This window comes from Lampetra fluviatilis, chromosome 65 (assembly GCF_964198595.1).
Source record: "Lampetra fluviatilis chromosome 65, kcLamFluv1.1, whole genome shotgun sequence".
NCBI classification, from domain to species: Eukaryota; Metazoa; Chordata; class Hyperoartia; order Petromyzontiformes; family Petromyzontidae; genus Lampetra; species Lampetra fluviatilis.
In genome coordinates this window covers 6,003,892-6,075,980 of record NC_136339.1, presented here as the reverse complement: position 1 = coordinate 6,075,980, position 72,089 = coordinate 6,003,892, and the positions used below count along the sequence as shown (strand labels likewise).

At 48.5% G+C, this 72,089-nt stretch overlaps 2 protein-coding genes across 4 annotated transcripts; both read right to left on the bottom strand.

Annotated features, from left to right (window-relative positions):
• Positions 1–15,349: 15,349 nt before the first annotated feature.
• LOC144952079 (Golgi pH regulator) lies at positions 15,350–34,940 on the bottom strand. 3 transcript variants are annotated; one of them, XM_078882483.1, is made up of 15 exons: positions 34,752–34,940; positions 32,826–32,885; positions 30,396–30,499; positions 29,199–29,305; positions 27,433–27,477; positions 25,560–25,661; positions 24,928–25,048; positions 23,194–23,274; positions 22,325–22,434; positions 21,903–21,991; positions 20,522–20,614; positions 19,052–19,147; positions 18,193–18,282; positions 16,833–16,898; positions 15,350–15,697 (listed from the first exon to the last, which is right to left on the bottom strand). In XM_078882483.1, the coding sequence occupies exons 1-15, from the start codon at positions 34,791–34,793 to the stop codon at positions 15,491–15,493; spliced, it is 1,413 nt and encodes a 470-aa protein (XP_078738609.1). In that variant the 5' UTR covers positions 34,794–34,940; the 3' UTR covers positions 15,350–15,490. The 3 variants fall into 3 exon arrangements, with proteins under 3 accessions (XP_078738609.1, XP_078738610.1, XP_078738611.1); XM_078882485.1 differs by lacking the exon at positions 34,752–34,940 and adding an exon at positions 33,612–33,694 and having other exon boundaries at positions 15,351–15,697; XM_078882484.1 differs by lacking the exon at positions 27,433–27,477.
• Positions 34,941–37,069: 2,129 nt separating this feature from the next.
• On the bottom strand, positions 37,070–45,546 carry MRPL39 (mitochondrial ribosomal protein L39). The gene is made up of 10 exons (XM_078882382.1): positions 45,382–45,546; positions 44,159–44,377; positions 43,425–43,564; positions 42,267–42,366; positions 41,390–41,457; positions 40,960–41,072; positions 40,292–40,357; positions 39,442–39,631; positions 38,864–38,911; positions 37,070–37,922 (listed from the first exon to the last, which is right to left on the bottom strand). The coding sequence occupies exons 1-10, from the start codon at positions 45,413–45,415 to the stop codon at positions 37,788–37,790; spliced, it is 1,113 nt and encodes a 370-aa protein (XP_078738508.1). The 5' UTR covers positions 45,416–45,546; the 3' UTR covers positions 37,070–37,787.
• Between the last annotated feature and the right edge of the window lie 26,543 nt (positions 45,547–72,089).

Genomic DNA, 72,089 nt, shown 5'->3' with positions numbered 1-72,089 from the left:
TGTCTCCCCCCTTGTCTCTCCGCGTCTCCCCGCGTCGTCTCTCAGCGTCTCCCCCGTGTCTCGCCGCGTCTCCCTGTGTCTACCCGCGTCTCCCTGTGTCTACCCCCGTGTCTCCCTCTCGTCTTCCCCACGTCTCCCCCTCGTGTCTCCCAGTGTCTCCCCTCGTCTCCCCCGTGTCTCCCAGGTCTCCCCGTGTCTTCCCGTGTCTCCCTGTGTCTCCCCTCGTCTCCCCCGTGTCTCCCCGTGTCTCCCCACGTCTCCCCGTGTCTCCCCGCGTCTCTCCCCCTCGTCTCCCCCGTGTCTCCCAGGTCTCCCCCTGCCCCCGCGTCTCCCCCCACTCAGCACGCCTCTCTGTGTCTGTGGGATGCGGGGCGGACAGACGACGGTGGTGGTGGTGGCGCTGGCGATGGGACCGAAACACACGGCAGCCCACAAGCTCGCAGCGCGACGAGCTGAGAACGCAAATAAAGAAATAATTCCCGCACGAACTTCTATCCGTGACCCCGGGGGAACGAGCGGTGGCGGTGGTGATGGGTGGAACCAGATTTGGGTGGAGGAGAGCAAAGCCCCCCGGGTATTTTGATCGCGTCGATCTCTCTTCCTGTAGCAAACAACACGCAATGCTGAGAAATAAACATCGCCTCTCTGTGGCTGTGTGTGTCTGTGTGTGTGTCTGTCTGTGTGTGTCTGTGTCTGTCTGTCTGTGTTTCTGCCCGTGTCTGTCCGCTTGTCTGCATGGGATGTTTGCACACATCGTTGAAATGCGGTGTTTTCTGGAAGACTTTGCTGTTTTTCCCAGGATTTTTCTGTTGCGTGTAGTTCACTTTAAGATGTTTCATGTTTTTGTTTTGTTGTGGTTGCTCCCGAGTCAAGAGCCGCGTGGCTCACAGGGTTATACCCAATCAATGAAACTGAAAACTGAAATGTCTGTGTGTGTCTGTGTGTGTGTGTCTGTCTGTGTTGACTTGTCTGTATGTCTGTGTGTGTCGGCTTGTCTGTTTGTCTGTGTGTGTATGTCTGTGTCTGTATGTCTGTGTCTGTATGTGTGTGTCGGCTTGTCTGTGTGTCGGCTTGTCTGTATGTCTGTATGTATCTGTTTGTTTGTGTGTGTCGGCTTGTCTGTTTGTCTGTGTGTGTCGGTTTGTCTGTGTGTGTCCGCGGAGCGCCGGGTGGCTAAAGCACAGCAAGTTGGCACAGTCGGGGGCACAGGTGGTGCATCAGCCACTCATCTCAGTCATCTCAGTCAGACGACCCATGAAACCTGGGTCTGCCCCGTGACCTCTAGCCAGCGGGCGTTCGACACTTCACGTGGCCTCAAGGTGCACGTAGCCTGGCACAAGCGTCGTGGTGACGTCGTGGTGACGTCACCGTCACCGCCACTTAGTAGCGAATGGCGGCTGTTGTTGTCCGCTTGTCTGCGCCCGTGTCTGCCCCTGTCTGCTCGTGTCTGTCCCTCAGCCATCCGTCTGTCCGCATGTCCGTGCCCTGTCCCTCTATCTGCCCGCGTTCACATCTTGCCTTGGGATTTCCCGTGCCACCCACCAAACCACCCGACCGGGCATCGCGAGCCAACCGTGCTGCTACTCTCTAACAGCACTTGCCTCCCGTGCAGCCTCTTTACAAAGGCTATGCGGGGGACCTTTGCCTTTGCACGTAGCAGTGACCTCACCCACGCCCCCTCCCCGTTGGCTGTAAATTAGAACACCCAGATCGCGTCCCTGAGATAATGAGCCACACTCATCCATTCCCAAGGAAAACCCCCAAACTCCCCGGTCAGCGTGCTGGCGATGACCCCACACTTGCTGTGCGCCCCTCACAACGCACGCGCGTACAGACACACAAAGATCAAAGATCCCCCGTGTAGCCTGTAACAGACTGTAGGGGCAAGTGCTGTTAGCGAGCACCTATGAAGGCCGGCACGGTACACGAGGGGGTGGGTGGCCAGCACCACGCCCGGCCGCCTTTGTCTGGCGATGTTTACACATCGCACCAGGTACTCATTTGAGGCTGAGTCGACCTAGGGGAGGCCCAGGACCGATTCATACAATCGTCACTGATGTTGGCCGTGAACGGGAATCGAACCCGGGTTGCCAGGTTTGTAGCGCAGCGCACTAACAACTGCACTACCGCTCCCCACACTCACACGCACGTACAGACACACACACACGCGCGTACAGACACACAGACACACATGCAAGCGCGTACCGACACACACACACATACGCACGTACAGACACATAAACACACACACACACGCGTACAGACACACACACACACGCGTACAGACACACACACACACGCGCGTACAGACACACAGACACACACACACACACGCGTACAGACACACAGACACACTCACACGCGAACGCTCGGGAACCGCGTTATAACGGGCATGCGTTCCGCGTTATAACGGGCATGCGTTCCGTATTATAACGGATACGTGCGAAAAGTATTCCCCAGGGGGGGTGGGTGGGAGTGGAGGGTGTGGAGGGTCGGTGGGTCGGTGGGTGGGGGAAACCGCGTGGGATTTTACGATGGGCGGACGAAGTTCAAGGAGTTGCCCTGTCCCCTCAAGGCGCCCATGGGTTCGTGAAGCCGAGAGAGATAGAGATGGGGGGGGGATTCAACAACACAAAAATATCCCCGCGGAATTTAATTCATCCCCTGGGGATCGGTGGCTGTCACGTTTGCGTGTTTTTTTGGGTGGTGGTGGTGTTGCTGCTGTTGCTGGGTGTTTTTGATGGCACGGTGGGATAGATGTCTGTGATAGCGAGCGGAAAACCACCCCATGAATACCCTTTGGTTCTTTCGGTAAAGTCACGTAGGTAAAAAAAATAGAAAAAATAAATAAAGTCAACAAAATCACGAAGTTTCGATTGCAACACAAGCAATCATCATCAGGTGTGAAAATCACAGCTAGATTTTGTTTTTACTAAAGTGGGAGAAATGCCGGGGCTATGGATCCCTGCAGTCACGAAAACTTCAAATCTAGAATGAACCACCCCATGAAGTTCTGCACGGAATTCGATGTCGGCGGCTCGCGTGACCACAAACACCACAACGCCCGGGTCGCCATTTTTGTTTTGCCGAGGCGCTGATGGGGTGTTGGGTTTCTCATTCTTCTCCACACCGCACCGAGGTAACGCGTTCATGGCTGCCCAGTGGATCTTGGCGGAGGGGGGAGGGTCCCAGGAACTGCTTCAGATCATCGTCCCGCGAGCGTGGGGAGTCGAACTCGGGACGCCGGGTTCGGAGCGCTAACCGCTAACATCACGCACTATTACACTGGTCAACAAAAAAAATAAATGTTTTTCTGGCCTGGACTTTTGCAGCTGTTCTAGACTAATTTCAGGGTGCCGATTCCAAATCTGATCTCAGATTTGCTCTATCACATCTCATTTTTATGCTATCTGCATACCCTATTTTCATTGGTTTTACCCGAAATTAACTCTATCGGTTATGATTGCAAGTTGTTGCGAATCAGTGACTGCTTTAGTGTTAAAATATGGTGCTGTATTTTTAGGATGGTGTGTTTAAAATATAATTTTATGTAGATATCCACATTTATTTAATATTTTTCGTCTGCAGTTTTTATTGAAAATGCAATATTTGATATCTCAAAACCTGATGTGATAGGCAAAAACTGATGCCAGATTTGGAATCAGCACCCCAAAATTACCTTTAAACCGTTGGAATACCTTATGCCAGAAAAAGTGTGTTGACCAGTATTATTATTAGTTTGGATGGCAGGGTGGGTTGGTGGCACACAGGGTAACACTCGTTACCCCTCGCAGCCAGAGAGGGACCTCGGTTTCATTCCAAACCTGGGCTGTTTTTGTCCGTGTGAATTTGAAACCAATTACGTGGCGCTGCTGCTGCTCCTACCGTCTGTTTATACTTCATCACCCTCAATCCCGCTGTTGGGCGAACTGCTTTGTGTCTGTCTAGTTTGTTATCCCCCCCCAACCCTGCAACTCCGATTAGCACGGTTGTCTACGTACGGTGCGAAAGAAGTTCAACATACATACAACACTGCCCATAGACTCAACACTGCACCATAGACTCAACACTGCACCATAGACTCATCACTGTCCATACTCATCACTGCCCATGGACTCAACACTGCCCATGGACTCAACACTGCCCAAAGACTCATTACTGCCCATGGACTCATCACTGCCCATGGACTCATCACTGCCCATGGACTCAACACTGCCCATGGACTCAACACTGCCCATAGACTCAACACTACCCATAGACTCAACACTGCCCATAGACTCAGCATTGCACCATAACCGTAACGCCACCGTTCCCCGCACAAAGACAAAAGTTCCCCGTATAGCTTTAACAGACTGTTGGGGCAAGTGCTGTTAGCGAGCAGCACCTATGAAGGCCAGGACGGCAAACGATGGGGTGGGTAGCCAGCACCACGCCCGGCCGCCTTTGTCTCCCCAGTGGCGATGATATTTTACACACCGCGCCAGGTACTCATTTTAGGCTGAGTCGACCACTCACTCATCCACACACATACACAGGCACTATTGTCACCCTATCTCCAACTCAGCCACACTCACTCACCCACTCACTCACTCACCCACTCACTCACCCACCCACTCACCCACTCACTCACTCACCCACTCATCTACTCACTTACACCACCCACTCACTAACCTACTCACTCGCCTACTCACCCACACAAAGACAAAGATTCCCGTATAGCCTTAATAGACTGTTGGGGCAAGTGCTGTTAGCGAGTAGCAGCAGCACCAATGAAGGCCGGTACGGCACACGAGAGGGTGGTAGGCCATCTACACACACGCATATCCACACACACACAGTACTTACATTTAACTGTTCCCTAGTGACGATCTCTTGAATAGGCAACATTTTCCAAGTTGTCGTTTAAATCTGGTAGAAAAAAAGCGCTTGGAAAGACATTGATAGGGGGCGTGTGTGCGTCTGTGTCTGTCCGTGTGTATCCCGATGTGTCTGTGTGTGTGTACGTGTCTGCAGACCTGTGTGCATACCTAAGTGTGTATGTCTCTGTGTGTGTACGTACGTCAGAGTGCTCATGTGTATTAGTTTGTGTGTGTGTCTGGGTGTGCCAGTGTGTATGTCAGTACACTTGTGTGCGCCTATCCGTGTGTCGATGTCTCCGATGTCTCTGTGTCCCCGTGTCGCTGTATCTCTCCGGTGTCTCTGTGTCTCCCGGTGTCTCTGTGTCAATCTGCGTCTCCAATGTCTCCGTATCTCTGTGTCTCCCGGTGTCTCTATGTCCCTGTGTCTCCTTGTTTCTCCGTGTCGCGAGGTATCTCCGTGTCTCTGTGTCTATCTGCGTCTCCGGTGTATCCGTGTCTCTGTGTTGCCCGGTGTCTCTCTGCGTCTCCGTGTCTCCGGATCACCGTATCTGTCTCCCGGTGTCTCTATGTCTCTGTGTTCCTTTGTTTCTCCGTGTCGCAAGGTGTCTCTGTGTCTCTCTGTGTCTCTGTCTCCGTGTCTCCCGGTGTCTCTATGTCTCTGTGTCCCCTTGTTTCTCCGTATCGCCCGGTGTCTCTGTGTCCCTCTGCGCCTCCGGTGTCTCCGCGTGTCCCCGCGTCTGGATAAACAAGGCTGGAGTTTGCTTCTCGACAGAGAAATCAGACCACGGCAACTTCCTTCCTTCCGCTCTACATCAGCAATTCACAAAGACAAAGATCCCCCGTGTAGCCTGTAACAGACCGTTTTGGGAGTGCTGGTGATGGGGGCGGGGGGGCCAAGTTTGCTGTTTGTCGCAGCAGTAGCGAGTCAGCAACACCTACGGAAGGCTGGCACGGTGGTGACACACAACGAGGTGTTGGTGGGTGGGTGTGAGATATCATCAGCACCAACTCGCCAACGCTGTAGAGTTCTTAACCGTTACGCATGCAGCCTTGCACCCCCCCCCTGCCCACTTTGAGTCTCAATCGTCAAAAAATAATGTACAATGTGAACAAACGCATGGGGTCCATCTTCTTGGTTCTTTCGGTAAAGTCACGTAGAAGGGAAATAATAAAATAATAAAAATAAAACAATAAAATCATTATTACGACGTTTCGGACACAACGCAAGCAGCCGTCCTCAGGTGAAGAACAGGTCTGTCGGAAAGTCTTTGTGGCTGAAACGTCGTGAGAATTGTATTTTATTATGTTTTATTTTTATTATTTTATTATTTCCCTTCTATGTGACTTTACCGAAAGAACCAAGAATATGAATCCCTGCAGTCACGAAAGCTTTAAATCGACATTTAAACGCATGGGGTTTGATGAAACAGAGGAAGTTGTTTAACACGTAGTATGGCTTTCACGACCGATGTTATCCATAATAGAGGTTTTTTTGGGTTAGATCGCGTAAATATAAACGTACGCCTTTTGGCGTCCTCTGGTCTAACACCGTTTTGAGACGAGGCTCAAAAGAAAGCCGTCTCTGGTGTAGACCAATCAGTTTAAAAGACAATGCATACATTATCAGAGTGTGTTATTTGTTTGCATTTTGACCACAAGCATTGTGGTTAATGCAGACATGATTCCTTGTAAATAGGTTTCAGTTTGGTGTTTTAACATCTTAACACAACTGTTTTGTTGCCAGAAAAAAAGGGGAAAACCTATTCTCAACTATAAATGTGTCTTTAAACCCGCCACCACCCGTAAGATTGTGTCACGTAAACAGAACGTGCCGATGCTAAATGTAATAACTGGCGAAACGTCACACTCAGATTGTAAATGTCGTGGATTTGCTCTCCAACACACAACCACCTCGTGTTGTGCTACCGTAGTGCAACGACTCTGGAGACAGCAACTGCAGAGGCTTCTCCTTTATTAACCTCACACTCACACGACGACAACTAGGCAGCACGGAATACAACGCTGACAGTCTAGCTCGACGGCGCCGACTTGACTAGATCGCTGGCTGACTATCTAGCGACGACGACGACGACGAAGCGATGACAAAGACGACAGCGACGAAAACCAGGACTCCGACCACCACGACAGCCCAGAACCCCGTTCGTCGCTCCCTTATATTCTCCCAGCGTGGGCGTGGCTCCGTCCTGGTCACGCCCACTTTCTCGAACTCTCCAGCTGGTTCAGGGACCTCTCAGATGGATCTCCTCTCTGTCCCAGGGACGTGCGGTCAGGGGAGGCAGGGGAGGCAGAGCCTCACCTGACATACTCCAATTGAAAATAGCTGTTATGAAAAATAAAAAAATAATGAAATAAATTAAAAATTAAGATTTTTCCACTGATCTGTGTTATGAATGTCATTTCTGTACGACTCCAATCATTTTTATGGTCAAAATCGCCAAATTTGCGGAGCTACGCTGAAAATACAGGAAGAGACGAGAGGTGAGGCAGCGACGAGCTCAGCCTCCCCTCTGATTGCACAACCCCTCAGTAACTGGATGGAGCGTGGGCAATAAGCGCGTGCCTGTTACTATCTCAGTATGTCACCAATGTCATGTTTGTAGACCCCTTCATTTCATGTCCTCGCCTTCCATACTCCAGGTTACTTATTTCACGTGCGTGTATAAATATGTTTAGGCTCGCTGGTCTCGTCATGAAACTGCAATGAAAAAGCACCAGGGGAGGCAGCTATCACATCTGCCTCAATGAGGGGGACGTGTCTAACACGCCCCCCTCAGTGAGGACACGCCCCCTCAGTGTGTGAATCTGGCTCTGACACGAGCCAGTGCCTCCCCAGCCATTGACCTCACCGCATGTCACTGCTCTGACCCTTGGCCCAGAAATCCCCCCTTGTGGGTCGCTCTACCGTGTACAGATAGTCCCCGAGTTACGATGGTCCGACTTACGATATTTCGATCTTACGATGGCGATATGACAAAATTGTAAAATATAAAAAATTAAATTATCACCATTCTTTAAGACTCCTGGGTCGGCGAGGCCATCTTCGACTTACGATATTTTCGACTTACGATGGGGGCCGTCGTAACGCATCTCCATCGCAAGTAGAGGACTACCTGTATCTGTCTTTCTTTCTGCCCATGCTGCTCTCACACCCGCAGTTACCACTTCTGGCTGCTAGTCAGAGCACGCGTCTGTCCACGAGCAACGAATTGGCACGTCACCTGCTCTACCCTCCTCCTGGCGTTAGGGGGCGCTATGCCAGAGAGTGCAATACAGGTGCTTCAATGTTCAAGGTGTCTGCAATGTGATTGTGGTGAACAAAAATAACAAAAAATTCACTCTGGAATGTAATTTGGTGAAGATTTACAAGAGTTTTATACTCAGGTCTGTTTGCGTGTACGGGGCAGCGAGTCTTCATTTAACGCGGTAGTAGCGGTAGTAGATGCGTTCCTGACAAGTTAAGCGAAAACAATTTTCCCCGTAAGTAATGAAGTAGCGATAAAGCTTGTCGAGGTACGGTGTCACTACTCCTACGCACACGACGTGGTGAGATGGCGGGGACAGGTAAATAAGGGGTTACCGTATCACTCCATGTTACCGTATCACCGTTACCGCATTATAACGGAGCACGTTCTGCGTTATAATGGTGCACCTTCTGCATTATACCGGTGCGCGTTCCGCGTTATAACTGTGCACATTCAGCGTTATAACGGTACACGTTTCACGTTATGACGGTGCACATTCAGCGTTATATCGGTGTGCGTTCAGCGTTATAACTGTGCGTTTAGTGTTGTGCAAAAAGTGTTCCCTAATGGAAGAACCGCGCCTTATAGCGACGACGCCTTATCGCGTGAATGCGTTAAGCGAGGGCTTATTACCCCCCCACACACACACACGAGCAAGCCGTGTTAAACTGTTACCAATCTTATGAACACAACAATTTTAAAACAATAACAGATTAATGGCACGGGCAGCGTTAACACAAGCCCTGGGAAAACCTAATAACGGTTGAGTTCATTATTAACCAGAACCCACTATTTTAACTATCAAACATCTTTTGGCGGCAACCAATAGCAATTAACGTGTCGATTACAGCGCTTTGATCGATCCACTGCTGGATGGAGACTGCCCCGCCCAGCGCCCGTGTCGATTATGGGGGTTTGACCATACTTCACCACGCTGGTCAATGCGGGTTTGTTGAAGGGTAGTGGGGGGAGGGGGGTACCGGTTCAGATATCGCTCCCCACTGATGTTAGTCGTGGCCGGGAATCAAACTCAGGTTTTCTGAGTTCGTAGCAGCCGCGCTGGCTAGGAGATGTTAACTACCTCGCCTGGTATACAGGAGGTCGTGGGTTCAATCCCGACCCTGACGCCTGCTGCTGCTGTATATTTGGAGTTTGCGTGTCTCCCTCTATCATCATCATCACAGTGGTGAGATGTTAACTACCTCGCCTGGTTTACAGGAGGTACTGGGTTTAATGCATACCCTGACGCCTGCTGCTGTATATTTGGAGTTTGCGTGTCTCCCTCTCTCATCATCATCACAGTAGTGAAGATGTTAACTACCTCGCCTGTTATACAGGAGATCCTGGGTTTCATGGCGACCCTGACGCCTGCTGCTGTATATTTGGAGTCTGCGTGTCTCTCTCTCTCTCCACGTGGTCGCGTGGAGTTTTCTCCGGGTCCTCCGGTTTTCCCCTCCACATTTAGAATCAACGTCACGTGTTGATGATGAGCTGTGATAGCCAGGTCGCTGCATAGTAGCTCACTTATATAGTAACAATAACAGACAGTTGAGTTTAGTTTAATGCGCTACGGCTCTTTCAACCAAGGATCATCGTCATCAGCAGCCATGGTCGACACACTGCTGGATGGAGGCCTCCCCAAGCCACCGCCGTCACCTCTCGCGGCCCTGCTGCTGTGTAACTCGCGATCCACCCAGCCACGGCTCTACTGCACCACCAGGCGATTTCACTCGAGCTCCGTCTCCTTCGTGACCGCAATATTCGCAACCTCCGATTAGCACGGGTGGCTACGTACGGTGCGAAAGAAGTTCAACGTAAATTTCGATTTAAAGCTTTCGTGACTGCGAAGACAGCGTCTGAATGACGCTGTCTTCTCGACAGACCTGTTCTTCACCTGAGGACGGCTGCTTGCGTTGTGGCCGAAACGTCGTGAGAATTATATTATGTTTTATTATTATTTAATTATTTCCCTTCTACGTGACTTTACCGAAAGAACCAAGAAGAAGTTCAACGTACATGCGTCCTCTTATAATCTTATTTTTTATATATATAGACAGCGCCTTCATTCAAGGCACTTAACTTCGTTTTGACCTTTAGGCCAACCTGAATTAAAATAACCGTGTCCTGACTTTTCGGCCACCCTGCATACTAACACTATATGTGATTTATAAACTCCTTGGTCAAGGATCTCTCCTATTTCCACCCAGCTTAAAATACGCTGCCAAGCTTAGCAGTGCTCATTAAGACGCTGTCTTTCCGACAGCTCTGTTTCTTCACCTGAGGATGGCTGCTTGCGTTGTGGCCGAAACGTGGTGAGAAGTTTATTATATTATGTTGAATTTGTATTATTTTATTATTATTTCCATCTTACGTGACTTTACTGAAAGAACCAAGCATATGTAACCCTATGTGTCCTGACTTTTGGGCCACTCTGTGCAATGTCTCACGTTCTCCAATATACGCCGTTCCTCTTTTGCTCTCCGTCTCTCTCCGTTTCTCGACGCCGCTTTCGCCGTTTTCGCTGCCCACATTCCGTGGTTAAATGACCGTGCGATATCTCTCAATAATTAAAGGCACTTTTCAAAAACAGCACCCCCACCTCCCAACAAAAAACAACCACTGAAATGACGAATGAGGGCTTCGTGCCTCTCTGCAGCTTTCCACCGGCACTGTTTAAACAGGTGCTGCGGAATTTTTAGCTAGAAAACAATCCTAACTCTTTTTTTATTCAGACCAAATATTTTCCTTTTTTACATTTTCATCCTGTTTAAAGGAATGGCATCCCACCAACCCACTCACCCACGCACTCACCAACCCACTAAACCAACCAACCACCAACCCAACCACCCACCAACCCAACCACCCACCAACCAACCCAGCCACCCAACCAACCCAGCCACCCACCAACCAAACCACCCAGCCACCCACCAACCAACCCACCCAGCCACCCACCAACCAACTCAACCACCAACCAAACCACCCACCAACCCAGCCACCAACCAACCAACCCAGCCACCCACCAACCCACCCACCAACCAACTCACCCAGCCACTCACCCACCAACCAACCCACCCACCCACCCACCAACCAATTCAACCACCAACCAATCCACCCATTCCCAAACCAACTCACCCACCAACCCAGCCACCCACCCACCAGCCCAGCCACCAACCAAACTACCCAGCTACCCACCCACCAACCCACCCACCCTATTTTTTTCCCCGCGAAGCCGTCCCTTCGACTTTCTTCGAACTGTTTTGTTATTTTGCGGCGAGGGAAATCGTCCAGGCGTCCGCTAAGAGAGGCACGCGCGCGCGCGGGCACACCACACCTGCGCACAATGCTGCCCATTGTGCCGCTCAGCGACAAGGCGCGCGCTTGTTTCTTAAAGTCCAAGTCCGCCAGAGCTGAAATCGGTACCGCCTAAGGTAGCAAATGCTCCAGGAGCAGAGAGGATTTATTTACGTGGCCGACACGATTGGATTTTACTCAACATGCCCAACTCATTGCGAGCGTTGATCACGGCGGAGCGCTGTTGTTGGAAGTGGAGCGTCTCGCGGCTTTGTTACCTGGCGTGTCGGTAGGGGAAGATGTCTCTGTGTCTGGGCTCGTGGAAGGATGCGTTGTGTCATTCAACCTTCACACTGCAGGTTACCCACATTCTAAAGCCCACTCACTCACCACTGCTGGTGACACCGACATCCACTCACCCACTCACCTACCCAATCACTCACTCACCATACTGCAGGTCACTACAACACTCACTCACACACTCAACCATCCAATCACTCACTCTACCACTCACTCACCAAACTGCAGGTCACACCAACACTCACTCACTCACCCACCCAATCACTCACTCTACCACGCACTCACTCACCATACTGCAGGTCACGACAACTCACTCACAACACTCCAGGTCACACCGACACTCACCCATTCACCCATCCATGCACTCACTCACCATACTGCAGGTCACAACAACACACTCACTCACTCACCACACTGCAGGTCACAACAACACACTCACTCACTCACCACACTGCAGGTCACAGCAACACACTCACCACACCCACCCACCCAATCACTCACTCTACCACTCACTGACGACACTATAGGTCACACCAATACTCACACACTCAACCACCCAATCACTCACTCTACCACTCACTCACCATACTGCAGGTCACAATACACTCACGACACTTCAGGTCAAACCGACACCCACTCACCCATCCATGCACTCACTCACCACGCTGCAGGTCACATCACACTCACCCACCCACTCTCGCTCACCACACTGCAGGTCACAGCAACACACTCACTCACCACACCCACTAACTCACCACACTTGCCGAATGCCCATATGGTGAACCATAACTCCTAAGAGCCTTCGTGATTCATATCGGGCCTGGGGGACTGCCCGTTGAAGAACGTCTGTGCGCTCCTGACGCCGGCAAAGCAGAACGCAACCTCCACCGTGTACCCGATAACCCAGTTTCGTCAGAGGCGTCTCTGTGCTGCAGTGCCGACACTTGTGTCGCACAGCGAGAAGGACCCAGGTTCGACTCCCGACTCGGCACCATCTCTGCCGTGGAGTTTGTATGTTCTCTGCCCTGCTATGCAGTGTTAGCCCGCGTGCGTGCGATGCGTGTGTGCATCAGTGACGAGCGGTCAGGTCAATGGCTGGGGAGGCACTGGCTCGTGTCAGAGCCAGATTCACACACTGAGGGGAGGGGGCGTGGTCTCACTGGGGGGGGGGGGGCGTGTTAGACACGCAGATGTGATAGCTGCCTCACCTGGTGCTTTTTCATTGCAGTTTCATGACGAGACCAGCGAGCCTAAATATCTTTATACACGTACGTGAAATAAGTTAGCTGGAGTATGGAAGGCGAGGCCATGAAATGAAGGGGTCTACAAACATTACATTGGTGACATGCCGAGATAGTAACAGGCACGCGCTGATTGCACGCGCTCCATCCGGTTACTGAGGGGTTACGCAATCAGAGGGGAGGCTGAGCTCGTCGCTGCCTCACCTCTCGTCTCTTCCTGTATTTGCAGCGGAGCTCCGCAAATTTGGCGATTTTGACTATAAAAATGATTGGAATCGTACAGAAATTACATTTATAACACAGATCAGTGGAAAAATCTTAATATTTTTTTTAGTAACAGATATTTTAATTGGCGTATGACAGGAGAGGCTCTGCCTCCCCTGCCTCCCCTGACCGCACATCCCGGGTGTGTATAAGTGGGGAGTGGTGGCGCAGTGGTTAGCGTGCTTGCACGCTCACGGCCAACACCAGTGACGATGATCTGAACCAATCTTGGTCCACCCCTAGGTCGACTCAGCCTCCAATGAGTACCTGGTACAGTGCGTAGTAAACATCGCAACTGGGGGAGACAAAGGCGGCCGGGCGTGGTGCTGGCCACCCACCCACTCGTGTGCCCTGCCGGCCTTCATAGGTGCTGCTACTCGCTAACAGCACTTGCCCCAACAGTCTGTGAATGCTACACGGGGGATCTTTGTCTTTGTGAGTGGGGTTTGTAATGTTCTTCCCCTGCTCAGCATGGGTTTCCTTCGGGTTCTCCGATTTCCTTTAAAAGTAAAAAAAAGCACAGCATAATTGGCCAAACATCCCCCTGGGCAAATAATAATCATTAGCATTATTACGTCTGCCACGTGAATGTGAACGCAGGCTCCCGGCGGTTGCCAGATCGGTCTATCGGACCTCCCTCTTCAATTATCGTTCGACAAAATCCGAGCCAAACAACAAAAACAACGATCCAACCCCCCCCCGTGTAGCCTGTAACAGACCGCTGGGGCAAGCGAACCTCATGGCCGGATCCCCGGGGTCCCATAAGCCCCCGGCTCTCGCACAAACTGCGTTGCGACGTCGTTTTATGTCTGTTGAAGGCGAACGACGCGGCGATCTGTTCCTCTCGACGAGCCCTACACGACGCGCCGATCAAAGTTTTGTTTCTTTTGCGCATTCGTCCTCGCTGCTGCGCTTGGACAACACGACAACGGAATGATCCGCGCCAGGCGGGTCGCGGCGTTCATGTGCGCGGTGGGACGGAGTCGGCAAAAATAAATCCGTTTAATTCGAGAGCCCGGGGTCCAGCCAGAAGGTTCAAACGCTGTTAGCGAGTAACGGCGCCTACGAAGGCCGCCACGAGGGTGTGGGTGGCCAGCACCAACGCCCGATGCATGCGCACAGACACACACGCAGAGGCTGGTATGTAAAATAAAGAACGATTTTAATCCCAGTGTTATTTCCGCTGTTGTTGTTGACAAATTTCATTCGCCACCACCACAACCACAACAACCACTACCCCTTAAAAAAAAAAACCCCACCAACCTACCGACGCCCACCAACCAAAACGCCGCTGACAAACGGAACCGTCACAAAACATCCCCGGTGTGTGGCGGCGCGCGCTCCTTAAAATCTGACGTCATAGCGATGCTCGCGCGAGTTTTGCCCGGCCAAATAAATTAAAATAAAACAACAAAAATGTTACCGCCGCGTAAATGTGACGTCGTCCGACGAAGGACGCGGAGAGACGCGAGCGGAGGCGCAGCGGTTAGCGCGCCCCCCCCGCGCTGTGAACCCGGCGGCCCGAGTTCGATTCCCGGCCTCGGCCGTTATATTCCTGGCGAGCGACATCTGCAACCGGTGCCGCCCCCCCCCCCTTCACCAACCCCCACTGACCAGCAAGGTGAGGTATGGTCAAACAACCCGCCCGTGACTCAACACGGCATGGGGAGGCCTTCATCCAGCAGTGGACTGACAAAGCGGGCCGTACATTTATCGAGGAGCGGAGCTGCCGCTGCTTCGGCTGCTGCCGCTTCTTCAGCTGCTGCTGCCGCTGGTTCAGCTGCTGCCGCTTCTTCAGCTGCTGCTGCTTCTTCAGCTGCTGCTGCTGCTGGTTCAGCTGCTGCCGCTGCTTCGGCTGCTGCCGCTTCTTCAGCTGCTGCTGCTGCTGGTTCAGCTGCTGCCGCTTCTTCAGCTGCTGCTGCTTCTTCAGCTGCTGCTGCTTCTTCAGCTGCTGCTGCTGGTTCAGCTGATGCCGCTTCTTCAGCTGCTGCTGCTTTAGCTGCTGCTGCTGGTTCAGCTGCTCCTGCTGGTTCAGCTGCTCCTGCTGCTTCGGCTGCTGCTGCTTCAGCTCCTGCTTCCACTTTAGCTGCTGCTGCTGCTGCTTCATCCGCTGCTGCAGCTTCCAATTTAGGAGCTCCTGCTGCTGCTTCCACTTTAGCTACTTTAGCTGCTGTTGCTGCTTCAGGTGTTGCTGCTGCTTCAGCTGCTGCTGCTTTTGCTTCCACTCTAGCTGCTGCTGCTGCTGCTGCCGCCGCCGTTTCAGCAGCCGCTGCTAGAGAAGCATGTGCTTCTCGGGTGCCTGCTTGTGCGCCAGGTAGAGGAAGGCCATGCTGGAGAGGGCGCTGACGAGGAAGATGACGTCGAACCAGCGGTGGTAGAAGCTGAACTGCAGGTCTCCGAGCACCTGCGTGACGATGACGCGGTACTCGGGCGGCATGCTCATGCGCATGAGCAGCACCGAGGACACAAAGTACATGCCCTGCGCACACACACACGCACGCACGTGCATGGGTGGAGTGCGTGTGCATGTGTAGGGTGAAGTGGGTATGGTGTGTATGGTGTATGTGTAGTGTGTGTGTAGTGTGTGTATGGTGTGTGGGTAGTGTGTGTGTAGTGTGTGTAGTGTGTGTGTTGTGTGTGTGTATGGTGTGTGTGTGTAGTGTGTGTGTAGTGTGTAGTTTATGTAGGGTGTGTGTTTTTAGTGTGGAGGGTGTATAATGTGTGTATGGAGTGTAGTGTGTAGTGTGGATGTATGTAGTGTAGTGTGTGTAATATGTATGTGTAGTGTAGTGTGTGTATGTAGTGGTGTGTGTAGTGTGTGTATTGTGTATGTAGTGTGTGTAGTGTGTTGGAGAAAACATGAAAAACAATAGCTTAGTCATCATAGTTAAGTGCAAATTCTTATTCTTAATGATTACACAGAGAAATATCCACTTGCACAATCACAGACAGCAAACAAAACACACACAGACAAAGATCCCCCGGGTACCCTTTAACAGACTAAAGGAGCAAGTGCTTTTAGCGAGCATCAACGATGAAGACTGGCATGGCACATGTGGGGGTGGTGTGGCGAACACCACACCCGGCCGCTTTTGTATCCCCAGTGCTGTTTACACATACACGCGTGTATGCATAAACTGTTTAAAACTACAATTTTTGTTTTATTTTACCAGGTAAGGCCCGCTGAGCTATGTAGCTATTTTTCAGAAGCGATCACCCGGCTATCACAGATGATAGCTCGGTAAACCCAGGCAAAGTGGGTTTACCGCGTGTAAATTTGACAGCAGCCAAATACTCCAAACGCGTGGTGATGTCGATTCTAAATGCGGAGGGGAAAAAACGGAGGGCCCAGAGAAAAATCCACGCGACCACGGGTGAGAGAGAGACACACACACAAACTCCAAATATACAGCAGGTGTCAGGGTCAGGATCAAACCCACGACATACTGTATACCAGGTGAGGTCGTTAATATTTCACCATTGTGACGCTGATAGAGAGAGACACCGCAAACTCCAAATACACAGCAGCAGATGTCAGGGTCGGAATCGAACCCACGACCTCCTGTACATCAGGTGAGGTAGTTAACATCTCCTGCTCACTGCACTGCACTCACCATGATCTGAGCCAACACGAGCACGATGACATTCGATGACTTGCTGCTTGAGATAGCGTAGAAAAACTGCAAAACAACAAGAGTCGTGCAACGTGACCTTGCTGTCTGGAGTAATAAACAATAGTGTGGATTCTCTGGATTACCAGATGCTCTGGAAAGCAAAGATGCTCGTGCCAGGTGTCTCGATAAGAGACTGCTTTGTGTTTGTTTAGTTTGTTGTCCTTCCCTCCCCACCTCCGATTAACACGGTTGGCTACGTAGCCTGCGAAATATATTCAACATTCATACAACACCGTCCATAGACTCATCACTGTCCATAGACTCAACACTGCCCATAGACTCAACACTGTCCATAGACTCAACACTGCCCATAGACTCAACACTGTCCATAGACTCAACACTGCACCATAGACTCATCACTGTCCATAGACTCATCACTGTTCATAGACTCAACACTGCCCATAGACTCAACACTGCCCATAGACTCAACACTGCCCATAGACTCAACACTGCACCATAGACTCATCACTGCCCATAGACTCAAAACTGCACCATAGACTCATCACTGTCCATAGACTCAACACTGAACCATAGACTCATCACTGCACCATAGACTCACCACTGCACCATAGACTCAACACTGCACCATATACTCAACACTGCACCATATACTCTACACTGCACAATAGACTCATCACAGCACCATAGACTCAACACTGCACCATCGACTCATCACTGTCGATTGACTGCTTTTCGTGTCTAGTTTGTTGTCCTTCCCCCGCACCTCCGATTAGCGCGGTTGACTACGTGCGTTGTGAAAGAAGTTCAACATACCCACGTACATGAAGGCACACAAATCTGATCACACACACACACATGCACGCGCCAACCACCTTGTTGGGCCATACTTCACCACGCTGGTCAATGGATGTGCATGTGTGCGTTGTTCTCGCTAACAGTACACTTGAGATCGTAATTTTTGTGTGTGCATGTGCACGAATATGTGTGTGTGTGTCTGTAGGGAGCGGTAGTGTAGCGGTTAGCGCGCTGCGCTACGAATCCGGCGACCCGAGTTCGATTCCCGCTCAAGGCCAACACCAGTGTCGGTTATGTGAACCGGTCCTGGGCCTCCCCTAGGAAGACTCAGCCTGAAATAAGTACCTGGTGTGGTGTGTAGCAAACATCGCCACTGGGGAGACAAAGGCGGTCGGGCGTGGTGCTGGCCACCCACCCCCTCGCGTGCCGTTCCGGTCTTCGTAGGTGCTGCTACTTGCTAACAGCACTTGCCCCTACAGTCTGTCGCAGGCTATACAGGGGATCTTTGTCTTTGTGTTTGCGCGAGTGTCTGTGTGAGCCCCACCTTAGTGAGAGTGATGAGGAGGCCTCGGATAGACGTGACGATGATAATCCCAACGAGGATAAATGAAATGTGCTGAGACCAGAACTTAACCTGCACAGGGGAGGGCAACACGATGTATTTTTAAACCCACACCCACCCACACACTCATATATATACACATATGAATGTACACATATATATACACATATATACATGCATAATACACAATAACAAAAACTGCCGTTCGACAGTCAGTGGCGGTGACGTCACCACGGCGCTTGTGCCAGGCCAGGTGCACTTTGAGGCCATGTGAAGTGTCGAAGGCTCAATGCTGGAAGGAGGTCTTGAGACAGACCCTGCAGGTGCCATGGGTTCATTGACTGAGATGACCGGCAGCTGCGCCATCTGTACTCCACCACTGTGCCAACTGGCTGCGTTTTAGCTGCCCGGTGCTCCGCTCGTTGTTGTGAGCGTCGCTCCTCTGCCCTCTGTTGTTGCTGGAGGGCGACTGCCTCCAACTGCCCAGTAGCGTCCTTCACGAGCCTCCTCCACAGAGACTGATCTTGACACTGTTGGTACCAGCCATCGGAAAGTCCCCTCAGCTTCACATCTTCCTGTATCGCATCACTCCATCTCTTCTCTAGCCCGTGCCGCCCCCGTTCAGCCCCATCCATACCGGCCAAACATAAGTCGCTTGGGCATGCAGTGGGCTGGGCATTTGCACACAACCACACATGTGCATATGGGCAAAGACAAAGATCCCCCATATAGCCTTTAACAGAATGTTGGGACAAGTGCTGTTAGTGAGTAGCAGCGCCTACGAAGGCCGGGCATGGCACACGCAGAGAGGGGTGGGTGTCTAACGCGCACTCATACTCACGTCAAATTGAATGCCCAGGTAATTGACAGTGATTTCAATGCCGCGGGTCACTGGGTCCGTTTTTCCAACTCGGTCAAACACGATATTTATCGTGGCCTAAAAAAAAAACACACACACACGGGAAAATCAACAAGGGACAAACACTGGGAGCCAAGCATCACCTACGTTGAAAACTCCGCACCTCCGATGAGCACGGTTGGCTACGTACGTTGTGTAAGAAGTTCAACATACACACATAGGGACCCGTAGACTCACATTGAGACCCGTAGACTCACGTAGGGACCCATAGAATCACACAGAGACCCACAGACTCACATAGACCCACAGACTCACATAGACCCACAGACTCACACAGACACCCAGAGACTCGCATATATTGAAAACTAATTTCTTTACAACGGCTTGTTGTTGTTGTGTTTAGTTTGTTGTGCTTCCCCCCGCACCTCCAATTAGCACAGTTGGCTACACACGGTACGTTAGAAGTTCAACATACACATCACAGACACAAGAGTGGGCGACGGGGCCTATTGCACGCCCCCCCCCCGATCACAGCTGACACACGAGGACAAGGCATGCGAAGAGCGGACGTGAGGAACGTGATCATTGTCCACCGCAGCACGTGAATGCGCGGCACTTGAGTAAATCCACTGTTGGATGAGGGCCTCCCCCACGCTGCCGTGGGGGTGCGGTGACCACCGCCTTTGTTCGACTGCCGAGCCAAAAGCCACCGCCGCTGCTGCTGCTGCAAGGATGACCGGAGTTCGGGTAATGATGGTTTATGTTCCTTGATGAGATCAGCAAGGTGACTGTGGTTCATTTGTGACAAGCTCTTTGTGCGTAAATGATTGTGACCTTATATAAGTATTCTTAGGTTTTTTCGGTAAAGTCACGTAGGTAAAAAATTAATGAAAGTAAAATAAAAATAAAATAAAAATCACGACGTTTAGGAGGCAACACAAGCTTCCGTCTTCAGGTGGAAACGTCACAGCACGATAGCTGTATCAAGTAAGAGAAATTCCAACAAGCTGAGATTATATAGCTATCGTGCTGTGACGGTTCCACCTGAAGACAGAAGCTTGTGTTGCCTCCGAAACGTCGTGATTTTTATTTTATTTTTATTTTACTTTTATTAATTTTAATTTTTTACTTACGTGACTTTACCGAAGAAACCTAAGAATATGAATCCTTGCAGTCACGAAAGCTTCAAATCTAGAACTTATAGAAGTAGTTTGGCAGATGGGGGGGGGGTCGGTGTAGCTATGAGAATTGTGTCGTTTGTGGTGTAATTATTTAAACATTTAGTATAATTGGGACCATGATGCCAAAACAAGCGGCTAGACAAAAATATTATTAATAAGTGTGGAAACTGAAACATCCGCTTTGGGGTTAGCTGCAATGTGAAGATTATATATATTTTTTGGTCTCATCAAAGTAAACATTTTCTGACTACAAAGCAAACAGACGACTCACCATGAAAATTTTCCATACGCAGTAGATTGAGAAGAAATAACCCATGACGTTGAAATACCTTCCCTGGAAAGTCTTCGAGTAGGCGATTCTCTCCTACGGAGTAAAACATATAAAAATTTAAACTTTTTTAAAATCACGCTTTAAAGAAATGTACTGTACTAGTAATGGAAGAACTCCACGACTCCAGGAAGTGGCCCGAAGTTTGCCATAAGGTAAGGGATCGTGGTCAATTACAGCCAACGTCAATTTACCGAGGATAATTAGACCCAAGCCTAACAAACATAAAAAAAATATTGTTAAATGTTTCTTTTTTCCTTTTTATGATAGAATGTAGTATTGTCATCAGTATGACATAATTATACCAAATTTGCAGTCGATACCACATTGGGAAGTGGGTTAAAATTGAGTTACAAGATTTGAGGATACAACAACAACAGTTAAATAAAAAGCGTGTAACAAGGGTCGATATTACATTACTCCTGGTTCCGCGCCCAAACGCGACACGCAGCTGGATCGGAGCGTCGCAACCATTGTGACGCAGCGGGTACGAATCTCAGGTGTGCTGAGGTGTTTTTTGGAATGTTGTTAAAAAGGAACAGACCTCGGTAGGCCATCTCTCCATGATGGCTAGGAGATGTTGACTACCTTCGCCTGGTATACAGGAGGCCCGTGGGTTCGATCCCGACCCTGACAATGCCTGCTACTGTATATTTGGAGTTTGTGTGTCTCTCTCTCGCTCATCATCATCATCACGGTGGCTAGATGTTAACTACCTTCGCCTGGTATACAGGAGGTCCGTGGGTTCGATCCCGACCCTGACGATGCCTGCTGCTGTATATTTGGAGTTTGCGGTCTCTCTCTCTCTCATCATCATCACAGTGGTGAGATGTTAACTACCTCGCCTGGTCTACAGGACGTGGTCGCAAGGATTTTTCTCCCGGTCCTTCTGGTTTTTACCTCTACATTTTAGAATCAACATCACCACACGTTTGGAGTATTTGGATGTTACTATAATTTTCCACGTGATGATGATGAGCGAGCCCACTTCGTCGAGCTATCGTTAGTGATTGGCCAGGTCGCTTCTCAGTGGGGCCTTACCTGGTAATATAAACAATTGTAAATATTTGTGAATCAAGTTGCTTTATACCGGAGCAGCCCATCTCCTCGAATCGGCCAAAGTATTTCGAGGACACGGCTTTCCGGAAGTGCCCGTGCAACGGCGGCTGTCGTACAATTTCCCTACGAAGGCGACCCGCAGCGTTGCTGTCGACACGAAACGTGTTGAGGTCTGCGCACCACCGCAAATGCACCATAATCATCATCATCACGCGAATAATTCGAGATTCTGAAGATGCTTCTGCCTCCCGCCGCCACCGCTGACCTTGTTGGCGTGGAGATCCACGACCTCCAGGAACAGCTGCCGACTCAGCTCCTCCAACGCGTCCACCTCCTGCTGCAGAAGCGAGAGGTCTGGCGGCGGTCGTCGTCAAGGATTTGACGCGAAATAACGGGGGAGCGTGCAACGGCCCCCGCCCATCGCGTCGCCAACGCAGTGGCGGTGCGCGGATGAGTTTGCCGGCAAGGCTCAATTGACTGCGACCCGCTCACTCTACGGGACCTTAGCCAGCTGCGACGTGTACAAAATTCTGCGGCACATGTCGCGACGAGGTACTGCAAGATCCGACACCATGTCCGTCCGGTGCTCGCCGAGCCGCATTGGCTTCCGGTTGCCGAACGAATTCATTCAAAGGTTGCGCTCGTCACACACACAAGGTAAGGGTGCCGTGACTTTTTGAGAGATACTCTCGCTGCCGGGCGTTGGCGACGCGACGCTGCGGATCATGCTCCAGATTCCCAGCGGCTTCCTCTCCTCGCCTCCCCTCTGCACCAGCTCGCGCTTAATCACAGCCATCCTGCGAGCGGCAAAAACCGCGGGCACAGCCGCCGGCAACGTCGGCATCATCGTCGGCGTCGCCGCATCTCATGTCGGTTTTGGTTAAAATCGCCGCCGGTTCAATTGTACGGTCTGTTCTCCTGTGTAACGCCGCGTGTTGTTTTCATAACGTGAATTGGATATGTCATACGTGAGCGGGAATAAGCAGTCGTATGCCCGCCTCGACGAATCATCATCATCATCACATGAGGCATTGGGATGCTACTGGATGCTTCGAGATGTTACCCATGCGCGGGGGTCTGTTTGGTGAATTGGATATAACGCCCATAAAAGTTTTTTTTGGTTAGATTGCATAAATATATAAAAGTGTCGTTAAACCCGCCACCACCCGACACAGCCAATTTAGTAAGGTTTGTCACGTAAATAGAACGTGACAATTCGTCACTAGTACAGCACTAACCGGTGTGTTGTAGAGCAAAGCCACAAAATATCAAACCTTAGTACGACGTTTCGCCAGTAATTACAACTGGCATCATCAGGCGACAGCCAGATATGTGGAGAAATCCTCCTGTTTCGTTCCTTAAATAGAGGGTAGATTTAAGGAACGAAACAGGTGGATATGGAAGTGATTGCAGACCAAATATAATGATTTTAATTTGATGACGCTTGCTTACCCAGCGACACCGAGTCTCAAGACTCCTTATCAGGAGGGTCCTGCCAAGTTGTATCTCTCCTCCACCTGAATGTTCCCCTCCCTCCCTCCACATTACCCACGCACCTCTTCTTCTTGCTACAGATCATGTCCATCGTCTGCAGGAGGCGTCGTTCCAGCGAGGCGATGTCTCCGTCAGTCACGCTTCTGGGAACAAACCCCCGACAGATAATATTACACTGAATTTGAGAATTGTTTTATGTTTTATTTTTATTATTTTATTACTTCCCTTCTACGTGACTTTACCGAAAAAACCAAGAAGAATACTACACTGGTCAACGACAAAAACAAATTTCCGGCCTGGACTTTTGCAGCTGTTTGAGACTAATTTCAGGGTGCTGATTCCAAAACTGATCTCAGATGTGCTCTATCACATCTCATTTTTATGCTATCGGCATACCCCATTTTCATTGATTTTACCCGAAATTAACTCCGTCACTTGTGATTGCAAGTTGTTGTGAGTCAGTGACTGTTTTAGTGTTAAAATATGGTGCTGTATGTTTAGGATAGTGTGTTTATAATATCTTTTATGTAGATATCCACATTTATTAAATATTTTTCTTCTGCAGTTTTTATTGAAAATGCAATATTTGATATCTCAAAAACCTGATGTGATGGACAAAAACTGATGCCAGATTTGGAATCAGCACCCCAAAATTACCTTAACACCGTTGGAATACCTTATGCCAGAAAAAGTGTGTTGACCAGTGCTATTGTATATTTACATGCGTAGAGCACCTTCGTAACTCAGGGTGCTCTGTAACATAGTTGAAATAAAAAAATGGTAACAACAATCGAGTGATTGAGATGGAAGGCCGAGGGTTGGAGGGGAGGGGACGGGACAGAGTGGAAGGGGCGAGGGGAGAGGAAGGGAATTGGCAATGGAGGAAGAGGTGAGGCTTGGGCGCCACCGTGGCTAGGAGATGTTAACTACCTCGTCTGGTATGCAGGAGGTCATGGGTTTGATCCTGACCTTGGACGCCTGCTGCTGTATATTTCGAGTTTGCATGTCTCTCTCTCTCCCGGTGGATTATTCTGCGAGTCCTACGGTTTTCCCTCCACATTTCGCATCAACAACACGCGTTTTAGAGTATTTGGCTGCTATACATTTGCACGTGATGGTGATAAGCCAACTTCGTTGAGCTACCATTTGTGACATTCAGTCACTTTTGAAAAAGATTTACATAGCTCAGTATGGGGGCCTTACCTGGTAAAATATACAGGGGTCTGGATCGAACCCACAACCACCTGTATACCAGGCAAGGTAGTTCACATCTCCTAGCCACCATGATGATAGAGAGTTAGGGGAGAGAAAGACGCAGACTCCACATAGACAACAGCAGGCCTCTTCAGGGTCCAAGGATCGAAACCAACGACCTCCTGTATACCAGGCAAGGTAGTTAACATCTCCTAGCCACCGTGGCGATAGAGAGAGAGTTAGGGGGAGAGAGGCAGACTCCACAGACAACAGCAGGCCTCTTCAGGGTCCAAGGATCGAACCCACGACCTCCTGTGTACCAGGCGAGGTAGTTAACATCTCCTAGCCACCGTGATGATGAGAGAGAGACACACCGCAAACTCCAAATATACAGCACAGGCTTCAGGGTCGGAATCGAACCCACGACCTCCTGTATACCAGGCGAGGTAGTTAACATCTCCCTAGCCACCGTGGCACCCTCGGCCCCTTGCACACACAAATTGTGTCAACAGCCTCGTCGTGAGACCAATCACTCCAAACGCTCGTGAAACCACGTGGCCTGGAGTGATTGTGGCTGTGATTGACGCCGCTTGGGTACGTACCGCAGGAAGTAGGACATGTACGTGTAGGGGCAGTTGACAGCGCCGAATCCGGACAGCAGGGCCATGAGCGTGACCCCGATGACGCCCACCCTGCTGATGAGCTGCTCGATGGACAGGATCCCTGTCCCGGCGAGGGCGGCGAGGGCGGCGTGGGAGCGGGGACGTAGAAAAACGAGACGCGCGGAGAGAGCTCAGGGTCTCTGTTGGGGGGGAGAGTCTGCGGCTATCGGGCAGGGGGTGGGGTGGAGGTTCGCAATGACGACGGCGACGACGATGGTGCACCCAGCCTGGCACAAGCGCCGTGGTGACGTCACCGTCATTTAGTGCCGAACGGCGGTTGTTCTGTTATGTTGACGATGGTGGAGATAATGGTGAGGATGACAATGGTATTGACGACAATGGTGATGATGATAATGGTGATGACGATAATGGTGACGACGATGGTGAAGGTGATGGTAAAAATGACGATGGTAATGACGATGATGATGGCGACGATGGTGATGACAATTGTGATGATAGTGATGATGATGATGATGGCGATGATGACGGTGATGGTGATGATGGATGATGGTGATGATGACGATAGTGATGACGACGATGACGATGATGGCGATGATGACGGTGATGCTTACCGTGCCGTGGACTCAATATGGGGAAGGGGTCTCCCAGCTTCCAGAAGAAGTACATGAACGTGACCCAGAGGAACACGGAGCAGAGCAGCCTCCGCTTTTGCACTGCACTCAAACAACACGCGCACAACAAAGACAAAAGTCCCCCCCCCCGGATGGCCACACAAAATGTCGGGGCAAGTTCTGTTAGATAGACCGGATAGTTTTTTTTTCCCCCAGCAGAATAGGGGCCCAGTAAGCTGTTGGGCTCTGTTTCATGTGCGTCCTGCGACAGCACAGATGGTATACAGTATAGACGGTGTGCGGTGCACATGGTTGTACAGTACAGATGGTATACAGTACAGGTGGTGTACAGTGCAGATGTTATACAGTACAGGTGGTGCACAGTGCAGATGGCATACAGTACAGGTGGTGCGCAGTACAGATGGTGCACAGTACAGATGGTGCACAGTACAGATGGTGTACAGTATAGACGGTGTGTGGTGCACATGGTTGTACAGTACAGATGGTATACAGTACAGGTGGTGTACAGTGCAGATGGCATACAGTACAGGTGATGTACAGTGCAGATGGCATACAGTACAGGTGGTGCGCAGTACAGATGGTGCACAGTACAGATGGTGTACAGTACAAACAGCACAGATCTTAGTTCCACCTATGTAGGCTGACGCAAGCGCACGCAAAGGCAGTACTGTGGCAGGCACCACGCCCAGCCACCTTTGTCTCCCCCGTGCTAACAACGGTTGGCTTTGCTCCTCCTCTTTCAACTGGGCGAGGCCTTCATCCAACAGCGGGTGGATCACGGCCGCCGCCGACGGCGACGCTAGCAACGCTGTGACGAGGCGGAGAAACTTCCAGCCGAAATTTACCCGGCGAGCACGACACCACCTTGTGTCAGGGCACGGCGCCAGAAGACGCCGCTACCGACTGTGTCCCTATCGATGACCCGAACAAAAGCAGTCCTGAAGCCACGTCAACGTGTGGTCTTGCGGGTCTCCACGCGGTCTGTGGGTCTCCGTATGAGCCTGTGGTCAAAACTCGCTCTGAAAGTCACTTCGATGCGAGTATGCGACTCTATGGGTCTCTATGTAAGTCTATGGGTCTCTATGTGAGTTTACGGGTCTCTATGTGAGTCTATGGGTCTCTGTGTGAGTCAATGGGTCTCTGTGTGAGTCTATGGATCCCAATGTGAGTCTACGGATCTGTATGTAAGTCTATGGGTCTCTGTGTGAGTCTACGGGTCTCCATGTGAGTCAATGGGTCTCTATGTGAGTCTATGGATCTCTATGAGCCCATGGGTCCCTATGTGAGTCTATGGGTCTCTATGTGAGTCTACGGATCTGTGTGTAGGTCAATGGGTCTCTATGTGAGGCTATGGGTCTCTATGTGAGGCTATGGGTCTCTATGTGAGTCTACGGATCTGTGTGTAGGTCAATGGGTCTCTATGTGAGTCTATGGGTCTCTATGTGAGTCTACGGATCTGTGTGTAGGTCAATGGGTCTCTATGTGAGGCTATGGGTCTCTATGTGAGGCTATGGGTCTTTATGTGAGTCTACGGATCTGTGTGTAGGTCAATGGGTCTCTATGTGAGTCTATGGGTCTCTATGTGAGTCTACGGATCTGTGTGTAGGTCAATGGATCTCTATGTGAGGCTATGGGTTTCTGTGCAAGTCCTATCACATCCCGGTGTGATCGCTGTAGTCGGGGGGGGGGGGGGTGGCTGCAACCCGGATTGGAACGCCGGGCTCTCAGCGGTTACCGGCTGCGCGTGTCCGGACGACACAATATCAGGCGTGACGAGCCGCCAACGGGACCGACTCTCCACACGCACACACACACGGAGGGTCGGTCAAAGCACGTGTCTGTGTGTCCTCACCACGCTGGCCAGTGCAGGCTGGTGAAGAGGAACTCCTTGGTAATTCTAGCGAGGAGAAACCGGTTTCACATTGGATGGGTGAGGAGGGGTGGCCGAGCGGTTCAGAGGCTTCGCACGACGGCCGCGTTGGTCGACGACAATGATGACGACGACGACGACGATGAGACAATGAGGAGCCGGCACCGCCGCCTGAGACGCGTGGTTCACATACGGGTCTAGGATGCCCGCGATTGAAAGCAGCTTCTCTCAACAATTATAGTGACGCGATGATAACACTGGTCAACACATTTTTTTCTGGCATAAGGTATTCCAACGGTTTTAATGTAATTTTGGGGTGCCGATTCCAAATCTGATATCAGTTTTTGTCTATCACATTAGGTTTTTGAGATATCAAATATTTTATTTTCAATAAAAACTGCAGAAGAAAAATATTAAATAAATGTGGATATCTACATAAAATTCTATTATAAACACACTATCCTAAAAATACAGCACCATATTTTAACACTAAAGATGTCACTGACTCGCAACAACTTGCAATCATAAGTGACAGAGTTAATTTCGGGTAAACTCAATGAAAATGGGGTATGCCGATAGCATAAAAATGAGATGTGATAGAGCATATCTGAGATCAGATTTGGAATCAGCACCCTGAAATTAGATTCCAAATCTGATCTCAGATTTGCTCTATCACATCTCATTTTTATGCTATCGGCATACCCTTTTTTCATTGATTTTACCCGAAATGAACTCTGTCACTTATGATTGCAAGTTGTTGCGAGTCAGTGACTGCTTTAGTGCTAAAATATGGTGCTGTATTTTTAGGATAGTGTGTTTATAACATCATTTTATGTAAATATCCACATTCATTTAATATTTTTCTTCTGCAGTTTTTATTGAAAATGCAATATTTGATATCTCAAAAACCTGATGTGATAGACAAAAACTGATGCCAGATTTGGAATCAACACCCCAAAATTACCTTAAAACCGTTGGAATACCTTATGCCAGAAAAAGTGTGTTGACCAGTGTAATATTTGAAATTCTCAGAACTGGAAGTGAGCGAAGTTAAGGCCAGAACCGAACTGTGTGTGATTTATTCTGTTGAGTGCGGCCATTGGTGACCGGGCTGAAAGCATCGGCCCTTCACACTCAGGAACTCCACTTAATCAGAGGTGCGGCTGAAACCCGGATTCAAACCGAGTGTCTCATCGCTGCCGGCTTTTTGTTTTTAGCTTGTTGTCCTTTCCCCGCACCTCTGATTACCAAGGTTGGCTATGTATGGTGCGAAAGAAGTTCAACATACATACAATGCCCATCGACCCAATACTGCACCATAGACTCAACACTGCCCATAGACTCATCACTGCCCATAGACTCATCACTGCCCATAGACTCAACACTGCCCATAGACTCAACACTGCCCATAGACTCATCACTGCCCAGAGACTCATCACTGCCCAGAGACTCATCACTGCCTATAGACTCAACACTGTACCATAGACTCAACAGTACCCATAGACTCATTCACTGTCTATAGACTCAACACTGCACCATAGACTCAACAGTACCCATAGACTCAACACTACCCATAGACTGCTCTTTGTGTTTAGTTTGTTTTCCTTTCCCGGCACTTCCGATCAGCACGGTTGGCTACGTACGGTGCGAGACAATTTCTACACACACACACATAAATTCACTTTAGCGCCGAGTCCGTGAGCTTCTCTTACAGAGGGAGTGAGCCGGTCTGGCCAACAACCACTCACCCAGTCGGATGTTGCTGACGACGAAGAAGCCGATGTAGAAGGGAACGACGAAAATCAGCACGATGAGGATGACGTAGAGGTCCAGCTTCCAGTGGAAGTAACGCGAGCTGCACGCGCGCACAAAGACTTAGGTTCAACTCCCTCCTCTCCGGCGTAGCCCTTAACCGACTGGTGACCGGCACATCAAGCGAGGGGGTGGGTGGGTGGCCAGCACTACTCCGGGCACATCGCACCAGGTATCCATTTCAGGCTGGGTCGATGTAGGGGAGGCCCCACGACCAGTTCAGATAATCGTCATTGGTGTCGGTGGCTGTGAGCGGGATGCAAACTCGGGTGACATCGGTTCGTAGTGAAGCGTGCTAACTGGTAACACAACCGCTCCCCACACACACATACAAAGACAAAGATCCCCCCGATAGACATTACCAGACTGTTGGGGCAAGTGCTGTTAGCGAGCACGTATGAAGGCCGGCACGACACACGAGGGGATGGGTGGCCAGCACCACACCCGGCCGCCTTTGTCTCCTCAGGTCCGATGTTTACGCACTGCACCAGGTACTCATTTCAGGCCGAGTCAACCTAGGGGAGGCCCGGGTGCGGTTCAAATATTGGCCACCGTTATTGGCGGGAATCGAACTCTGAATGTCGGGTTTGTTGCGCAGGGCGCCAACTGCTACGCTACCACTCCACCATCAGGTAGCAGCATTGTGTGTTCCAGAATGTGCTGTTCATGCGAGTTTCCTCTGTCCGGTAGCGGCTGGTCATTAGGGGGGTGGTGGGGTCAGTTCCACACCAGTGAAAAAAATCAATTCACAATACTTTGCTGCACATTATAAAAGTTCAGCAAATGCAGGTTATCAGCAATGCTGGCTGTGTATCCATTATCAATACCGCTGATATAGACAGCGCCAGCCAGAACCACGGCCTCAACTCAGGGTGTCTCAGTGGTGCTGGTTCAGAGTCTTTCACATCAGAAGCAGAACCAGAATATGTACTTATACTCTGAAGAATACAATGAGTTACAAAGCTCTTATTCACAGATGTTCAGTCGGGGCACGGGGTAAGAACGTTACACCAACAAACAATTCAAAACCACCATAGGAGTGCATCATTATTACGAGCCGGGCACGACGTTCGCAATGTCACACTGCCACACGAGAGACGTAGAACGTGTCTGTGAGCGCGCGGGTCGCCCACCTTGTGTTGAGCACGCCCAAGATCTCGAAAATAATGAGCTCGAACATCGTGCATGAGAACGCAAACGTCACGGAGAAGACGATCTGCACCAGGTACCTGCGCACCTGCAAAGGACAAAGATCCCCCGTGTAGCCTTCATTAGACTGTCGGGGCAAGTGTGGTTAATGAGAAACCTACGAAAGCCAGTGCCAATGTTTACACACTGCACCAGGTACTCATTTCAGGCTGAGTCGATCTAGCGGAGACCCAGGAACGGTTCAGAGATAATCATTATCACTGGTGTTGGCCGTAAGTGGAAATCAAATTCGGGTCACCGGGTTCGTAGCGCAGCGTGCTAACCGCTGCACCACCGCTCCGCACCTACATACAAACAAAAAGAAAGATCCCCTATGTACCCTTTAACAGGGTTCTGGGGCAAGTCGTCTAAGCAAGCACCGATGCACACACCCATATACACACACACACGTGTGCTGAGTGGGTATATCTGTGTGTGTTATGGCATGACAGGCTAAAGGAGAGAATGTACACGAGAGAACAATCACCGTGGAGATGGAACGGTAAGTTCACGTGCAAGAGATGGACTGTAGTGTCGCAGAACCGTAAGAGATGTCGATAGCATGGAGAGGACTTCACCTAGCAGTGTATATATCATGGCTCATGATGATGTAGAGCAGTGGTTCTTCAACTATGTTGGCTACTTGCACTCCTTGTTGAATATTGTTTCAACCAACTACCCCCTTGCCTGACCCAACATAGTTCTGGGAAATAAATGTACGAATAGTGAACGCCAATAACGTAATCATATTAAGCACAATGAATGTGACAGTCCAAGGCACATTTATAAATCACCCATGTACCCCATGGGACATTGCCATGTACACCCCGGGGGTTCATGTAACCCCGGTTGAGAACCACTGATGCAGAGTGTGGTGTTCATGAATGTCCGTGTGTGTTGGCGTCTGTGTGGGAGTATACTTGTGAATATTCTTTTGGTCTTTCGGTAAAGTCATGTAGATAGGTTCAAAGAAAATAACAAAAAACTACGACGTTTCGATCGCAACACAAAAGCGGTGGTGGCGTTTTAACATCTATGCACGTGACACCACGATGCTACGTGGGCCCATCGGCACAAGCTATCTTTGTCATGTGGCCAGTCATACGAAAGTACAGACAGTCCCCGGGTGACGGATGAATTAGGTTCCCGAGAAATATCCGCAACACCGAATTTTCCGCACGTCGGAAACTGAACAATTTTCCCCCAAAATCAAAATAAAATCCCATAGCCGGACATAGTTGTGAATGACGAAAGGACTTAATTGCTTGATGACAGGAATTAGATCATCGGAGTCAACAACAGCAGTCATAAGATAATTGGTTTTTTACCCTTTTATCTGGCAACAAAACTGACACCTTTTTTACAAGGAGTCATGTTTGCATAGACCACAATACCTGCAGTCATAATGCAAACAAAAAACATAACTCTGATGTATGCACTGTCCTTGAAGTTGATTGTCCCACACTCGAGACAGCTTTTGTTGCCAGATAAAAGGGTAAAAAACCAATTATCATATTTTTTACTGGCAAATGAGGTTCCAATGGAGCAGTCATAAGCTCTAAAGGCAGGGCTGCAGAGGGAGCTGCAGCCCTGCCTTTAAACCTCCTCGCTCAGCGGTCTTTATCTGCAACCTCACCGCGACCTAACGCAAACATTTCCGCATGTTGACATTTTTTTAACACGATTCATGGGAGCATTTCCAAAAGGTCGGATTTCCGTACGTCGGGTCTTCCGCAACCCCAGTGTCTGTACATTTCCAATGACCGAGATTCCAGATCACTCATCCGAAGCAAACAGACCACCAGGAAGCAGGCCAAGGCCTCAGATTGGCACAGAGTGACCTCCAGGGTGATTGGTCGGGAGGCGAGATTGAAGGCGATCGGAGGGGAGATTTGAACGGAAAAGAAGCGAAGGTGGATTGTAAAAACGACGGTTGACGACCGTTGGGGTGAAGGACCAGGAGTGGGGCGAGAGAAGGAATCCACAACATTTACAATTTGAGTAGCGTGACGTTTCGCAAGTAATAACATCCAGCATCATCGGGCGATTTGCTAGATAAGTGGCAAATCGCCCAGAATCGTGGCAAATCGCCCGGTGATGCAGGATGTAATCACCAGCGAAACGTCACCGGTACTCAAATTGTAAATGTTGTGGATTTACTGTTCGACACACCGGTGGTTTGAAGTAGTAACTAATTGACGCGTTGTTTATGTGACAAACCTTACTAGCTGTGTCGTATGGTGAATGGTTACGACACATTTATACTTATGCGCTCGAACCCAGAAACCTTTATTATGAATAATATTGGTCACGAGAGCCGATGTGTTAAACTGGGTGAGTAAAGTTTTGTGCCCACGCCTGTATGCGTATCAAACCTCGTAGTCCTTAAAGAGCTGCCTCATGAAAAACAGCCATCCGAATCCAAAAAATATGATCTGAAACACAAAATACACGCGACACCAAACAACGCAATCAGATTTTTTTTAGAGCTCATGTTTTAGTTGGTATTTTCGTTCCAAATGTCACCATCATCATCGTGACAACCAATATCATCATCACCATCATCATCATCGGCACGTTCATCAACACGATTATGACCATCAGAATCATTACTGTAACAAACATCATAAAAATCATCGGCATTACCATCATGTATGTATGTATGTTGAACTTCTTTCGCACCGTACGTAGCCAACCGTGCCAATAGGAGGCGCGGTCATTCATTATGATCGTCATCATGATCATATCAGATCAGAATATTTATACTGGTAGGAACCTCCTGGTTCCACCAGCCCACAGGGGATTATTGTGTCTGTCCGTCCGTCGTGCATCCAAAAATGGGAGGGGTGGGGCTGTGTGGAGAGGGGAGGGTGAGGAGGGGCTGGGTGGGGAGGGGAGGGTGGGGAGGGGCTGGGTGGGGAAGGTGGGGTGGGGAGGGTGGGGTGGGGCTGGGTGGGGAGGGTGGGGACGGGCTGGGTGGGGAGGGTGGGGCTGGGTGGGGGGTGGGAGGGGTGTGGCTGGGTGGGGAGGGGCTGGGTGGGGAGGGTGGGGACGGGCTGGGTGGGGAGGGTGGGGCTGGGTGGGGGGTGGGAGGGGTGTGGCTGGGTGGGGAGGGGCTGGTCACCCCGTGGTGCCCTTATAAAACTCAACGTTTAACCTACTCACGCCGGCTTGTGCTCGCCCTCACAGTCGGCCATATTTGCGGAATACACCACGCCGCCGTTGACCCTGGTCATTGACCGAGCAACCCAACGTTCCTACCAGCTCCCTCCGCAGGAATGTGTTTTATACTACAGGAGGAATCTGATGAGCCATGAAGCTCTTTACTCACAGATGTCCGTGAGGGGCATGGGGTAAGAACGTGACAACACAATACAAAAACACGATTGCAGTGCAAAGTCCAAGAAAGGTAAGAAAATCACCCAACACACATACCAGGCAAAGTCCACTTAGGCATTAACTTATTTTTCAGAAGCACTCTGGCCACAAATGATAGCCACTCAACACGGTGGCCTCATCATAATGAATAACGATGGTCATCAGCGACAGTGATCACGTGATAGATGTCCTGACCCCCGGCCATAGAAACTGGGAATTTCCACCCCTGGCTGAGGTTCACCAAGAGACAAATACTAAACCCAGGGAGACAGTCTTAATCTATTTACGACGTCCTTCTTATCAATCATTATATGTATTTAACTAGCGTGTGTGCTCTAAATGAGAATCAGAATATTTATTTATACTGGGGAAATCCGATAAGCTACAAAGCTCTTTTTCACAGATATCCTGCAGGAACACGGGGTCAGAAAGTGTCATTAACAAAAAAACGATTGGAGTGCAAAGTATAGTGAAAGTAAACACACCACTTAAAGTATGTAGATATAGACATTTAATTACATTTATTTTTTCTTATCTGGTAAGGCCAAATTACCTATTATGAGCTTATTATGAGATGGTGGGTGGAGGGGTTTAGGGTAATGTTGGCAGAACACGACGACGTGGACAACACAATACAGATCACAGGACTTATACACCACCATTAGTCATATTATATCGATAAGTTATATCATAATAAGTTATATTACTCCGAATGCAGTGTTGTAGTATAGCATGCTACGTCCTGAACACACCACAATGAAGACACGGCCACCGCCTTATACGTAAGATGTATCACATTAAGTGCATTTATTTGAAACGGGACTTTTATTACGACAAGAAGATTGCGAAAAGTATCAACGGCGAACATTACTCCAACGTTATGGACAATGTTATGTACAGGCCGCACTGTACGGCAGTTTTACCTGTGACGAAAACATGATGAGCGAATCTGTAAAAAACGACATTTTCGCAACTTGTAAACGAGCCTACAACCTGAGAAATGAACTTTAAAACTGTAACGCGACTCGATCGCGTTAAAAAAAATGCGTTTTGGTCAATTTAACGCTGTTCTTGCGCGTACTGTACTACGTGTTAAACATACTGTACTGTGTGCGAGTGACGTGTATAGAATCGACTAATCAGCGAAACAAACCTTGCGCTATCGATTCCCCATGCCAATGTAACGTTAGTTGGAATCGAGATTGGAATCGAAATAAAATCGCGAGTACGTTCCTTGGCAATGAGAAATCGTGGCTTGCGTAAATGATGTACCGACTTATCGATTCCGCTTATCCCCATGCATTCTAATTTTAAGAGTGAAAATTGGCAAATTGAAGTTGAATTTGACACAAAAAAATTGCGTTTATTCTTGAATAAAGTACTTATTCACTCTTTTGGAATACAATTGTACCCGAGTACAAAGGAGAAGCCCAGGACCGGTCGAATCATTACTCGCCACTGATTTCAGCCCAATAAAAATAGTAACATCACACATTGTGTTCATTTGTAAATAAAGCATTTATTTCAAATGCGTGGCATACACACACACGTGTGTGTGTGAATGTAATATGTGTGTTGCATACACAAACACATTTGGTTCAAGTTATTTGTTTTACCCAAACGTAAAAAATCAGAATTGGTCAAACATCTCAATGCAGGGGCACCCACCCGAAAATCTGAATATTTATTTCTACTGCAGACATCCGATGAACTAGAATACAGCTTTTTTTCACAATGTCCTGCCGGCGGGGCCAGGCTCCCCAGATGTAGATTCTCATGATAATTACACTGGTCAACAAAATTTCAGGGTGCTGATTCCAAAACTGATCTCAGATTTGCTCTATCACATCTCATTTTTATGCTATCGGCATACCCCATTTTCATTGATTTTACCCGAAATTAACTCCGTAACTTATGAATGCAAGTTGTTGCGAGTCAGTGACTGCTTTAGTGTTAAAATACGGTGCTGTATTTTTAGGATAGTGTGTTTACAATATCATTTTATGTAGATATCCACATTTATTTAATATTTTTCTTCTGCAGTTTTGATTGAAAATGCAATATTTGATATCTCAAAACCCTGATGTGATAGACAAAAACTGATGCCAGATTTGGAATCAGCACCCCAAAATTACCTTACAACCGTTGGAATACCTTATGCCATTAAAAGTGTGTTGACCAGTGTTATTATCTATTCACACGCATCAATCATGGCCTATGGCGAAATAGCCTGGGGAACTTTCCCCATGAAAGTCAGAACTAAGCAGGTACGCAGGTGGCGAGCCTGGAGAGTGGTGCTTGTATGGGCCTTGACCAGTGTGGTGAAGTATGGTCAAATAATGGCCACGACCCGCAACGGTGTGCGGAGAGGGGAGGCGCTCATCCCAGCAGATTTTGCCGCACCTCCGATTGACGGTTGGCTGCGTACAGTTGCAAAACAAGTTCAATGTACATGCATCATAAACAACACAGTGATGCCAATATGTTACCGTGATTCTCTACTCTGGGAGATAATGGCATCTGTTGCCGAACGAATCGCTACCGGCGTCACTACGGGAGATGAAAACAACATAGGTCCACTCGGCCATCGTCGTCACGATCATCCTTTCAGGGGTCATAAACTTAGAGCCACTTAGTGAGAAGTCAAGGCGCAGTAATAGCCGTCTGTTGTTGTCGTTGTACAGGCCTAAAGGATTTGCGTGGGTAAAAATTCGTTTGAAGTTGATGTAGCACGAGGAATCGTTTATGGGCCACAGGTTGGGAGTGACTCAGATTTAATGGCGCCACGGTGGCTAGATGTTAACTCCCTCGCCCGGTGTACAGGAGGTCGCGGGCTCGATCTCACGGTGGCAAGATGTTAGCCACCTCGCCTGGTGTACAGGAGGTCGTGGGTTCGATCCCAACTCTGACGCCTGCTGCTGTATATTTGGAGTGGTAGCGAGGATTTTTCTCCGGGTCCTCCGGTTTTCCACTCCACATTTAGAATGAACGTCACGTGTTTTTGGGTAATTAGCTGCTATAAATTTCCACGTGATAAGCCACTTCGTTGGCGCTATCATTTGTGGCCAGGTCGCTTCTGAAAAAGAGCTACAGAGCTCAGTGGGCCTTACCTGATAAAATAAAAATAGTTTCAAATAGTTAAGTGTTTTCCACACGAGGTTTTTGGGTTAGATCGCGTAAACATAAATGCGTCGTTAAACCAGCCACCACCCAACACAGCCAATCAGTAAGATTTGTCACGAACACAACACATGCCGATTCGTTTTGTATACGTGACAAACCTTATTAATTGGCTGCGTTGGGTGGCGGCAGGTTTAACGGCACATTTATATTTGCGCGATCTAACCCAAAATCCTCTATTTTGGATATTTCTCGTGAACGCCTCCTACTACGTGCTACACCGAGTTAAGAGTTTTGTTTGCTTAGTTGCAACGTAACAAGAGAGCCTGGCGCCAGGAATAAACCTCGACAAGGCGGAAGTGGGGGGGGGGTACGGAAACTCCGCGGACTAAATCCCCGACTCGGCACTCCTGGGTCCAACGACGGATGGTGGGAGGGGGGCAAAAATTGGGCTCACTGCCCCACACACAAACACACACGCGGTGGGTACTACGAGCAGGAGTTTCGGTGTTTGTTTTTATATATACGGAGGAGGGGGAGGGGGGAACAACAAGGGAGGAGGCACAAGGGTGGGGCGGTAGAGCGGTAGAGATCGTCGTTGGGAACAGTCCCGCGTGGAAGCCAACTCCCGTCTATACCCTGAAGGGGTGTGGGGGAGGTGATATCCCAAGCGCCCGTCTCCTCCCTCGCCTCCCCCACCACCCACCCCGACCTCGTCACCCACACGTGCGCAATCTCACGATGCGCTGCTCCGTGGGCGGATTGAAGTGTTTTTTTTTATTGGGTCGCAAACTCGTTTTTAAGGGAGATGTGAACCGTCGACTCGGAGCCGCGGGTTCTCATGCAGCAGCAGTCGTCGTGGTGGTCGTGGTGGTCGTGGTGGTCATGGCAGCAGTCGAGGGCTCCGCAGACGAGGGCTCCGCTGGTGAGGAAGCGACGGCGACTTCTTCAGCTTCCATCCTGTCCTCCGTCACCTTCGACAGAAATTTTTTTTTTTACAAAAAATTTGGCCGCAATATTTTTTTAAAGCGTTGGCATTCACGCGATAATCTCGATTGAAAACCCGCTTCTTTGAAACTGCTTTTTGCGTTTGGTTTGTGGTCCTTCCCCACCGCACCACAGTTGGCTACGTGCGGGATTTCAATCTAGACGATTTAAAAGTGCAGCGTAGCTCCCAGTGGCTTCCTAAACTCGGAAGAGCGGTCCCAGACGGCGCGCAGAAGTGCATCTGAAAACGGCACGCGATGCAGTGACCACCCTCTCTGTTCGATGGGCGAGCCAAAAGCCGTTGCTGCTGCGAGGATGACCGGAGTTCACGGGATCAATTGCCAAAACATCCCAACGTAGCAGCAAACAAAAAAGAATCTTGCGATTCAGGCTTTCTTTTCGTAAAGGACACACTTCCCCCCCGTCCTAGCTTCACGTCTCCCTCTCCTAGCGTCCACGCAACTCTCCCCTGCCCCTCCCCCCTCTCTTACATATATAACCTCTTACCATGGTATCTCTCTCCCACTTCAGCAAAAATGTTCTTGCTGTGGTTTTCCCACTTGATGATGATTGCTTGTGTTGTGAACGAAACGTCGTGATTTATTTTATTTTATACCTAGATGACTTTACCGAAAGAACCAAAGAGTATGGATCCCTGCAGTCACAAAAACTTCAAATCTAGATTGGTATGTAACGGTTAGCGCACTGCGCTACGAACCCCATTAAATTCCCGGTCAAGGCCAATATCGGTGGGGGCGTAGTGGCATCCGAAGTTGAATAAGGGAGAGGGAGCCAGAGGGGATAGTTGCATCGCAAGGTCATGAAAGATGGCGACGATGTGGGGGGGGGGGGGGGCGGGGGCTTCATCCAGCAGTGGATAGACCATGTCTGACGACGACGTTGGTGGAATAGTTATTTTGTGACGTACCAGTTTACGAGACCTTGATACGAGACGGCTCCAGAGAACGTGATGGGTCTGTGAACACAAATTAACAGGTGATGTTGATTGTATAAATGTGGAGGAAAAAAACAGAGGACCCCAAGAAAAATCCACACGACCATGGGGACAGAGAGAGACACGCACACAAACTACAAATATACAGCAGGCGTCAGCATCGGGATCAAGCCCACGACCTCCTGTATACCAGGCGAGGTAGTTAACATCTCCTAGCCACCGTGATGATGATGAGAGAGAGTGAGACACGCACACAAACTACAAATATAGAGCAGGTGTCAGGATTGGGATTAATCCCACGACCTCCTGTACACCAGGCGAGGTAGTTAACATATCCTAGCCACCGTGGTGCCCTTATTGGCATGAGCCAGCGTGAGCCAGCCAGCTGGTACCCACCTTGAGTGGCCAGGGCAGGGAGACTCCCTGGAACCTCCGCAAGCTCCCCACGCGCCCCGATGCCAACAACAACAACAGCAGCAGCAGTCCGAAAACACACCAAGACAACAACACACGGCCGTGTGGTGTGACCCAGCAAGCTAGCTGGCACCCACCTTGAGTGGCCAGGGCAGGGAGACTCCCTGGAACCTCCGCAAGCTCCCCGCCGGCGCCACCGCGTCCGGCTGCGGTGCCGCCCCGGCCGCCGGGGGGCTGAGCACGTGGGCGGCAGTGACGTCGTAGTGGAAGCAGAAGCCGGTGCGCGGGATGTGCGGTCCGTCGCTGACTTCCACAAAGTCCCCGAGCCTGGGAATGATGTAAGGAGGGTGGGTCGGGTGGGTGGGTAGGTAGAGTTGGGTAGGGTGGGGTCAGGTGGGTGGGCTCAGGTGGGTGGGTATGTTAGGGTCAGGTTTTTGGGTAGGGTGGGGTCAGGCTGGTGGGTAGGGTGGGTGGGGTAGGGTGGGTGGGTGGGGTAGGGTGGGTGGGTGGGGTAGGGTGAGTGGGTGGGTAGTTGGGTGGTTGGGGTAGGGTGGGTGGGGTGGGGTAGGGTAGTGTGGGTGGGTAGGGTCGGGTGCGTGGGGTGGGGTTGTGTGTGGGTCAGTGTGTGGGTGGGTATTGTGTGTGATGGGCACGGGACAGATTTCTAAACGTACCCAACGCTAAGTTTCAAAGAAGACTCAACGGTGCGTACGGATGGAGCACACAACCACCACTCTGCACCTGCACATTTGGTCACATTTGCTCGCATATCAATATTCATAATTTACAGTTGTAAGGCACATTTCATCCGGAGATCCTGATGCGCCGTGCATGGAAAGCCAGGAAATAAACAGAACCGGTGACCTCTGGATCCTCACCGTTACCGTAACGCATGTAAGGTTGTGCATATGTTGAACTTCTTTCGCACCGCACGTAGCCAACCGTGCTCATGGGAGGCGTACGAATATCGTGCGCCGTTGGACGTACTTGTAGAGGGTGACTTTACGCTCCGCGTTCTTCGAGGCTTTCTCTTCGATCGCAGCCACCTTAGGCCTAGAGACGGGACACACAGACCATTCAGGCTCCGTCGGAAGCGGGCTACATCACGCGAGAGTGGCACCCCGGTTCAGTCACATGCCACAGTGCCCGGCCTACGTCGGTGCTGCTACTCGCTAATGGCACTTGCCCCAACAAGTCTGTTAAGATAATAGTTTTTTTACCCTTTTATCTGGCAACAAAACTGACACCTTTTTTATAAGGAGTTATGTTTGCATTGACCACAATACCTGCAGTCGGAATGCAAATAAAAAACATAACTCTGATAATGTATGCACTGTCCTTGAAATTGATTGGTCCACACCCAAGACAGCTTTCTTTAGAGCCTAGTCTCACATGCTGTTGGACCAGATGACGCCAAAAGGCCAAAAAAAAGGTGTCAGTTTTGTTGCCAGATAAAAGGGTAAAAAAACAATTATAATATTTTGCTACTGGCAAATGAGGTTACAATGGTGTTAAAGTCTGTTAAGGGCTATACGGGATGGGATGGGGAGGGGTTCTTTGTCTTTGTGATGCCTCACCCACTGTCGTGGAAACAAGTCGAGGGCGACGCTGACGTCAGCGGGGAGTGTGTGTGAGCGGGTAACCTGACAACTCACCCGCTGTCGCTGAACATGTCGAGGGCGATGCTGGCGTCAACGGAGAGGCGCTCGAAGGGCAGGTTCTCCTTGAGGAGCAGGTGGACCTCGCGTGTGATGGAGCGAAGATTATCCTGGAACCGCAAAAATTATCATCATCGTCGTCGTCGCTTTCATCATAATCCTCGTCTTTATCATCATCATCATCACCACAATTTTAGTCATCATCAATTTCGTTATCATCATCAACATCATAATCGTCATCATCATCATCATCAAAATCGTCATCTGTGGTCCTTTACATATGAAGGTGTTAACTGCCAATTAATGACCGTTAATTAATGGGAGTTTCGCTCCACATGTATCTCTTCTGAAAAAGAGCTATACAGCTCAGCGGGCCTTACCTGGTAAAGTAAAAAAAAAACGTAAAAATAGATTTGAGGCATCTCACCTCCGACGGGACCCAGGCGTCGAGTCTGGCGTCGAGCAGAACGTCGTAGCAGAAGGCTCCGGATATGACTGGGAGACAGGACAAGGGGCAGCAGGGCACCACGACATCATCAGGGCAGGGCAGCAGCAGGGCACCACGGTGGCAGCAGGGCACCAGGGCAGCGGCGGCGGTGTCAGGATGCAGCCGCAAGCAATCGGCGTGCGCAGAAGGGTCAAGAACGCGTCGGTGAAAATTGTCTTTCAATTCAAGGTGAATTTAATCGACGTTTAAACTTAACATCTCCCCTACGCCTACAACATTGTTATTATTGTTACTACAGAAGATCATCGGCTTCGGGGGTGCCGGAATTTGAAGAACGCCGGATACTCGCTAATCATAATTTTTTTTTATTTATCCCGTAGAAATCCGATCAGCTTTAGACGAGAGGAATCCAGTAGGGGCGGGTCAAAAAGTTACAACACCAAACAATACAAACAACTCATATGATGCTGGATGCAATTACCAGCGAAACGTCGTACTCAAATTGTAAATGTTGTGGTTTCACGCTTCAACACACCGGTGGGCTAAAGCAGTGAACTATTTGTCTTTTGTCAACGTGACACTTTTTGGCTGATTGGCCGTGTCGGGTGGTGGAGGGTTACGACACATTTATAAATAACGCGATCTAAACCCAAAAACGTTGATTATGAATAATATTGGTCGCGAAAGCCTACGTGTTAAATACAAACAACGATCGCAGTGCAAGGTATAGGACAAGAAAGCAGCAGAGGATTGAGCGTGGCTATCGGAATTACTGCTGCCAGGCTAGGACATCGAATGACTCAAGTTACTGAAAGGAACAGCGCTCACGGCGCTTGGGTCTGGAGTGGAACCTCACCTGGAACTTCAGGGGAGCCGATCAGCTCAATGGGGAACTCCTCCTTGAAGGATTTGCTGAGGGCCGAGCCCAGCATGAGGGCACAGGAACGCCAGTAGGCCTGCGCAGGCACGCAACGGGCCGGGCGAGGGAGCGCACACGTGGCCACACGGACAACAGAAAGGCAAAGATACTCCCAGTGTGGACTTGGAATACTGTCCGGGGCATGTGCTGCAGCGAGCACCTCCAATTAGCGCGGTTGGCTACGTAGGGTGCGAAAGAAGTTCAACATACACACTCACAGCAGGCTCTCGATTATCCGCGCTAATGACGGGGAGGACGGACACGGATAATTCAAAATCGCGGATAATCCAAAAATATAACAATTTTCTGCGCACCTCTCTGCCAGAAACCACTGATATGGGTATAAGTTGTGTTAATGTTAATAAAATTTGTTAGTGAACAACACAAAATTTGGGTATCGAACTCACAGACTCGGTGGTGGATGACCTATTCGTTTATTTGCATCTTCGAGTAGCACGGTTGGCTAGGCACTGTGCGAAAGAAGTTCAACATACATACATACATGATGGTAATGCCTATGATTTTTATGTTGATTACAGTAATGATTCTGATGGTTATGATAACAGTGTTGATTAACGTGCCGATGATGATGATGATGGTGATGATGATAGTGGTTGTCACGATGATGATGGTGACGGCGATGATGGTGACATTTGGAACAAAAATACCAACTGGCGTGCAAAGTTCGATCACGCGAGCACCCCACGCGTTGCCTTTGCGGCCAGCACCACTTGAAGAGACAAGAGCTGACTGGGCGCGGCGTTAAAAATTATAAAACTGCGCCATTGCCGCCAGGCGGGAAGCGTTCGCCCCCTCCGTTGCCCGACTAGCGCGACGAAGAACGCTCGCACAGTGGCGGACGGATCTCATCGTCTGTGGGCCGTTTGAACTACTTTTGCACCACCGTACGTAGCCAACCGTGCTAATTGGAGTTGCGGGAAATCGGAGGTTTGGCAGCGGTGGTGGTCGGACCTCGTGGGGGAACAGGCAGGGGGGCCGGAGTAGGTTCCCCCACCCCGATACTTTCGAACGAAAGGGGAGCGAGCAGGAGGGGGAGGAGTTCTTGGCAGGGGAGCGTGGCCACGCGGGACAGACCTCGTTGACGGGCGTGGCGTCCACGTCTTTGAAGGTGAGGAAGGTGATGGGCCCGCCACGCTCCAGCGGGCGGTACATGTCGTAGAGCTCGCCGTCGATGCTCGCGAGCACGGAGCGCGTCTGGAACCACTCGCTCAGATCTGGAGGGTGCCGGGGGTAGGCGGGCGGGGGGGGAAGGTGGCCGGGGGGAAGGCGTGCGGCAGAGTGTAAGGCAGAGGTCGCAAACGGGTTTTGATTCCTTACCCGTACCCGTACCCGGCCGTAACCTACCCGATACCCGGCCGGGTACGGGTAGGGTACGGGTATCGGGTACCCGGTTGCGACCTCTGGGATGAAGCCTTGTTGCAGGTGCGGGTGGGTTGATTCTAAAAACTTGAATTGTGAGAAGAGACAAGACGTTGGGAAATGAGTGACAAACGATTACTCACCAGTGACTCACGGCCTACCCGTACCCGGCCGCACCAGGGTCGCAAACGGCTACCCGTACCCGGCCGGGTACGGGTAGCCGGGTATCAGGTAGGGTACGGGTATCGGGTACCCGATTGTGACCTCTGGTGTAAGGTCGTGTCGGCCGAGGTCGAGATGCCACCAGGGCCGAAATAATCGACGCAAAGGCCTCCGATTAGCGCGGTTGGCTCCGTCCCGCGCGAGAGATGTATAACATGCACACACGCGTAGGAGGAACTTAATAGCGTCGAGCGTGCAAGCCACGTGCGGCTCCGATCGATCCTCACGCTGGGCGCAGTTGTAGGGCGTGGAGAGGCCTCGGTTCATGACGAGGGTGGCCCCACGCTGCCCGGGCCCCATGTGCTTCAGCTCCACCTTCTCGATGCGCATCAGCAGCTCCAGCTGCCGCCGCCGCTCGGCCTCGAAGAGCGCCACGCGGCGGGCCGCGGTGGCCACGGAGGCCGCGGCCACGCACGGCGCCGCAGACACGGCCGTGGAGAGCAGCCCTGGGACGGCGACAAGGGACAACCTCCGATTAGCTTGGTTGGCTACGTCCGGTGCGAGAAAAGTTCAACATAGATACACACAACGCTCCCCATAGACTCAGCACTGCACATCGACTCAGCACTGCACCGTAGACTCAACCATGCACCGTAGACTCAACACGGAACCATAGACTCATCACTGCACCATAGACTCAACACTGCACCATAGACTCAACCATGCAACGTAGACTCAACACTGTACCATAGACTCAACACTGTACCATAGACACAACACTGCACCATAGATTCAACACTGCACCATAGACTCAACACTGCACCATAGATTCAACACTGCACCGTAGACTCAACCATGCACCGTAGACTCAACACTGTACCATAGACACAACACTGAACCATAGACTCAACACTGCACCATAGATTCAACACTGCACCATAGACTAAACACTGCACCATAGACTCAACACTGCACCATAGACTCAGCACTGCCCGTAGACTCACACTGCCCATAGACTCCAAGTTCGTAGCACAGTGTGCTAACCTCCACACTACCGCTCCCACTATACACACGCACGTAAATACACACACGTACGACGCTTTTGAGTTGCTGAGGCATTCAAGAAAGCGCCCGATATAACACGCGAATCCTCATCGTAAACATTTAATTATTCATCTTTTTGGTTCTTTCGGTAAAGTCACGTAGAAGGGAAGTAATAAAATAATAAAAATAAAACATAATAAAATAATTCTCACGACGTTTCGGCCACAACGCAAGCAGCCGTCCTCAGGTGAAAACCAGGTCTGTCGAGGCGACAGCGTCTGAATGAAACGTCTGAATGAACGAAACGTCGTGAGAATTATTTTATTATGTTTTATTTTTATTATTTTATTACTTCCCTTTTACGTGACTTTACCGAAAGAACCAAGAAGATGAATCCCTGCAGTCACCAAAGCTTTAAATCGAAATTTAATTATTCAATAAAAAAAATATATGATATAAAACTCACGTTTGGTGACGATGCGAGGAATCGCTGAGGCCATGGCGAGGTGAGCGATGTGGAATTTAAACGAAATAAAAAATAAACCCTACACAAAAAAAAGACTTTTAAAGTTTAAAATGTTACCAAGTGACAGCCCACGACTCGACATGTGAGGACAGTGCGCGCACCGTACCAAGGTCACTACGGCGGCCGCGGCGGTCGAAAAGACAAAACGCGATTTAAAAAAAATAGTTTACGATTTTATGTACAGCATCATTTGTTTTTGTATTCTTGCTTCTTTCGGTAAAGTCACGTAGAAAAATAATAATAATAAAATAAATATATAAATAACAAGTTGAAATCATAAACGCAAAAAGCACAATACAAAATAAAAATAGTACAAATAAAATAAATCAATTAAAAATAATAAAAACAATAAACCCACGACGTTTCGATCGCAACACAAACGGTCTTCATCAGGCGGAGAGAAAAGTATAATGTGTTTTTAATTCACGTTTTAAAAATGCAATGTATACATTGTACACGGTGTATACAGCCACCCACTCATTCACCCAGCCACTCAGCCACTCGCCCAGCCACCCACTCACTCACCACTCACCCAGCCACCCACTCGCCCAGCCACCCACTCGCCCAGGCACCCAACCACTCACTCATCCAGCCACTCACTCACCCAGCCACCCACTCACCCAGCCACCCACTCGCCCAGCCACCCACTCGCCCAGGCACCCAACCACTCACTCATCCAGCCACCCACTCACTCACCACTCACTCACCCAGCCACCCACTCACCCAGCCACCCACTCGCCCAGCCACCCACTCGCCCAGGCACCCACTCGCCCAGGCACCCAACCACTCACTCATCCAGCCACTCACTCGCCCACCCAGCCACCCACTCACCCAGCCACTCACTAACTCACCTAGCCACTCATCCATTCGCCCAGCCACCCACTTACTCACCTAGCCACTCACCCACTCGCCAGCCACCCACCCACTCACTCGCCCCGCCACCCACTCACTCACCCACTCACTCATCAAGCCACCCACTCATCAAGCCACCCACTCACCCAGCCACCCACTGACTCTCCCACCCACCAGGGCCGTTTTATCCAGTCAGCCACAGTAGGCACTGTGCCTAGGGGGCAACGAAAACTGAAAGGGCCTACAAAAACAAATTGACCCATGTTTTGTTTGTATGTGTGATTAAAACAATTTAATCAAGATATCTTCTTGAATAAATATATTTATATAGGCACAGTTGTGATACGTTGCAGAGTCATGTCGTCCTTTTTATTTTCATAAGGTGAGAAAAATTAACACCGGAGATGAAATTCGCGAGATTTTTCATTGCAAAAATTAGCAAACAACATCTTCAAATTGTGTTTTTTTCTCACAATGTCAGCAGGGCAAGGGAAGACAATCGGCGTTGTCCCACGGTTGATCGGAGACAGTGCTAACTGTAAAACGTTATCACTGAAGGCATACGAAACAGATGTGCCTAGGGCCTACACGAGCCTTAATCAGGGCCCTGCCCCACTGCTGCCCACCAAATAAAGTGCTTGGTAGACTTCAGCTCGTTCAAAATGCCGCTGCTCGAACGCTTTACGCAAACACCATCTCATACCTGTCAACCCCTTATCAGTGCCCTACCTTATTACACACCAATTCAGACCTTATTACACACCAATTCAGACCTTATTACACACCCCGTGCCCGTATACATATCAACGGCCATCCTACAAAATCCCATCACAAACGGCTATACGCTGTAAGGATCTAAAAGCTGAATTTCCCTGTACAAGAATACGGGGTAAACCGTATGGGTTGACATGTATGACACACCCACCCACTCACCCATCCACACACTCACCCAACCACTCACCCACTCACTCACCCATACACACACCCACACACTCATTCAACCACTCACCCACACCCACCCACTCACCCACACACTCACTCACACACCCATTCTACCTGTTATGCCTCACGGCAGGAGTTTTGTGTATGTACACAGGAATTTCCTGTTTTTGATGCTGGTTTTGGTCACGTGACCAGGAAGTTGCGAATTAAGATTCTCGCTTAACCACGCGGGCGTCGGCCATTACGCACATAATTCAAGATGGCGGCACACATCGCGTACCAGTGAAGCCAACCGCAGTTGTCCGTCGTGGGACTTTGAGAAGCATTGTCTGTAAGTTTGTTTATGTTCTTATAATATTGGCAATGCTGTTGTAATGTTGGAATGACCGTTATAGTGATGTAAATGCCTTTATGGTGCTGTTAAGTTGTTGTGGTAAATACGAGGCCTAGTTAGCAATGAAGCCTGCAACTTTCCTTATTGTGGATGTTACTTGTGATTTAGTAGGTCGAGTCAGACTTGTGCCCAGGTGGCTATTTTGCGATCCTGAGAGCAAAGATGACGAAGTATCTCATCCACAGTTTAGTGTTATGTGCAATGCAAGATGTGCCTTTATGCAACGCAGCGGCTTGTGCTCTTGTGTAGTTGTTCAGTGGTAGTGTGGGGGCCTGGTCCATCCAGGGTCTATTGCTGGGAAACATGTTATCTGGGACAATGTTCTGGTGCTGTGGTGTTCATTGTGTTGGTGTTTCCGGGTTATAACAGATGCTGTATCTGTGTTTTTTCACCAGTTTTACCTCGTTAAACTCAATAAATGACGTTTGGAGTCGGACGTTCATCCTGTCTCCGAGGGTTTATTGAACGCGAGGTTAACTACTCGGCTAGCGGTGCAACGTTGCGCACAGCGAGGCCGAGACACTACCACTCACCCACACCACCCACCCACCCACTCACTCACCCACACACTCACACCCACACACTCACCCCTTATCAGTGCCCTACCTTATTACAGACCAAATCAGACCTTATTGGTCACCCCGTGCCCTTATAGATCTCAACGTGTATCCGATACACTACACTATACACTAGTATTAACTACACTATACACTACACTACTACATACCTGTCCACTCAACGTTCATCCTACAAAGTCCCATCACAAGGGAGAAACACAAATAGACAAAATAAATTTCGCCCGTTTTGAATCGACTACACGCTGATTGGACCTAAAAAGATATTTCCCTGTACAAGAAGAAGGTAAAGCGTATGGGTTGACGGCTATGCCATTTATTGAGCACATCACACCCACTCTATTGTCCCGTGCATTGGCTCCCAATCAAATATCGAATTGATAATAAGGTTCCTGCTATTGCCTTACAAGGTTGTCACAATGGGTTACTTAACAGGAACTGATCACACTTATATACCACCACCAATGAGGTCCTTAAGATAGAGCTGGATTAAGGTCCTTGTAGGTTCTAGGCACTTCTGTTTCGTAGGCCTTCAGTAATAACATTCATTGTACTGGTACTGCCCAAGTTACAACCGCCGCTGTCACTCGATTGTCTCACGCGTAGACGTCGTTACTGCTGATACGTTCATTTTTGTTTTAGTCTGTGCCCTCATTCGATGGGAGGGCGCTGTGTGCCGCAGACAAGCAGATTTAATTTGAAATTATTGAATAAAAATAAGGCAAGCTTAAAAATCTAAGCGGAAATTTCTTAAACTTTTTTTTACAATGATAATCATATGGGATGACGCAGCTTTAAAAGGATGCCGTTCATTTTCATCGATAACAAATTCAGTGTTCTCACAGGACGACCACGTGGCGAGCGCCATGTTGTTTTACTTTCATTTAAGCTTAGAGATTTGTTCGACTGTTATTTTAGGTGCAATATGCCTCACTTACACCGAGTCAACGACTTGTTACCACTGCAAAGAAATTGCAACGAGCAGCCATGTAAATATATTGATTCAAGAAGATATCTTGGTTACATTTTATTTTATCATAAAACCAAAAACACATGGGTCAATTTATTTAGTAGGTCTTAAGCACCGTGCCGACTGTGGCCTTTCTGATATAAATACAGCCCTGCCTTGAGGTCTTCCGATCTCCCTCTTAGTATTCCGAGGTCAAGGCTCCGTTCCCTGGGGGCGATCGTGCTTTTGCCAGTGTAGCTCCAAGACTATGGAACGCGTTGGCCTCTGGCAATAAGACAACGAGAATATTTAGAGCTATTTCAAGCAAGCCCTGAAAATTGACCTCTTTACGCCGGCTGGCTCTGACTAATTTCTTCCTTTCCATACACGGTGGCACATTGGGATCCTTGGATGAAACGCGATTTACTAATATAAATTATTATTATTATAAACATATGCTTTGGTTCTTTCGGTAAAGTCACGTAGGTATAAAATAAAATAAATTACGACGTTTCGGGCGCAACACAAGTGCCCGCCACTTGTGTCGCGCCCGAAACGTCGTGATTTAATTGAAGTTATACCTACGTGACTTTACCGAAAGAACCAAAGAGTATGGATCCCTGCAGTCACGAAAACTTCCAATCTAGATATTATTATAAAGACAAAGATCCCCCCGTTATATAACCTGTAATAGGCTGTTGGGATAAGTGCTGTTAGCAAGTGGCACTGCTCCCCCACACACAAACAACTGTCAATCACATAAATCGATTTAAAAAAAGTGAACATTTTCAAAATGAATTTCATTTTTTTTATTTCAAGCATCATACGACTTCCGTATCTTGCCGTGGTGTATTTTACGTGCAAAAATCGACACCCTATGATTTAAAGTGAATTACAAAATTTGACAGGTATTTACAGTAGAAATTTCGTATCGATTTTAATTAGATATACATCCGCATTCAGTTTATTCCGCTGTCGTCAAATAAATTCACGAAAGAAAAAACTAATCTGATTCTTCACACTAAAATACAATCAGGCAATTAAAACGCACCTCGTGTGTGTAATCCGATGTAAATTGTTACATTACATAAATCTGGTCCCAAAGACAGTGATCCCCCTGTGTACCCTTAACTGACTGTTCGGGGCAAGTGCTGTTAGCGAGTGGCACCTATGAAGGCCGGCACTGGCACACAAGGGAGTTGCGGTGTCAAGATCGGCCTCTGTGGAGGACGAAGCTCGTGAAGAGCACTACTACTGGCAGTCGGAGGCAAAGCGCCCTCCAGCAACGAACGGAGGGGCAGAGGAGCTATGCTCACAACAACAAGCAGCAGCGGCGGGCAGATAAAACGCAGTGAGTTGGCACAGTCTGGGGGGAGCACAGGTGGTGGTGCCATCTGCCAGTCATCTCGATCAAGAAAGCCACATCACTGGGCCCCAATATCCATGACCTCGTGGCCTTCAAAGTGCAACTAGCCTGTCACAAGTGCCACGGTGCCATCATAATTTTTTGCTTCGAGTGTGGGAAGCAGTGAGTGCATTTTGCGCCGTGATCCGAATGATCCGAAGTTCTATTTGCAGTCGTGGATAATAACATCAGTGCCAATGCCAGCCCCAGCTTGTACTGAGGACCTGCCAAGCAGAGCTTAATAATAATATATTCGATGTATATAGTGCCCCCCATCAATGATTTAAAAACTCTGTTCAGGACACAGAGATGTGGACACGTGGCATAAAAAATACTCCCGAAACTAAAAATACAACACAATGCTCATGGCAATTTGCCGAACTCATGAACAAAGTTGATGGGAGCAGAAGTGTCGGGAAACTTTGTCAAAGACGTGTTTTAAAAATGTCCATGGACTCAATGAGATCCTGAAATCTCATGGGGAACGAGTTCCAGAGTTTGGGAGAAAAAAAAAAAAAATCTCCGTCACTCATCGACGTAAGCCTTCATGACCTAAGATCTAAGGCTTAAATAAAAAATAAACCTACTTCCTATTTTTCCAGGTAAGGCCCACTGAGCTCTGTAGCTCTTTTTCAGAAGCCCAACGAAGTGGCTTATCACGTGGAAATGTATTGCAGCCAAATACTCTGAACGCATGATGTTGATTCGAAATGTGATGGTGGGGGGGGGGGGCGGAGGACCCGAAGAAAAAGCCACGCTACTACCGGGAGAAAAACACGCAACCTCCAAGGCGTCAGGGTCGGGGTCGAACCCACGACCTCCTGCATACCAGGCGAGGTCGTTAACATCTCCTAGCCACCGTGGCGCCCATAGGTTCATAATGGCCATGCCGGACATAGCGAGATTCTAGATTGAAGCCCTGGGTCACACAATGTATTTAACTTTTTCTCAGAGTGTTCATAATAGCGGTGTCAAGAACATGTAGGAACCTCTCACATTCTGGGTTCAATGGCTGTGTGTCAAATAGAACGCTCGTGAGATTATCACTTTCGCAAAACATTTTCGGGAGTAATGGAAATGATTGGCGGTCATATGTGCATTACATTAATAGTGCATTTAATTGTAATTGTCTCGTTATTTTTGTACAACTGGCAGCAAGTGCGTCATAATACGTGTTGTAGGGTTATTATCATTTACACGAGCGAGTGAGATGCTCAGTGAGTGAGTGAATGAGTTAGTGAGTGAATGAGTGAGATGGTGAGCGAAGGAGTAGAGTGGATTTGGTTTAACCAGGTGGGAACTCAAGAGACCAGATTAGTCCCAACAGTAGCTAAAGGAGCAGCCCTGCAATTGCTTGCTCACGTTACTGCTGGCGGAAGAGCCTTCACTTGAGACCACCAGCAGCGGATATTTGGCCTGCTCTTCCACGCGCAGACTGAATACAAAAATGAATGCGACACAGGGACAGCTGGAACTGCGGGAGGTGGGGGAGTGGCGGTTCCTTCGAATGCCTGAGATGAGATGCGCTTTGTGATTTCGGGGGCATGTAAAGTTTAAATGAATTATCACGATGGGCTTATATCGAGCTCGCACAGATGAAGAACATTTCGAAGTTTGCTTAATTTCACCCTGGAGGTGCAGCAGAATTACACAAAACAAACACAATAAACAATTCACAACATGGTTACAAAGTTATGGGGAAGTGACTACATAACAATTGCCACTTCATGAAAACTTGACATTACATTGTATAAAATCATCAACACAAAAAAATCACAGAAACCAAACTCTAATCGGCGCTAGCATATTGCGCTGACCTGGCCATTATAAACCCCGAGATGGGAGGAGGAACGCTTGTCCCAGGGATTGAACCCAGATCCTAAGCGGTGCTGGCTGAGTGGTTATGACCCTGGCCATTGAGACACAGGTGAGAGACCTTGTCTTCTTAGATCTTGTCTTTTCGTGTCCATTCATCACGTCCCGCGGGTGGCTCAATTTCACTTTCTTGAGTCTCACTGCACACGGGGAAGATATGGGAGACACGGGGGAGATATGGGGGAGACACGGGGGATACACAGTCAGAAAAACCAGGGGAGACACCAAGAGAGACACCAGCGGAGACGTCAGGGGTGTTGTATATGTAGGCCTTTTTCCAAAAATTGATATTAAGAATAATTTAGCCAATTTTTTTTATAATAATAATCGATAAAAAATGAAACAAACACCCTCAACCCCACTACCTCCCACAAGCCACACCAAGCATCTGGAGGTCATAAAGAGCCATTAAATAATAAACTCCGGGGCAAAGGGAGGTTAACGACGATCTGGAAAATCTCCAGATTGTCAAAGGACCATATGACACGACCTCCCCGAACGTTTTGGACAGTTCACAAACACATCTCCAGAGCCGTAAAATACAGGCACATAGCAGGGACAAACGGACATTACAACTGGCGTTTTCTTTAACGGTAAAAGTTCGAAACTTAGCAAAAAGAACAAATCGACATTATAGACTGCAGTCTACAGTGAGGGAAACAAGTATTTGATCCCCTGCTGATTTAGTACGTTTGCCCACTGACAAAAAAATTATCAGTCTATAACTTGAATGGTAGGTTTATTTGACCAGTGAGAGACAGAATAACAACAACAAAATCCAGAAAAACGCATGTCAAAAATGTTATAAATTGATTTGCATTTTAATGAGGGAAATAAGTATTTGACCCCCTCTCAATCAGAAAGATTTCTGGCTCCCAGGTGTCTTCTATACAGGTAACGAGCTGAGATTAGGAGCACACTCTTAAAGAGAGTGTGCTCTGTATAAAAGACACCTGTTCACAGAAGCAATCAATCAATCAGATGCCAAACTCTCCACCATGGCCAAGACCAAAGAACTCTCCAAGGATGTCACCATTACCCCGAATTATGTGGACTAGAATCTCGAACGCCCGTGATGACAAGTGAATACACATCATGATACTTGAAGACACGTGAAGTCACGGTACCTTCAATAGTTGTTATTCTGGGAATCCTTCCTCGGCTTTGGAGGTACGTTTGGCTTCGGCAATCCTATGAGCTGTGAAGCTCCCTTTGACAGATGTCCAGTGGGGGCACAGGGTCAGCAAGTTACAAAAGTCTAACAATAGTTTGTACCCTTTATGACAATAAAACAGTTGTGTCAAGATGTTAAAACACCAAACAGAATCGTAATTCAAGGAATCCTGTCTGCATTAACCACACGTACTTGTGGTGAACATGCAAACAAAAAACAACATGCTGTGATAATATATGGGCATTGTCTTTGAAACTGATTGGTCCACACCAGAGAGCTTTCTTTAGAGCCTCGTCTCAAAGTGTTAGACCAGAAAACGCCAAAAGGCGAACAGCACAAGGGCAATGCCACTACCAGGGCATTTATATCTCGGGGTGAGCAGCTACAATATGGGACCTTTCTTGCCAGTATATTAAAATATAACAATAGGTTTTACCCTTTCTGGAAATAAAACAGTTTTGATAATTGTTTTTTTACCCTTTTATCTGGCAACAAAACTGACACCTTTTTTACGAGGAGTCATGTTTGCATAGACCACAATACCTGCAGTCATAATGCAAAAAAAGCATAACTCTGATAATGTATGCACTGTCCTTGAAGTTGATTGGTTCACACCCGAGACAGCTTTTTTTTGTTTGCATTGTGACTGCAGGTATTGTGGTCTATGCAAACATGACTCCTCGTAAAAAAGGTGTCAGTTTTGTTGCCAGATAAAAGGGTAAAAAAACTATTATCATATATTTTTTTAACTGGCAAATGAAGAACCAATGGTGTAAAACAGTTGTGTCAAGATGTTAAAACACCAAACAGATTCCAAACAGATGCCTTGAATTAGGATTCTGTTTGGTATTTTAACATCTTTACACAACTGCTTTATTGGCAGAAAGGTTAAAGCCTATTGTTATACTTTAATGCTGTCAAGAAATGTCCCATATTGAGGTTAACAAAGACAAAGATCCGCTCCGTATAGCCTTTACCAGACTGGTGGGGCAAGTGCTGTTGGCGAGCACCGATGAAGGCCGGCATAGCACACGAGGGCCGGCACACCACTCACCGGCCGCCTTTGTCTCCCCAGTGGTGATGTTTACACACCGCACCGGGTACACATTTGAGGCCGCGACGACCTCGGGGAGGCCCATGACTGGTTCAGATAATCATTACCGGGGTTTGTGACCGTGAGCGGGAATCGAACTCGGGTCATAGCCGGGGCTCGTAGCAGAGCGGCCGCCAAAGGGTTACGCTGCCGCTGCCAACGCAGCACGTTACAACAACAATGCAACAAGACGCTAGGAGTGCAGGGTAGAGAAACGGTATTGTTCTTGCTGCTGTGTGCACTTGCGTCCGTGTTGGGTGTCACACCTGTTGCCCATTTGCGTAATCATCTTCTGCTTGGAGGTTTGAACTGGAAGGCAAAGCAACAGAGAGAGAGATCAATAAAATGAGTCTAGCCCGTTCTCCTATTACGAGGTGGTATTTGCTTTCCTGAAGAACACCGCGTTATGGAAAAATCGCGTTATAATAAAAATATAACAGAGGGTAAAGCACAGTCCGCGATAATGCCGTGAGATGTGTAACGCAGGCCGAACAAAGACTAAGGCGCATGGGTGGCATCTAGAAGCATCCAGCAGCATCCCAATGCCTTGTGCGATGATGCTACCGAGGCAGCCGTACAAACCACTTATTCCTACTCATGCGACGTAGTTCCATTCACTTAGAATGCATTATGTATCCAATCCACATCCACGTTGTAGAAACACTTGCTCGCTAATACATTCATAGCGTTAGATCCAATTCGCGCTATGACAACAACACGCGGTGTTACATAGGAGAACAGACCATAGCACTTTATGGGGAAGAAAACAACAGAGGTCGTCCTATGGAGACACTCGCCCCTGCCATAGCAACGTGTAATTTCCTACCAGTGGCTCCTCTGTTAGGGCTGTAAATAGCAGAAGAAGCGAAAAGTACCTCGACGTTCAATTGGGCAATAAATCACTTTGTCCTCGGAGTCCCGAGCAAAGGGCCATAGAGATAGGGATAGTAAAAACGACCGCGTGAAGGGCACAGGATGAGTGATCGGTTCATCCTTCATTTAGAATGACTGGACAATGAACCGGCGATCTCTACTGGGTTGCAAAGTCCAGCCGTGCTAACCACTCCACCACTGTTTAAAACTGATTAGGCTACGCCAGAGACAAACAATGCATATTTTATGATAGTATGTTTGTTTGCATGTTCACCACAAGTACGTGTGGTTAATGCAGACTTGATTCCTTGCAAAAGGTTTCTATTTGGTGTTTGAACATCTTAACACAACTCCTGTTTAATTGCCAGAAAGGGTAACATATATTCTTATTTTTTAATACTTTGATACTGGCAAAAAAGGTCCCATTATGTAAATATTCTAATTGAAAGACGGTCACTGCATTGGGCGCTTTCAGATACGCTTCTGTGGCCGTCAAGAACGTTCTTCTGATATTAGAAAGCCACTGGAGCTATACACTTTAAAATCATCATCTAGATGATAAACTAATTTCTTTAGAACCGCGTTTTTTTGTTTAATTCGTGGTCCGTCACCCGCACTTCGGATTAGCAAGCTTGGTTACGTACGGTGCGAAAGAAGCTCAACATGCCACACGTACGCTCGCGGCATTTACTACAATGACAAGTGCGAAAGGAATGGAACAGAGGCAGCATCGTGCGTTATGTTAAAGCGACAGGATTGACTTGAGGAAGGGATCGCAGGAGGTCGTAGCTCTGCGATATCCACTTCCGTGGGCCGTTCTACAACACGGAGGGTCATGCACAGCTCCGCGACTCATCTGAGAGGACACTCCGAGTCGTGACGATGCAAGATGAACGATCGCAGAATTGGTGTAAAATGGGGGGCGGTGGAATATATTCCGAGCCCTTGAAAAAAATAATGTTACAAGTTTACCTTGTAGGTTTGTCAGCTGATGTGGATCCAAATTGACTTTTCTTAGCCGATTTCTCTTTATTGACTTGAGAATAAATCGGTGCCTGATCAGGACACACAATCATATTAAGCATCTCCATCCTCAGGCGTAATCTTCAATCACCGATGATGTATATGTACTATGTATGTATGCGATATAGTAGGTGAGATCAAATGCAAGTTGATTTGGTTTAAACAGGTGAGAAACTCAAGAGACCAGGTGTGTCATCTGGAAGAGCGAATGAGATGTGGAGTGAGTGAATGAGTAAAATGGTGAATGAGTGAAATAGTTAATGAGTGAGTGGGCCCAGTGGATTTGATTTAAACAGGTGAGAAACTCAAGAGCCCAGGTGAGTTCCATTTGCAAGGGCGACCTGGGTCAAAAACAGTGGCTAAAGCAGCAGCCCTGCAATTGCTTGCTCACGTCACTGCTGGCGGAAGACCCTCCACTTGAGACCACCAGTAGTGGATATTTGGCCTGCTCTTCCATACTGGCCGGTGAGCGTTTGGAAATGCGTGGGAGTACCCACACTTTAGAAACGCGAAGCAAACGTCACCCCCTTTGGCCAGACTTAATACAAAGTTAATGCCATACGGGCACAGCTGGCACTGGGGGAGAGAGGGGGTGTTTTGAATAGCCGAGATGAGATGCGCTTTGCAATTCTGGGGCATGTAGTCAAACGCCCTATAAATGCAAGGATGATTATTATTGTTGTTGTATATGCATAGGGAATAACGTTACCGAAGCAGCTTGTGGTGGCTGTTTTTCACCACTGAAGACAAGACATGAAAACCACGTACACACACCAGCAGGCATTAGTACACACGTACACAGACCAGGAAGACGAATCATTAACGTGCATGTATTCTGAGACCGTCACCGCGACTCGTATAGCCCCGCCGACTTCTCAAATAACCCTGCCCACAACTCGGGTAGCCCCACCCACTGCTCAGGTAGCCCTTCTTACTCACTCACCCACTCAATTATCCATTCAACCTCCCAATCACCCACTCACTCACCACACTGCCGGTCACAACACTTCTCCCTTTACTCTTTGGTTATTTCAGTAAAGTCACGTAGAAAATAATAGAATACGATGTTTCGATTGCAACACAAGCAACCATCATCAGGTAGAACTAAATTTAAGAGGGAGACAAAACACAGACACGGAGACACACAGACAGCGCACGACTCCGCTCGTTGCAACTCCTTCCCATTGTCCGTTTTTTCCAAATTCCTCACCACAACCTTCGCTCAGTGCAAGAAACGGTGTCAACGCCTTACATCTATTTTACAGCACCGCTTGTTTTTAAGGCCCTGCTTGATATTTTGGGCCACGGTTGGGTGGCTGTGCTCGTCGATTCCAAAATCAAAAATATCTAAACTAAACAATTTCATATTTTACCGGCGTTACATAGGAGAACACACCGTAGCACTTTATGGGGAAGAAAACAACAGAGGTTGTGCTATGGAGACACTCGCCCCTGCCATAGCAACGTGTAATTTCCTACTAGTGGCTCCTCTGCTGGGGCTGTAAATAGCAGAAGAAGCGAAAAGTACCTCGACGTTCGATTGTGCAAGAAATCACTTTGGCCTCGGAGTCCCGAGCAAAGGGCCATAGAGATAGGGATAGTAAAAGTGGACGCATGAAGGGCACAGGATGAGTGATTGGTTCTTCCTTCATTTAGAATGACCAGATAATTAACCAGCAATCTCTGCTGCGTTGCAAAGTCCAGCCGTGCTAACCACTTCACCACTGGCAGGGCTTGAACCTCTCTTTTATAACTGATTGGGTTACACCAGAGACAGACAATGCATATTTTATCAGAGCATGTTTGTTTGCATGTTCACCACAAGTACTGCGTGTGGTTAATGCAGTAACTTGATTCCTTGTGTAGTGTTGTGGATTCGGGAGACGTCGGAGACGGTTCTTGGAGGTAACACTATTTATTAAAACACCCCGCTTGGCAGTACAGTCCCAGAACACTCAGGGTTACTGTCCTCCTGTACCACTGTCTGGGGAGGTACTGCCTCCGGGCTCACGTGCCCGAACACAGGGCTACACTCAGGGTCCTCCAGCTATGGGTGCCTGGGCGGAGGCTATTCTAACTCGCCCTAGCCAGGGTGCGAGTTCCGACCACTGACCTACTGGACCCGGCCCTTACAAGGAAATCGGGCCGGGGGTTCCCAGGGTTTCACCACTGAGCCACACAGAGTCCCGGCCCTGATAAGGACAGCGGGGCTAGGGGTCTCAGGGTCCTATCTAGCTCGTCTTCGGCTTCTGTCTTCAACTGGTCCCGAGCCTGTAGATAGGTCTGCCTTTTATCCACCTCCCAACCGAGGGGCTGGGTCCCGGGGGATCCTAGGACACCCCGCAGCCCCCACCCGTTGGGAGGGGCCCCGGGGGATCCCAGGACACCCCACAGCCCATTTATGCCCCTACACTTGCAAAAGGTTTCTATTTGGTGTTTGAACATCTTAACACAATTCCTGTTTTATTGCCAGAAAGGTTAACATCTATTCTTATTTTTGCATACTTTGATACTGGCAAAAAAGGTCCCATTTTGTAAATATTCTGATTTAAATGGTCACTGCATTGGGCGCTTTCACATATGCTTCTGTGGCCATTAAGAACGTTCTTCTGATATTAGAAAGCCACTGGAGCTATACACTTTTAAATAATCATCTAGATGATAAACTAATTTCTTTAGAACCGCGTTTTTTTGTTTAATTCGTGGTCCGTCACCCGCACTTCCGATTAGCAAGCTTGGTTACGTACGGTGCGAAAGAAGCTCCACATGCCACACGTACGCTCGCGGCATTTACTACTACAAGTAGGAAAGGAATGGAACAGAGGCAGCATCGTGCGTTATGTTAAAGCGACAGGATTGACTTGAGGAAGGGATCGCAGGAGGTCGTAGCTCTGCGATATCCACTTCCGTGGGTCGTTCTACAACACGGAGGGTCATGCACAGCTCCGCGAGTCATCTGAGAGGACACTCCAAGTCGTGACGATGCAAGATGAACGATCGCAGAATTGGTGTAAAATGGGGGGCGGTGGAATATATTCCGAGCCCTTGAAAAAAATGTTACAAGCTTACCTTGTAGGTTTGCCAGGTGATGTGGATCCAACTGGACGTTTCTTAGCCAAGTTCTCTTTATTGAGTTCAGCGTAAATCGTCGCCTGATCAGGACACACAATCGTATTAATCGTCATTAGGCGTAATTTCCAATCACCAATTAAGTATATGTACTATGTATGTATGCGATATAGTAGGTGAGATCAAATACAAGTTGATTTTGCTTAACCAGGTGAGAAACACAAGAGACCAGGTGACAGTGTCATCTGGAAGAGCGAGTGAGTGAGATGCTGAGTGAGCAAGTGAACAAGTGAGATGGTGAGTAAGTGGGATGCTGAGTAAATGAGTGAGTGAGTCGAGTGGATTTGGTTTAAACAGGCGAGAAACTCAAGACACCAGGTGAGTTACATTTGCAAGGGCGACCTGGGTCAAAAACAGTGGCTAAATTAGCAGCCCTGCAATTGCTTGCTCACATCACTGCTAGCGGAAGCCCCTCCACTTGAGACCACCAGTATTAAATATTTGGCCTGCTCATCCACACTAGCCAGTGCGCATTTGAGAAGGCATGGGAGTACCCACACTTTAGAAACGCAAAGCAAACGTCACCCCCTTTGGCCAGACTCAATACAAAGTTAATGCTACACAGGCATGGCTGGCACTGAGGGAGGGGCTGGGGGAGGGGTTTCCTTTGAATCTCTGAGATGAGATGTGCTTTGCGATTCTGGGGCATGTAGTCAAAAGCCCTATAAATGTGTCGTGTAATAACACTGGCTGCTGACGGAAAAGTGGTACTGACAGCAGAGGGCTGTACACATGTCAGCAGAAGGAGTGTATATGGGGGCGAGGAGATCTAATGAGAAGCTCAGGAAGTGGTCCATCTGGAAGCCTGGGAACCTGCTAGTAGGTTCTAGAAAGGGGGCGTGGCCATGCCGGGAGGATAAAAAGGGGGCCTGGGGTGAGAGCTCGGGGCTGTTGCTGGAAGTGGATTCCCTCGCTGTGTCGCTGTTCAACAACTTCGTTGCCACCGTCTCGACCACCCTTAGACTCTGCTAGCTAGAAAGCCTGTCAACTGTACTAGCTAGGTAGTTCCATCAAAAGAGATGGATGTGTCTCCGAGTAAGTCACTACAAATGCAAGGGTGATGATTATTGTTGTTGTTGTATATGCATAGGAAATAACGTTACCGGAGCAGCTTGTGGTGGCTGTTTTCCACCACTGAAGACAAGACACACGAAAACCACGTACACACACCAGCAGGCATCAGTGCACATGTACACAGACCAGGAAGACAAATCGTGATCACGCATGGATTCTGTGAGACATTCACCGATACACGTACAGCCCCACCAACTTCTCAGGCAGCCCAGCCCACAACTCAGGTAGCCCCCCCCCCCTCAAAGCTCAGTTAGCCCCACCCACAACTCGAGTAGCCCCACCCACTGCTCAGGTAGCCACACCCACTAACGTAGGCCCACCCACAACTCGGGTAGCCGCTTCCACCCACTCACTCGCTCACCCACTCAATTATCCATTCAACCACCTAATAACCCACTCACTCACCACACTGCAGGTCACAATGCTTCCCCCCTTCTATCCGCGCATGGCTCCACTCTTTGCAACTTCTTCCCATCGTCCCTTTTGCCAATTCCTGACCACAACCTTCGCTAAATGCAAGAAAAGGTATCAACCCCTTCATGTATTTCACAGTACCGCTTGTTTTTTCAGCCCTGATTGATATTTTGGGCCTTGGGTAGCTGGCTGTGCTCGTCAACCACGGTTCCAAAATCAAAAATACCTAAACTAAATAATGTTTTATTTTCCCAGGTAAGGCCCACTGAGCTATGTAGCTCTTTTTCAGAGGCAACCTGGCTATCATAAATGATAGCTCAACGAAGTGGCTTATCACGTGGAAATGTATAGCAGCAGCCAAATATTCGAAACACATGTTTCTACATGTGGAGGTGAAAGCCGGAGGACCCGGAGAAAGATCCACATGACCACGGGAAGAGAGAACACACAAACTCCAAAAACACAGGTGTTCGGGTCGCGATCGAACCCACCCTTTCCTTCATACCAGGCGAGGTCGTTAACATCTCGCCACTGTGGTGCCCCTTACCTGCCGGCAGGGTTGTCTTCATAGCCACGATTCGGTTTGCCGTTCAGCCCTCCGTCGGTGAGATTGTCTTTACCGGGAGGAGGCACTGTAATCTGCAGTTCCCATTTTAGAGGCACCACGGAAGGGGATGGGTGTGGGGGGGACAGTGAAGGGCAGAAGTGCGTGGGAGCTTTCAATGTCGAGTTCAGAGAGTTGCCATCCTGACAGGGGTCAAATAGTTCACTCCGCGCGGTCGTCAAGGTGTAACAGGGAGCCCTCGCACAACGCACGGCGTTCACACCGTGACTCGTTGTCGCCATGACGAACGCTTCTTCCAATCGGGAACAATTTTCGCACAACGCGGAACGCGCACCATTATAACGCCGGGGTACACACACACAGGGATAGGGCTCGTAGTGGCACTCACATAGAGATAGGGCTGATAGAGGTACATAGACAGCAATAGGGCCGGTAGGGGTACACAGACAGTGATAGAGAATGTAGGAGTAAACAGATAGTGATAGGGCTGGTAGGGGTACACACATTGTAGAATAGTGATGGTGGCAGTCAGTTCACTCACCTGCGCATACTCTGTTGTTTTATTCTCACTTGAGAAACTGCAGAAGAGAGGGTGGGGGGGGCGTTAGGGGTGACGTTACATGAGCTTTTAAGCTCTTTTTCACAGATGTCCAGTCTGGGCATGGGGTCAGCTAAGTTACAACAGCAAATCAATATAGCAAACGACAGGAGTGCAAAATAGAGATAATGGTAAGAATGTCACGAAATAGAAATTAATTTCCATTATTTATATATATGTCTGATTTTATTGTGGTTGGGCAAGGCAGCAGGAATAACAACAAAACAGTCCCACACCACACCAAGGTAACACAGTCCCCCTCAATAAAATGGCAAGTTATCTGATCATGTGGATACCTTTAAGTCTCGTCTTCAACAAATGTTCTTAAGTCAGTTCATTCTATTTAGCTTTTACTTCTCTTGGCCTTTCCTTATTCTTACGAGGCACCTTGAGACATTAGTGGAAGGCGCATTACAAATACATTTAATTTATTCTTATTAACAGTGAGCTATCACCACCGGACTTGTTGATCGGTGAGATGAATACCGCTCAGTGAGGTTACCTGGGGATCTGTTGCACAATGCCCCCTTTAGTGGGTGCTCTTTTTCCATGTGGCTGGGCTCCAGGGGTCTCCACATCATTGTTAGCGAGGCCGTTCTGTGACCACGAGGCGGAGAGAAGACAGACAACACCGGAACAACAATGACACAAACTTGACAAATTGACCCCATGCCAGGGCAAAAGTTAAATTTGAATGTGCAATGTTATTGAAGGGACTGCGTTGTCTTGTTGTTGTTTTGCTGCCTTGCCTAAGCTTGCACTTAGTTTTGAAAAATCGGCAGAAAGTGATACACTCATGCAATTTGAAAGTATGTTTTTTATTTATAGATGTTTTAATTATTTCATTACCTTTTGCATATGTAATGGGTTCCACGGAGACACACACTGCAATCTGGAGGCACCACGTTTATTATACAGCCCAACGGGGCTACTACTTTAACTACACAATCAGTTAACTCGACCCCAACCGGGTCACTACATAACTGGGTCAGGACTGTAACTCGCCTGACCCACGGAACCTAAAATACAACCTAACCGACGACCGAAGCGACGTAGCACGGTGAGTTCCCTCTCCCAGACAACCAAGATCGCTCCGCCCCCATCCCTCTTATCCTCTTGAGCGTGGCCTCGCTCCGCCTCCGGCCACGCCACCTGCTCGGTCTCTCCCGACGGAACCGGGGCCAGCGTCACATGTCCCTCAAGCCCCCTTTTCGGGCCCCCATTTCGGGGCCCCTTTTCAGGCCCCCTTTTCGGGCTCCCCTTTTTGGGCCCCCGTTTCGGGCCCCCTTCCACTACCCCGTGTCGTTAACGTGCCCTGTCTCTCTCTGCAACGAGACCATGCCCACAGTTACCTGCTCATGATTATAGATGGCTCACACGCCATAGAGACTCTATTTACGTCTATACACATACATTACACTCCAGTCGTTTTTTCTATTGTTTGACGTTCTTCCTGACCCACCCTCACTGGACATCTGTATTCTTCTTCTCTCGTATGGATTAATAACGGCAGATTACAGATATAATTTTAGATTTGTTTGTTCGGAAGCAGAGTGGATCTCGTCCATTCCTCCTTTAAAGGAGCGAAGACAGCAATGGAGTGTTTACGATGTGGTCGATGGTTTGGAATTCGTGGCCGCACTCACAGGCCGCCCAATCTTCGATGCGCCGTTTGTGCATCAGGTGGCCACATCAGCCATGCCCATTCCCCATTCGGTTGATGACCGATCATTGGCAACGTGGAACGTTGTAACCGGGAGGTTCGACGGTAGGGTCGCTGTGCGAGATGTTTAATTTTGACGTCGGCCGCAGTCCAGACTTGCTTCAATCTCTTGCCTTCATTTGTATTTGTGGCGTGGAGTGAGGCTGCTGTGATTCAGAAGGGGTGGCATGATTTTAGGTGAACAGGCGGTGCTGGGTTTATGTCCCGATGTATTGGAAGGTGTGGGTTGACGAGACGTTTTTGGTACTCCCGGACGGCCGCTGTTTTACAACAAATTTGTGGTGGATCGATGTGGGGTGAGCACTGGGAGCCACTGGAGGATCGGCATCAACTTCAGCGTTCCTGAGATGGCACACATTGCGAGGTTCAGTTGCGTGTCAATAATTCGATTGTGAGCATTGCGTCTTCACACAGGTGAGCAATAATCTCCCGTCGAATGCATGAGGGCGAGCGTCGCAGTCCATGGTATTTGGCAATAACAGCCCAAACCTATTTCCCACCAGTTTTTTTTATCTTGTTGCTCAACTGCTGAAAGTGAGATTTTGATTGAGCACTACGCCAAGGAATATCGGGAGTGCGTTGTGGGGGATGGTTTTAGCAAAAAACTCGATATTCAACGTGTACTATTTGCCTCCGCATTGTTGAGATGGAATGCTGAGGATGCTGTCTTGTTTGGGTTTGGCTTAAGTCGCCAGGAGTAGAAATAATTTACAAATTGTTTACGTCAGTGTTCAAGATGTCCTGAATGTCTTTGCTTGGCTGGCCAGTGCTAGATCATTTGCGTCAATTAACTTGCTGCTGAATGTGGCGGGCATGTCGCTGGTGTACAAAGAAGAAAGATTGGCCTGTAGCTGTGCTCGTCATCATCAGGTTTTCCTGTCTTGAGGAGAGCAATGACTTTTGCTTTTCTCCAAAGTCTTGGTAACCTGTTGGTGGCGATGATTTAAACAACTAAATTCGCCAGCCAGGTTCTTCCTGTGCTGCTAAGGTGTTTTAGGAATTCCGGGAAAATACCATATTGGCTTTACCTGTCGCTAGTGCGGCATCTATTTCTTCTGGAAGTACAGCTGCAGACACAGAAGAGTTTTTGTTATTGGTTGAGAGTGTATCTTTTTCGCCTTGTTTTACTGGGCGTTCTTGTATTTGACTTTCGATTGTTTTTGCATTGTCGAGAAGCTGGGAAGCTTTCCTGTTAGCCATCGCCTTAGGAGTCCAGTATTCTGAGGGTGCCGCTCCAAGCTTTCGCAGTAACCCCCATGTTCTGCATGAAGTCAAACGACTCCATCAACGCTGCCCACGTTGCTCGTCTGGCAGAATCTAGCCACTCTAGAAGGGCTGTTACGATATCTGGGTCACTAGTACTTTGATGTTCTCCGAGAAGATTTTCACTTTCCGCAGTCCAGCCGGGGGTGTAGGACCTCCAATATCTCTGCGGAATCGCATCTCTGGCGGCTTTTGTCACGAGCATGATGAACTGCTCAAAACTTTCAGGTTTAGTAAGATGTGGTAGAAATTATTTTCCATAGAAGCCTTAAAAAAAGAAATGTTTGCCCGTCTGAAGTTCCAGTGTGGTCTTGGTGTGATTGGTTATTACTGGGATTTCATGGCCAACATGGATGACCACGGGCTTGTGTGGGAAGTGAGGCAGGACTTTGCATGTGGTGGAAAAAAGGCTGAGCCATTCTTCATCTGTAGTTACAAAGCACAGGTTTGAGTTGTATTCCGTATTCCACCATGCAGATTGGAATTTGCCTTGTTGCTTGGCGTAAAAAATTAGGAAAAGCTCTTGTGCAGATGCCCAATCAAAGATTTGTTCGCCTGCCAGTTCATTAACCGGGTAGCACCACATCGTGTGATGGCTAATGAAGTCACCTACAGTGAGGGAAAAAGTATTTGATCCCCTGCTGATTTTGTACATTTGCCCACTGACAAAGAAATGATCAGTCTATAATTTTAATGGTAGGGCATTGAAAATGGGTCGTGGATGGGTATTCCAGCATGACAATGACCCAAAACACACTGCCAAGGCAACAAAGGAGTGGCCCAAGAAGAAGCACATTAAGGTCCTGGAGTGGCCTAGCCAGTCTCCAGACCTTAATCCCATAGACAATCTGTGGAGGGAGCTGAAGGTTCGAGTTGCCAAACGTCAGCCTTGAAACCTTAATGACTTGGAGAAGATCTGCAAAGAGGAGTGGGACAAAATCCCTCATGAGATGTGTGCAAACCTGGTGGCCAACTACAAGAAACGTCTGACCTCTGTGATTGCCAACAGGGGTTCTACCACCAAGTACCTAGTCATGTTTTACAGAGGGGTCAAATACGTATTTCCCTCATTAAAATGCAAATCAATTTATAACATTTTTGACATGAGTTTTTCTGGATTTTGTTGTTGTTATTCTGTCTCTCACTGTTCAAATAAACCTACCATTAAAATTATAGACTGAGCATTTCTTTGTCGGTGGGCAAACGTACAAAATCAGTAGGGGATCAAATACTTTTTTCCCTCACTGTATGTAGATCGAGGGATGTTGTACCGCTGGCAATGGTTGTAGGTGCAAAGGGTGTTGTTGGCAGTTTGTAGAGATTGTGTACGACGATATCAGCGATTCTTGAACCAATTGTGAAGTCGTTGTCTGTCTGAATGACTTCCATTGTGTCTTTGGTGTGATGCGCGATGTAAGTATCCAGACCGTGTTTAGCGTGGCCCTTGGAAGCAGCAAGGTACCCTGGAAACTTCAATCGTAGACAGCTGCTTTCTTTACATGTGTCTCTTGGATATTAAGGATTTAGATGTTTTCTTGCTGAAGGATCTTTGCGAGGACATCTGTCTTCGCTCGGGATAAGCCCTCAACATTTAGTTGGCATAGACGAACCGAGGGGCCGATGGATCGGCTTATCTGGCCCTGAGGAGGACCTTTGTTGCCAGGCTTGTTATTTCTGCGGTAACCCAGAGGTCGACTGGCGACAAATGGTTTCCTTAGCAATATCATTCATGATTAACTTCCTGTAAACTTCGTTCACACAACAGGGTGGGCCACGAGAAGGCTGACATCACCCACCCCACTGGACATCTGTGAAAAAGAGCTTCATAGCTCATCGGATTTTTACAAGATGAATAATGATTATGATTCTGTATCAGAGTGCACTGGCAGTCTACACATAGCCAGCTTCAAACTGAGTCTGTCTCTGGATTTTTCGAACCCAGGGGTCAGCAACATGCGGATATTTAAGGACTGCTGCTTCGTGACGTTATTTATTAAGGATCACCGTCTTGCATTGCAGCTCGTGAAATAGGGAGTTTTTCTTTACCAAATTCGAAAAAAATCGTCTCTGATTGTTATTTTTGTTGCCAACCCCTGGCTTAACCAACCGATTAGCACGGTTGGCTGCGTACGTGAGAAAGTAGTTCAATATACAAACATGCATCGAAGGCCTTGCGGTCAATGGGGCGTGTAACAAAGACACTTTCATTTTTTATTTCTATTATGGCGAGAGAAATATTGGAAGGAGAATAACCGTTATTTATTGAATTTTATAGTCTCAAATTTCCAGCAGGGCTGTAAAAACAGGCGGCAAGCATCGCAACATTTTGACGCTCGTTTTTCAGCGACTGGAAATTGCCGTGGCTAGGAATCACTCCGGCTGGGAATCATCGTGGCTGGGAATCACTCCGGCTCGTAGTTTGTGCCGAGCGTGGACGGCCGCTTACCAGTTGGTGTGCAGAACCTACTGGAGCGTCCCGGCCATGTTGTCGCTTCTTCCTGCAGATAAACATTAGACATTCGTGACAACAATAGCTCGAGCCGATTCGTCCACCGTGAAGCTTAGCGGCGTGCGGTATCATCATGGTTAATACACTCGCACCTGCCCAAGGTATTAAAAATCTGGGCGGCCATTGGATTTGAACTGTGAATTTCTGCAATAGGAAGCGGCGAATGCGCTACCTGCTGGGACACATTGCCGCCCATAGCATCATTGACGGATGTGCACCGATGGGTGCAGATGTCAACATTGATTACTTTTTTTATATTGCAAACTCTTCTTCTTACTTTAGAAAGCCTTTTTAATCTCCTTTATACCAGGAGGTTGTGGGTTCAATCTCGACCCTAATGCCTGCTGTATATTTGGAGTTTGCGTTCTCTCCATCTCCTAGTGGTAAATTTCCACGTGACAAGCCACTTCATTTGTGATAGCCAGGTTGCTTCTGAAAAAGAGCTATATAGCTCAGTGGGCCTTACCTGGTAAAATACAATAAATAGGTGGCAACACCACTCTGACGACCATCCGGCACGTTTTTCGGGTTCGTTTTTGCTACATTCTGCTTCAAGGAGTTGGCAATAATGGCCCAACTAACCCCTCTTCTCCATGAGCAGTAGCATATGCATCACCTCGATCTGAATCGATCATTGGGAACTCACGTTGCTTGAGTCCCCTTCTTCTTGCAGAAGAAGAAGATGGATCCAGCCACTGCAGCCAAAACCAACAGTGGCACAATGACGGCGACAGCTATGACCCAGGGCTCAACAACACCACCTACAAAAGAAACACACATTTGCGGGCAATTGTTAATATTGCCTGAAGGTTAAATCGGGTAATGGTGCAGCCATGCAATTTGCTCGCCCACGCCACTGCTGGCGGAAGCACCTCCCCCCCCCCCCCCACCACTTGAGAGCCACTTCCAGTAAGTACGTTGGCCTAGTCTTCGGTGCCGGTGAGACGTCTTGATGGAGAGGTGGGGAGTACCCACACTTTGCCTCACCGCTCTTGACGTTGCCAATCGGATACCCATTTGTATTGCTGTTGCTGCTGCTGGGTCGACAGAGGTCGGCGGGGAGGCAGGTATTTAAGGAACTTGCTCCCCTGTTGTTTCAACTGCCGAGCTGGATTGCAAGTCAAGTGTAGCTCGCCATTACAACATGCCAGCTCCACTTTTTTTTTATATAAATGGCTTAAATCAACGGTACAGACTATCCTCGACTTACGAACACCTGCACTTACGAACACCCGCACTTACGACCGCCTGCAGTTACTGCTTTAAATTTCCACATGATAAGCAACTTCATTGAGCTATCATTTGTGGCCAGGTCACTTCTGAAAAACAGCTACATCGCTCAGTGGGGCCTTACATGGAAAAATAAAAAAAAGCTTTTGGTTTACTTACGAATACTCGCACTTACGAGAACCAGCTTCCATTACTTTTTTTTTTACATTGACTTAAAACGCGAGCTCACACTTGCAAATTGAACCGCAAAACTATTTTGTTCAGCAGAGCGATCCTCTGCAAGGTGTAATGAGTCAGCCTCGCATTGAAAGTGAGTGTTTTGCAGGGGCAGATTTCCCTCTGAGATGTATAGCTCTCTTTCCGAAACGACCTGGCCATAAATGATAGCCCAACGAAGTGGCTTATCATGTGGAAATTATAGTAGCGAAATATTCTATATACGCACACCGATTATAAATGTGGAGAGAAAAACCGGAGGACCCGGATACATTTTCATACTACCATGGGGAGAGAGACACGCAAATTCCAAATATACAGCAGGCGTCAAGGGTGGGGATCGAACCCACGACCTCCTGTATACCAGGCAATGTAGTTAACGTATCCTAGCCACCGTGGCGTCCCTATTTTAAATAGATCCGTGACGTGCGCCGATTTATCTCGTCTGAAGGTTGACACTCGTTCACCTGTATTTGCTTTGCGGCCTCCCACAGGAGATTGGAGATGTGAGTGTCAAAGTCCACCTTTGAGAACTGTGGATTTTACCGCCACATATCAGTTTGCTATGGTTACACATACACACTAGGAGAGGGCTCGTTTAAGCTCACTTTTCTCACAACCGAATCAAATATATCGTCTGGCTCAGAGCTCAGAGCCGAGCCAGCATTGCTGAGATTGTGGCTTTGAATCCAAATTTCTCTTTACCCAGGTTAAGCCTTCACTGCTAGGCCTTGTAAGGTATCACGATGGTTGACTGAGGGGTCAGGCTACAGAGTCACTACCGCTCAGATATTGGGTTTGTTTCAGTAATCAATGATTAAACACAGTTCTCAAGTGCAACGAGGTCATGGCCTCAGCCTGGTCACCAATTACTTACATAAGGGGCGCATACAAGTCAAAGATCCCCCGTATAGCCTGTAACAGACTGTAAAAGCAAGTGCTGTTTCGAGCACCTAGGAAGGCCGGGACGGCACACGTGGGGGTAGGTGGCCAGCACCATGCCCGGTCGCCTTTGTTTCCCTACACACCTCACAAGGTACTCATTTGCGGCTGAGTCGACCTAGGGAAGCCCGAAGACTGGTTCAGATAATCGTCACTGGTGTCGACTGTGAGCAGGAATCGAACCTGAGTTACCGGGTTTCTAGCGCAGTGCACTAACCACCACGCCACCGCTCACCAGGTGTATACATTCACTTAAACACATAGAGATACCCATAGACATACAAATAGATCGATAGGCTCCAATAGGGGCACAGATTCACATAGACGGAGTTGTGACTAAACCGGGTTCTCAAGTGCAGCGAGCTGATAATCTCAGCAGTCAACCTTGACTTAGGAGATGCATATACAGTACTCGCATGAACATATACAGAGATCCACAAACTTACACAATTGATTTGGCTAAATTCCAGTTCTGAGAAAAAAAAATATTTATGGCTGTTCTACAAATATTACTGTTATTTAAACAGGATGGGTGGGACATTTTTCCCCCTTCCGTGTGGACCAGAGCTCACTTGAAGAAGGGATCTCAGAGGTAGCTCTGTGATATCCACTTCCATGTTGGCCATTCTCTAACACAAGGGATTGCACCGCTCTGCAGGGATTCCAAAGGGTAATTCATCTTATTATACGACACCATAAGCACAATTGCGATAGAACGTAGGTATATTTTGTCAAAATTTATTTTAAATATCAGTTTGTCGTCCGAGGTTTGGAACATTAAGCGACAGAGCTCTTGTTCAATGACGTCCCAGATACATAAGTACTTTTAACTCAAATCAAATAAACCTTTAAAAAATCAAGATACTAGTAGCTCTGGGTGGGATGTTAACATCAAGAATACGGAAACTCAGTATTGTGCACGGATAACTGCCGTTCGTTACACACACAATACAAACAACTATTCCCATAGATCTTCGTTAGACTACTGGGACAATTGCTTTTAGCGAGGACCTATTACAGCCTCTATGTCACATGAGGCATTGAGGGTGGTTTGATCAGAGACGCTACGCCCTGCTACCTTTGTCTCCCAAGGACTGCATTTTATTTCCTACAGCATCATGATGAGACCCTCTGGGGGAATTCCACAAAGGTTCAGATAGCGTTGGCCACTAATATGGCCCATTGTAGGGAATTTACCTGCGCATGACCCCATCCTACACTAAACTATTGTATTTACCAAGTAAAGCTCACCGAGTAATTTTCTCCTTTTTTCAGAAGCGACCTGGCCACAAATGATAGCTGTATGTATGTTGAACTTATTTTGCACCACACATAGCCAACTGTCCTAATTGAAGGTGTGGAAAGTGGCCTATCACCACGTGAGAATTTATAGCAGCTAAATAATCTCATAATCAGAATATTTATTTATACTGTAGGAATTTGATGAGCTATAAAGCTCTTTTTCACAGATGTCCAGGAGTTTCACAGATGTTGAGTAGATTTTCCTAAATGTGGAGGGAAAAATCGGAGGACCAGAGAAAAATCCATGCGACCACGGGGAGAAGGCGTTGGCCTGGCGAGGCCTTCATCCAGCAGTGGATTCATCATGGATAATGATGACGGTGATGATCTGTATCGTTCAAACATATAAATGTGACCATAGTGTGAAAATACTTAAAACCTCAATCAGTACGGCCAGAACCCTAAGCTTGACCCTAATCCGATCTGCCCCCTTATTTCCAGACAAGGTTATGCCATGTCCATTAGCACATACACACAGATGCATCGAGTCACAATATTAATTCTGATTGGATGCAGCAGTGGTTTTCT

What these genes read in the sequence shown, in the direction of transcription:
- LOC144952079 (XM_078882483.1), bottom strand. Translation starts at nt 34,793, where the DNA reads ATGTCGTTTTTTACAGATTCGCTCATCATGTTTTCGTCACAG. An exon ending in AGCCTGCACTGGCCAGCGTG is followed by an intron (nt 25,662 to 27,432) that starts GTGAGGACACAC and finishes GTTTGAGTGCAG; the next exon opens with TGCAAAAGCGGAGGCTGCTC. An exon ending in ACCTGGGCATTCAATTTGAC is followed by an intron (nt 18,283 to 19,051) that starts GTGAGTATGAGT and finishes TCCCCTGTGCAG; the next exon opens with GTTAAGTTCTGGTCTCAGCA.
- MRPL39 (XM_078882382.1), bottom strand. Translation starts at nt 45,415, where the DNA reads ATGGCCTCAGCGATTCCTCGCATCGTCACCAAAC. An exon ending in GACATGTTCAGCGACAGCGG is followed by an intron (nt 40,358 to 40,959) that starts GTGAGTTGTCAG and finishes TCCCGTCTCTAG; the next exon opens with GCCTAAGGTGGCTGCGATCG. An exon ending in CGTAAAGTCACCCTCTACAA is followed by an intron (nt 39,632 to 40,291) that starts GTACGTCCAACG and finishes CATCATTCCCAG; the next exon opens with GCTCGGGGACTTTGTGGAAG.